The sequence below is a fragment of the Rattus norvegicus genome, chromosome 13 (genome assembly GCF_036323735.1).
Source record: "Rattus norvegicus strain BN/NHsdMcwi chromosome 13, GRCr8, whole genome shotgun sequence".
NCBI classification, from domain to species: domain Eukaryota; kingdom Metazoa; phylum Chordata; class Mammalia; order Rodentia; family Muridae; genus Rattus; species Rattus norvegicus.
The window spans coordinates 45,721,717-45,792,110 of record NC_086031.1 but is presented as its reverse complement, the minus strand read 5'-3'; the positions used below and the strand labels follow the sequence as shown (position 1 = coordinate 45,792,110).

At 46.5% G+C, this 70,394-nt stretch overlaps 2 protein-coding genes and 1 long non-coding RNA gene across 7 annotated transcripts in view; 1 reads left to right on the top strand and 2 right to left on the bottom strand.

Moving 5' to 3' along the window:
- The window catches only part of Pm20d1 (peptidase M20 domain containing 1), a 22,046-nt gene extending 20,096 nt beyond the window's left edge, over positions 1 to 1,950 (bottom strand). The window contains exons 1-2 of one of the 2 annotated variants that reach the window (XR_005492268.2): positions 1,725 to 1,950; positions 473 to 559 (exon numbers count right to left, since the gene is read on the bottom strand). Coding sequence is in view for 1 of the 2 variants with exons in the window: in NM_001109068.1 (NP_001102538.1) it covers positions 473 to 559; positions 1,725 to 1,893 (256 nt within the window). In the remaining variant the exon portion in view is untranslated. The remainder of the gene's footprint in view (positions 1 to 472; positions 560 to 1,724) is intronic. The other variant, NM_001109068.1, reaches the window with a different exon arrangement.
- A 32,498-nt stretch (positions 1,951 to 34,448) lies between these two features.
- Positions 34,449 to 62,089, bottom strand: Slc26a9 (solute carrier family 26 member 9). 4 transcript variants are annotated; one of them, XM_017598789.3, is made up of 21 exons: positions 61,935 to 62,035; positions 54,537 to 54,758; positions 52,228 to 52,367; positions 51,964 to 52,074; positions 51,180 to 51,355; positions 49,626 to 49,790; positions 48,842 to 48,994; positions 48,468 to 48,550; positions 47,670 to 47,817; positions 46,281 to 46,394; positions 46,046 to 46,123; positions 45,372 to 45,467; positions 43,285 to 43,391; positions 42,538 to 42,607; positions 42,356 to 42,448; positions 42,105 to 42,218; positions 41,226 to 41,507; positions 40,322 to 40,376; positions 39,357 to 39,499; positions 38,097 to 38,168; positions 34,449 to 36,711 (listed from the first exon to the last, which is right to left on the bottom strand). In XM_017598789.3, the coding sequence occupies exons 2-21, from the start codon at positions 54,659 to 54,661 to the stop codon at positions 36,664 to 36,666; spliced, it is 2,373 nt and encodes a 790-aa protein (XP_017454278.2). In that variant the 5' UTR covers positions 54,662 to 54,758; positions 61,935 to 62,035; the 3' UTR covers positions 34,449 to 36,663. The 4 variants fall into 4 exon arrangements, with proteins under 4 accessions (XP_017454278.2, XP_038946623.1, NP_001100642.1 ...); NM_001107172.1 differs by having other exon boundaries at positions 35,569 to 36,711; positions 54,537 to 54,679; positions 61,935 to 62,028; XM_039090695.1 differs by lacking the exons at positions 52,228 to 52,367; positions 54,537 to 54,758; positions 61,935 to 62,035 and having other exon boundaries at positions 51,180 to 51,308; positions 51,964 to 52,073.
- On the top strand, positions 43,409 to 63,145 carry LOC103691878 (uncharacterized). The gene is made up of 2 exons (XR_010057001.1): positions 43,409 to 44,700; positions 62,631 to 63,145. It is a non-coding gene; the product is annotated as an uncharacterized LOC103691878 (long non-coding RNA).
- The last annotated feature ends 7,249 nt before the right edge of the window (positions 63,146 to 70,394 follow it).

Below are 70,394 nucleotides of genomic sequence, written 5' to 3'. Positions count from 1 at the left end.
TCACAGTACTGGCAGGCCTTAGGAATGTGTTGATGATTGCTGTAAACGGAGCCCACTAGGTGGGGTGCCTGCATGCTGTGTCAATGTGCATGGTAGTGGGGACGAAGTGCCTGGACAGAGTTCTAGACATCTGCACAAGAGAGTGAATCCCTTGTGTTACCTGTTAATGATAGAGTTCATTAACTGATACATATATTTACGGAAAAGGTTGGCGAGTCAAAACCCCAAACCTGCAGCTCGTTCCCAGTTCTTAGCTCTTCAAAAGCTAATCCGTTGGTTCTCACTTTACCCTCCGCTGTGTAATGTTTGGATTCACCCTTTCACACATCCTGCGTGCAAAGTAAAAGGCAACCTCTGGGAAGGTGACTGTCTGCTTTCTATTAATGACAAAATGTATTTCCTTATTGCCTTTGTCAAGGACAAAGTCTCCAGCGTGGGTCTGCCACCCTTAGCCCTTAGTTTGTAAGCTGACCTTTTCGGATATATTCTCCAAACTCAGCAAGGGCTGTGGTGTTGGATTCCTCGTGGCTGAAAGACACTGTGGGAATCCGGATGGCACCTGTTGGGATTCAGTGGTCAGAGTTAGAGGATTAAAGTTGACAGAGGTTGTGTGTTTCTGATTGAAGTCTCAACCCATAGCTGAATGCGGTGGTGCACAGCTCTAATCCCAGCACCTTGGAGGAGCAGGAAACTGTCCTGAATGGAAGACAAAACCAAATCCAAAAAGGACAAGGAGGAAGGAAGGGAGGAGGGAGGAAAAAAGAAGGAAGAGGAGGGGGAGGAGAAAGGGGGAGGGGAGAGGGGAGGGGGAGGATGAGAGGGAGGGGAGAGGAAGGAGAGGAGGAGGAGAAGAGGAGGAGGAAGAGGGGGAGGAGGAGGAGGAGGAGGAGGAGGAGGAGGAGGAGGAGGAGGAAGAGATAGAAGGAAGAAGAGGGGGAGGGGGAGAGGGAGCTAGATGATGACAACCCACCACTTGCAAGGGGCTATCTGTGTGATGCTCTGGGAAAACTATTCCCAGAAGTGTCACTCCGTTATAGGCACAATCCATCTGCCACTATGGGTTAGCATTTGGTCCCTGTGTATGTTTGCTAAGGCAGGTTTTTATTAATCCACTACTTAATGAACAGAAAAGAGAAGTTGAGCCCAGTGGTCACAAGGCCTCCCACGAGCCTATCCAAATGCTCTTTTCTCCTGAAAGGCTAATGAGTTAGCTGCCTTGCTAAGTCCTCGTTTTTGTTTTTGTTTTTTTTTTTAGGGGAGAACTAGTTACATCTTACACTCCAGGAATAATTCATTCTCTTCAGAACCACCGAGTCCTACTGACCCTAAAATGTTATTCAGAGCTTAGTCCTTGCTGGAACCCTGGGGAGGATCACTTAAAGAAGCGAATCAGTTTTGTTTTAAGGCACCGCAGAGATTTAAAAGGTTAAAAGATTTAGAGTGGAAAGTGCTACAATTACTTGTTGGAGACAGGCAGGAGTAGGGTGGGTGCCAACAGTGCGGAGAGAACCTGGAGCCTCCAGGCTAGGCAAGGGAACACCAACGCGAGTGGCATGCTAGACTAGGGCACAGTGTCCCCAACGCCTAGGGGAACGCTGGCTGGGCCTGCCTGATATGTGGCGGGTGGAACTCCAGTCTGAGCAGTCCCTCTGCAGAGGGAGGCAGTCCCACGCTGACTGAGGACTAAGGGACCCACATCTGAGCCCAAGGGGGCGGAGGTTCACCTTTCAGCGCCTCTTTCATAGCGACGCGCTCCTCCTCGCTGAACTGGGAAGGGATCCGCGACGATCCTCGACTTTCCCTGCTGCCAGGGCCCGTGGATCCTGAGACGGTAGCGAAAAAGAGAAGGAGCACAGCTGCCCGGGTGGGCAAGATAACAAGTAGCTCAGCCATGTCTCTCCGATGGCGCGCCGCCAGTCAGGCTGGAGTTTAGACCTAAAATCCTAAAGCCTGACTCGCTGTTGACCAATCATTGGTTGGCCTGGACAGCAGCCAACCAGCCAACCAATCAACAGAGAGAGACCCGCCCTTGCCCTCTAGGCAAGGGTCAGGATTAGCCAGTTCTTGTTCTGGCATTTACTATGAGAGGAAATGTGCGTGTGTGTGTGTGTGTGTGTGTGTGTGTGTGTGTGTGTGTGTGTGTGTGTGTGTGTGTGTGTGTGTGTGTATAGTGTGTGTGTCTCTGTGTCTCTGTGTGTGTGTGTGTCTGTGTTTCCCTGTGTGTGCGTCCTGTTTTGAACCTTTTCTTAGCATGCTAAGATGTGTCCTTGTGGGAACTAGGGGTATCGAGTAGAAAGTCCCTGACGCCAGGGAAGGGAGAGGTTCCCAGAACCCATCAGGGATGACATTAGCTGAAATACCCAACAAAAGGGAGATAGAACCTGTAGAGGTCTCTACAGTAGATACACATGGCCCCCAGTTGAGGGTTGGGCCACCCAGCTGATGTGTTTATAAAAAGATGAAGAGAGGGGGATATATTCTATGGAGGTGTGGTGGGGTATGGGGGAAGGGGGTGCCTCAGCAGGCTCATGTTGAGGCATCCCTTCCCCCTGAGGGACCAGCCAGTATAGTATAGTATAGTATAGTATAGTATAGTATAGTATAGTATTGTATAGTATAGTATAGAGTTTATTCAGGGCATGAGGAGGGGAGTTAAGAGGGTAGTAGGGACAGAGGAAGACAGAGGGAGAGAGGGAGAGAAGGAAAGGGGGGAGGAGAGAGAGAGAGGGAGGGAGGGAGGGAGAGAGAGAGAGGGAGGGAGGGAGGGAGGGAGGGAGGGAGGGAGAGAGAGAGAGAGAGAGAGAGAGAGAGAGAGAGAGAGAGAAGAGTCCAGCCAAGAGCACATAGAGGGTGGGAAGGGAATGAGGAGAGGATGGGGGCAGGAAGGCAAGAGCAAGAGAGAAGCAAGAGGGTGAGGAGGGGGCAAGCAACCCCTTTTATAGTGTCAAGCACACCTGGCTGTTGCCAGGTTCTATGGGGGTGGAGCTTAGACAAAATGCTAACATCACCCATCTCGAATGTTTTAACCTAGAATTGCTCCTGTCTAAAGAAAACACAGGGACAAAAAATGGAGCAGAGACTGAAGGAAAGGACTGCCCCACCTGGGGATTCATCTCATCTGCAGACACCAAACCCAGACAATATTGCTGATGCCAAGAAGTGCATGCTGACAGGAGCCTGGCATGGCTGTCCTCTGAGAGGCTTTACCGACACCTGACTGAGATTCAGATACTCATAGTCAACCATCAGACTAAGCCTGGGGACTCCAGTGGAAGAGTTAGGGGAAGGACTGCAGGAGCTGAAGGGGATCGAAACCCCACAGGAAGAACAACAGTATCAACTAACCGGACCACCCAGAGCTCCCAGGGACTAAACCACTAACCAAAGAGTATACAGGGAGGGGCCCATGGCTCCAGCTACGTATGTAGCAGAGGTCTGCCTTATCTGGCATCAATGGGAGGAGAGGCCATTGGTCCTCTGGAGGCCTGATGCCCAAGCCTAGGGGGATGGTAGAAAGGTGAGGCTGAGGCTGGAGTGGGTGGGTGGGTGGAGCACCCTCTTAGAAGCAAAGGAGAGGGGTGGGGTGGGGTGGGGGCTTTGCAGAGGGAGACTGGGAAGGGGGACAACATTTGAAATGTAAAGAAATAAAGAACCATAGAAAAAGAACTAATCCAGTGTGACAGGTCCCTTCCCCAAAGTCTTGAGATTTAAAACCCTGGGGTTTTCCTTTTAAACTCCTGTTGTTGTAAAAATATAAAAAATAAAAATATAGTGAGTGACATTAAGATTCCATGCTGTACCTTTACAGGTTGTTAACAGATGTTCTTAAGGGGTGGGTGTGTATTGGGGTTTGTATGTTTAGGTGGGCAATTATATCTTATCAATTGGGCCCAAGGTTATTGTGCTGTGTGGTCTTTCATGTATAGATTTAAGTGTAATGGAGACTGGGCCGCCACAGTGTGCTTCTGGAGATATCTTAGGGCACTGCAGTGCCAGATCTAGTGGGGATAAAAGACAGCCATACTTTTTTTATTTTTTGTATTTTTACAACAACAGATGGCAAATAACATGATGGGCAAGAATCCACTAGTAATCCTAAGAATCGAGAGAAAGTTTTTATTTTCTAAGTAAGAGGAGGCCAGCGCCATGTTAAGTCATGTGATCACTCAAGGGCAGGAATTTAAACAAAGAAACAGGGAAGTGGCCTGGGCTGGCAGGCTGTAGGTCCCCTGCTGTGTGATAAGTAATGGCAGATCAGAGAGTTAGAGATTAAAAGCTGCTTTTTAAAGAAAAAAGTTTAGAAAGTCTTTCAGGATACTCATAATCCTCCTAAGGTGGGCTTCATGGGAATTTTGGCTTGAAATCCTAGTGAGACAAGCTACTTCTTAATGACAGGTATTAAAAGGTGATTAAGTTTGTTCTTAGAAAGACGAGAGTAAAGAGATTACCTGAATCTTGTGGGGATTTTCACCCACAGTTCAGAACTTAGATAGGGAAAAATTAGTCACTGACTCCAAGTAGAGAATTGTGATAAATGTCTGTAACACCAGGCAGAGTGAATGCAGACATATATTAAGTTATTAAGGTTAAATAAAAATCTGTGTTTCCGGGTAGAAAGCTTAACAGGTGGATATATTTTGGGCTAAAGTCCTGAGTTTTAAGTTGCTTATTGGTTTTAGAATTGATAGAAGATGTTTTTTTAAGTTTGTTTTAAGGAGAGTACAGAAATTACCCGAATCACATGGGGATTTTCAGCCATGGTTCAGAACTTAGATAGGGAAAAATTAGTCACTGACTCCAAGTAGAGTATTGTGATATTTACAAGTTATTAAGGTTAAGTAAAAATCTGTGTCTCCGGGTAGAGAGCTTAACAGATGGACATATATTTAGGGTATTAAGGTTAAATAAAAATCTGTGGCTCCGGGTAGAGAGCTTAACAGATGGATATATTTTGAGCTAAAGTCCTGGTTTGATATGTTGCTTATTGATATTGGATTGATAGAAGGTATTTGGTTTGTTTTATGAATTACCCTGCTAAAGGCCATATGGCTTGTTGATGCTGGCTAGCGAGGGTTCGTGGTTATTTTTTATATCTACCACAACAGGAAGCTCAGATTCTCTTAACGTGGGCTCCACGGGAATTTTGGGTTCATTTCCTGATATCATAGAGTACAAAAGCCTATCAGGCTCATTGTTTAGCTTACTTTTTTTTTTTTTTTTTTTTTTTTGTTCTTTTTTTCGGAGCTGGGGACTGAACCCAGGGCCTTGCGCTTCCTAGGCAAGCGCTCTACCACTGAGCTAAATCCCCAACCCCGTTTAGCTTACTTTTTAAAAAATTGTTTAATCTTCATAATGGGTGTCACTGAGTTTTACGGTTATGTTAATACTCTGGGAGAGAGTGCAAGATACAAGCTTTTCTGGTTACAGACTAAGGAACACAATATTGGGAGAAAGATTTTGTCTTTGTGTTTTTAAAAAGTGTGATTAGGCTCTGGAAACCTCACAGAGTCATACTGATCAGATTTGATAGAGGCAGACAGCCTGAAAAAATTGATTCAGGAGAATCAAACAAGATATCTCGATTCTAAACTTTTGTCTTGAGAGTTGTATTTTGCAGAATTGGATTCCTGGTTTCAAGGGCTTTTAGCTGGGTCCACTCAGGACACATCGGCTACAGCATTTGCGTCATTCTTCCTACCCCCCACCCCCAAGGATATCTCAATGCCCATGTACAGCTTGAAGAATTTATGGAGGAGTCATTGTCCCAATTCCTTGGACTTTTGGGGGGCTGAAAGTGATTATTCTAAAGTTGTTTTTATGAGGAATTTAAAACTTGTTGTAATTTAACAGGGAGGAATTAGCTAGATTGAGTTGTACAGTCATAATCTCATTTGGTAACTAAGCTAAAATCATATCTTTGCTTTGGTATAGAATTTATTTATCAAAAAATGTTTAAAAGTACAAGGTTTAGAGCCAGTCCTTCTATTGATGTCATTACAAACTTTTGAGTTGATTTCACATGTGAGTTAAGGGCCAAATAGCAAATTCATGGCTCTGACTTTGTGAGAGTACTTTTAAGATGATATTAAGATATAAAGACAACAGTCCAGACTGTCTTCTATAGATGGTTTTCAAAAACGTCAGAAATCCACAAAATTGGAAATTTAAAGTTATTTATCTTTTGTTGAGACATATCTGCTCCTAACAGTTCCCCTTTGGTGGATTTAATGAAGAATGTGAACATCTCTACCTCCAGATGAGGCAATACTTTGTGGCCAGGCAGCCACTGGACAAAACTACCTGTTTCATCTGCAGACTAATACTGTCCAGAAAACGACAAATTATGCAGGATAGTTAACTGATAAGCTCTGCCAAGACTGGGTGATCAGTCCTTCAAAAATCTGCATTTCAACAGTCTGTCAGTTGATTTTGGGCCAGAAGGCTGAAGACTTGCCCTCATATGTTGCTAACAGAGGACTGTGCTAGTGGAGATTTGTCTGTACAACCTCTCAGTTCTGGAAGCCGTGTTAGACTTCCTATGTGTATAGATATTTGATGATAATTTTGAAAGGGTGGTTTTTCAGAGGGCATATGATCTCAAACCAGGATATAAGTCAGGTATAGAATTATAGTCTTTTAGGATAGATGACAAGGTGCTTTAGTTAATGGACAAAATTGATGGACTGGGTATTGAGTGTATTGTATGTTTTATAAATTGTAGAATGGTAATAATTGTACTCAATTTATATATAAGTGAAAGGCCTTTTAACTGGACAAAAAGGGGGAAATATTGTGGTTTGCCCTGGAGTTATCTGTATTTTGATGCTAATTCCACTGCCCCAAGGACAGCTACCTGGTCACATACTCAGGACTCAGGTGACTTCACCAGAACCTTCTCCCCATTGAATTTGTAAAATACAGGTGAAGGGCAGGTACAGGATAGAAGGAGGCCTGCCATTAGATGAGATGGAAGGATGGGCGGGAGAGAAGTTTGAAGGAAGAGGAGGAGACTAGAACAGAAAGGAGGGAGAGACGGGAGGGAGAGGGAGGAGGGAGAGGGAGGGAAGCCGTGGCAGGACGATAAGGCGGGTGAAGTAAGATTCCTCGCTGTACCTTTACAGGTTGTTACAAATGTTTTTAAGAGATGGGTGTGTACTGGGCTTTGTTTGTTTAGGTGGGCAATTATATCTTATCAATTGGGTCAAAGGTTATTGTGTTGTGTGTTCTTTCATGTAGCGATTTAAGTGTAAGAAAGTATATGGTGGCTGGTCTGGGCTGCCACAGAGTTGAGAGTTGTTTTTCTGGCATGGAAACCTGCCTTGGGAACTAGATAGGTAGAGAGATTGCTGCCAGGCTCAGAGAGAGGCCTTTGGCAGTATGATATGGGATGGGGCAGAGTGGGTGAGACGCTGACTGAGAATTAAGATATCCAGCAGATATCGTGGGGCACTGAGGTGCCGGACCTAGGGGGATAAAAGACCACCTTACGTTTTTATTTTTTATATTTTTACAATAACAAACTCCAACAGTTTCTGTTTGAGTATACTCTTTGTCCTCAAGTTTCCATTTGTGATGTCTCTTAAATTCTTTTATAAATGACACCAGGAACCCCAAGAGGGGACTCTGATTTTCTGGGTGTAATATGATAGACCTAATGGGACTCCGAAAGGTCTTTCTTTTAATTCTTGAATTGACAGAGAAAACAAAACACAGTCCCGTGCCTCTAGATAGCACCAGACAGGTTTCATTACTACACTTTATTCATGGATATAATATATTTTGATCAACTTTACTCCTAACACCCTCTCTTCTCTCTCCGCCACTGAACACCTGTTGTCTCAACTAGTCTCAGTCTAGCGTGTGTTCCAGTGAGTTTAATTAGGGCTACATCCAAACGTGGTGGGCATGCATTCTGCCACAATCCCTGCCCATGTTCCTCCCACCTCCGTGTAACCCAGCACTTCTGGTGCAGATGGGCCAGACAAACCAGTATAGGGGAGTGAAAACATAAACAACAGCCCCCAGCATTCTGGGAAGTATCTCTCCCAGAGCAAGGGTCTTATAGGGTAGAGACATTTTTGTCTCCTGGATCCCTTAGACTCAATAATTAAAACATAACTGGTTCTCACATCCCCTGTCTTGAATTGTATCCTGAGTCAAATCCTTGACTCCGAAACGGGTACCTGTTTATATTGGGATCTAATAGCCATCAGCTTAATGGCAGGATTTGTCTAGTTCAGGCATTAATGATGCAAGCGCCAACAGCATTTAACAGAGCCAGAGGGTCAAAGGCCCTGTGATGGCTGACATCCATTATTACCTAGGAGGAACTTGGAAATGAGACCGAGGACAGGTCATTATTTCATCTCAGCCACCCTCCTCCCTTTTGCAATCCTTAATACAGTCAGATTATTTCTTTTTTTTTTAATTTTTTTTAAGATTTTATTCATTTATTATATATAAGTACACTGTAGCTGACTTCAGACACACCAGAAGAGGGCATCGGGTCTCTTTACAGATGGTTGTGAGCCACCATGTGGTTGCTGGGAATTGAACTCAGGACCTCTGGAAGAGTAGTCGGGTGCTCTTAACCGCTGAGCCATCTCTCCAGCCCGATTATTTCTAATGATTCCTGAGTGGCTCATATAGAAACAACATTTTTTTTCTCTTATAGCCACGTAATACCTCCTTGTTCTGTGTAAAGCAGGTCAAGTGCCTTGTCATATTGAAGAACTATTTCAGCTAATGAGTCTACCTGTTGATAGATCTGTGCCTATTGGGTTTTTCCACAGGCACCTTTTCTGGTATGTCCATGGGTACTATGGGTAGTCATTTTGTCCTCTGTGCTAGGGAGTTCTCTTTTGACCTGATTAATCTAGCCAGTTAAAGCTATGGGGTAATATATGGTTGGCTCTTAACTACTGCTGGTCTTGGGGCACAGTTGTCAGGGCCCAGGAAGACTGGAATGCTAGTCAAACTCTGGAAGGGGATTCAGGCAATGGGACATTCATCAGGAGCAGCTGGTACGATGACCCAGGTGAAGAGACAGGGAACAATCAAATTGGCCAGACTGGTTCACAATCAGCTTTCTGCAAATTCAGAGCTCACAGCTGTTTGTAGTCTGCAGCTGATTTCTCTCCATCAGACTGAAACGAGAAAGGCCATTGTTAGCCATCCAGAACTGTGCGAAGGAGAGAAAGGAAAGTTTGGAATTCCACTGCCTTTCCTAAACCTTGGAGATCTTGAAGCCAGAAAGAGACATGAGCTATACATTAATAACATGAAGTATCTGTGGTCGAGGGATGACTGGTCAGGCCAGGTAAGCCAAGAAATGGACTTGGGAGCAAGTGTTTGAGGAGGAGTAAACATAATCTATTACCTGCTTACAATGGGATGGAATAGTCACAGTTCCTCAAGATTATATTGGTAGGGAAGGAAAATTGAGAGGGAAGGAAGGTTAGCAGTAGGAAGGGGGTCGGCAGAGTGAGGACGTTGCTGTCAAAGCCTGAGTCTCTCTACTTCAGGCCTAACTCGGGGCCCTCAGAGCTCAAGTCCCCACCGAGTCAGCTGCTCAGTCTGCATGAAGCCGGAGTGAGGTATTTTTCCACCTGGGTGGGCACATCTGACTATTTGGAACAATCGTTCAGCATCCTCAAGGATGGGTGGGAGCCAGCTGTCAAGGGGACCTGGGTAATGTTAGACTGTAGGGTCTCAGATATGTCCCATCAGCTGCAGACAACAAGCCCCTTCTTGGCTCAGCTGTCTGAATAGGTGAGAATGGATGGAGACCTGACTGACACAGTGGTCCTTTCATTATTCTACAGCTCCTTCTCCACCCCCTTTCTGCTCTTCCTCCATAGCTGGCCAAGGGCATGCAACGTTCCTCCCACACCTCATTTGCCAGTAGCTTCAATGTCCTCTTCAATGGCCCGTTTCCAAACATGTTTGGCATTGGTGTCTGCTCCACTCTGGAAGAGAAACAAGGGTTCCTGGCTGGTATATAACAAAACTATGGATGCATTTTTGGGGCCTTTTAGATAGGTCCATTGGAAGAGTACCCTGACTGCTGTACCTAACACCCCCGTTCATCTGGGAGAGGCCAGTCTGGTTGTTGCCCCAAGTCCATAATGGCAGTTAGGGTTAGTTACCTTTCGGGAAGGGAGGATGATGAAAACAGAAGGTAAGATTTGGCTAGGCAGATTAGGACAAAATGACCCCAAAGAAAGTAATCAGTTTATCTCTTGGCGAAGTGCCAGAAACATCCCTGGGCCTCTTAGCAGCTTCATCCTTGCAAGAGGCTAGACTTGGTAAGAGCATTTGAGAGGCTCAGAGCTCTGATTCAGCTTCTAAGTGATTCCAAGGAGTCTTTAGAAGAAGTAAAGTGATGTCTGCAGTGAAGGTCAGTAGATGAGGTCCTCCTGCCTGGTAGGAGACCTAACTTTTCAGCTGAGCAAGGTCCATTATCTGCCCAAGGGGTAACACTCTAAGTATGGTGGTTTGAATATGCTTGGTTCAGGGAGTGGCACTATTTGGAGGTGTGGTCTTGCTGGAGTAGGTGTGGCTTTGCTGGAGTAGGTGTGACCTTGAAGCCAATCTTCTGTTTGCCTTTGGGACAATATGTAGAACTCAGCCCCTCTTGCACCATGCCTGCCTGGATGCTGCTATGCCCCCGCCTTGATGATAATGGACTGAACCTATGAACCTGTAAGCCAACCTCAATTAAATGTTGTCCTTATAAGAGTTGTCCTGGTCATGTTGTCTCTTCATAGAAGTAAAACCCTAAGGTAGAAGTTGAGCTCACCTTAATCCAATACTTAAGAAAATGTTAGTGTCTTCACTTTGAAAAAATGCATTTGCATGTGTGTGTTCATGTGTGGGTGCGTATCTGCCTGTGGGGGTACACAGTGTTCTCTCACCCCAATACTCTTCTTGCTTCCCATCCTTTCTGTCCCTTCTATATATGATTTCACTATGTGATTTTATTCACCCTTGGTCAGCTGTGGCTAGACATACATTCTTAGTCAGTCCCTGATAGACCATGGGTGAGGAGAGACGTTCTATAAGCTCTTTGCCAGACTGCTTAGATCATTGTCTTGCTGTGCCATAAAGGTAGAAATAGCCTGTTTTCTGGTGTTTGGTGCTCATAGCTGTAGCCATTTATTTATATATTTTTTAAAGATTACATATTAATAAAAACGTTATATACAAAACATTTTATAATCTTAACATGTCCCATAAATATTTTAAAGCTGCTTAAAAAACACCCCAGTTTTAAAGAATTTAAATGCTTTGTAAAACTTGAAAAGAAAAGAAACATTGAGTGTTGTTTTTTGTTTTTGGCTAACTGCTTCTGGGTTTTCACTTCATAGAAGAAAACTGGTTTTCCCTTTGCTAGCAGGGATCAGTTGCAAAGGTTTTTGGTTAGGAGTGGGACCCTATGTCCACTTCCCCCTTCTCAGTACTGGGACTCTGTCTGTCTTGATAATAAACAAACAAATAAACAACAAGAGGTAGATTACTACATAGCCCAGCAAAACCTCTCCTGAGTTTTTATGTGGAGGACTCAAGTCAACAGATGAGACACTCCGAGAGCAAAGTTATGTTTTACGTTTTAATTACTGTACCTAAGATCCATGAAACAAAAATGCCTCTAACTTATAAGACCCTTGCTCAAGGACAGATACCTCTTGTTGGTGTGATGTTTTTGTGTATGGTATGAAGATGTACCTCTCTCCTTCCTTGCCTGCCCAAGGCACCTTCTGATTGGTTAGAATAAAGTGCCTACAGCCTATACTAAAAGGCAGACTAATAATGTGGGACATCTGGCAGAGAGAACTCTGGATAAGAGTCAGAAGAGGGAGATTCACCAGCTGGACGTGGAGGAAGTTGGCAGAACTTAAATTAGTATAAACAAGATAATTGAATTAAGAGCTGGTTGGGGAGCAAGCCTAAGCTAAACCCAAAAGCTATTAAATAAATATAAGCCTCCATATTATTATTTGGGAACTGGAGTGGGCATAGAAAAGCCTGAATGATTACAGCTTCCTAAAATGCTGGAGGCTTTTAGTTTATGTTTGTATCCCCAAACAAGTTTGTGTGACCCAACTGCACCAGGTGAGCTTGATCATGTGTAGGTGGGAAGGTACAGGGGCAGGAAGTCCGTCAGGATAAATGCTTGTCCCCGATTGGACCTGATGGGAAATACGGAAGCCTTATGGGTTCTATAAGCCCATGCAAAATGTGACTTGTCACTCTTTTCTGGGGACCCTGGGATGATCCTGGCCAGAGTCCATCGATTGTGGATTCCTGCATTATCAAAAAATAAAAGAAGTACCTATTTCAGTTCAAGAGGGAAAAAGCAGCGGGCAGCTGTAATCTGGACAAAGCAAAACTAAACTTCAATGATGCGAACAACTCAGTGCTGAGCTGGGATTCGCTCACAATCCTCCAAGCTTCCCCAAAAGGCTTGGGCACCTCTCTGGCTCTAACCTTGGCCACCCATGTAGCCTGTCGTCCAGGCTCCAGTTGGCTCCATTTCATTGTGGATGTTCTTGGTGGTCATCAGATAACACTGGCTTCCTCAGAACCTCCGAGGTCCCCCATTGCAACTGGGCTGGATTTTCACCAGTAGCCTCTCCTGGCTCTCGTTAGAAACTCCAGTCCTGCCACACAGTGCCAAGCCTCAGCTGCCCTCCATTAGGCCTTCATGTCTTTAAAAATCAATACCAGGGGCTGGGGATTTAGCTCAGTGGTAGAGCGCTTACCTAGGAAGCGCAAGGCCCTGGGTTCGGTCCCCAGCTCCGAAAAAAAAGAACCCCCCCCAAAAAAATAAAAATCAATACTACCCAGGTGGTTCTTACATTACAAAGTTTGGCTGCCAACATGAGGTACATTCTTGTATACGGGCAGATGGAGGCACAGCTTTAATACCCTATTAAAGAAGCATTCTTTTAAAACCACCTTCCTGCCCACCTATTGGCCATCAGACCTTGTTTTATAGACCTCTTAAGTATAGTAATTTACACTTAAACAATAACTTTAGCCCATCACGTATGCACACTGTATATACTACCTTCCCATCTGTGATTTATGAATATTCTCACTTATTAGGTTGCCTCTGGTGGAGTTGCAGTACTTGAACTCACAGAACACTTATTGGGGCCATTAATTAGGGGCTCAAAAGGCAACAATAATGCTGCTGATAATTTACACACACACACACACACACACACACACACTCATACATGCATGTATGCACACACACACATACACACAAGCTGGGCACACAGCTCAATAGTAGAGCAGAAGTCTGGCTTACGGCCTTAGGTCCAGTTCCCAGCATCTAAAAAGTGTAGACATATAATATAATATATAATATAACCCATACAACATATAATATATCCCGTCTTAGCTAGGGTATCTATTGTGATGAAACACCATGACCAAATAGCAAGTTGAGGAGGAAAAGGTTATTTAGCTTACACTTCCACATTGCTGTTTATTGTCAAAAGAAGTCAGGACAGGAACTCAGACAGGATAGGAACCTTGAGGCAGGAGCTGATGAAGAGGCTGTGGAAGATGCTGCTTACTTGTATCTGTGAGCTTTACCACCTGTGCACCAGGTCCCAAAAGAATGACTCCGAGACTTAATTATGAATAAATGCTTTGGCCATAGCCTTTTCTTGTTTCTGTTACTAGCTTATAGCTTATTTAATGCATTTACTCTAAGTCCTGCCACGTGGCTGGTCACCTCTTCTCAGTTTCATGTGCTTATCTTCCTCAGAGCTCAGGGTGAATCCCCTTTCTGTGCCTGACTCTATCCCAGAAATCCCCTCTCTGTATCAGAACTTCCACCTCCCTGTTTCCTGCCTAAGCTAACAGGCCAACAGCGTTGGTTTTGACAGATGATGTTTCCATACATTGCACAAGAGATTCTCTCTATATCTCCCCCTGTCAGTTCAAAAAAGGCTCTTTTTTCTTACAAAATGAGCTATATAATAATAACAATTACGAAGACTGTCAGGTAAGATTACATTCAAAATGTCCAGTTCATATATCTTTGGCAAGTCTGGAGAGAGTACTCTATTATCTATCCTATCTTGGTGAGTTCAAAGTTCTGTACCAAAACCGATTTCTATCACAATTTGCATTACCAATCTAAATGATTTTCTTAGGCTTAAAAACATTTTATTAGGTCATAAACAACTTTAATTATGAGACTATAACTATGTAGTCTTGTAGTCTTCAACTCCATCAGAGACCCAAGAAGGAATAAAAATTACCCGAGCATGCAGGAAGTTCAGGCAAACAGTTTCCAAAACTATAGGAACACAAAGTTTACTGCCTGCCAGGACGATCCTCCCAATCTTTTTGTGTTGTAGGAACATCATCTTTGGAATATTTGACAGACTTTTTTTCCTATGAAGCAGGGATTATGAAGGACTGCTTACCCGTATTGGCAGAGCTCAGCAGTTGACTTCCCTGTATCTTGTTTGTCCAGTTTGGAAAGCATACTGTCGGCAGTTGAAGCAAGGGTAGTTTCTTGCCCAGTGGCATCTTGGCACATACGAAGCAAATTTTATAAGGGGGTTCATCGATGTTCATCCACCTTGCAGTGAAACGGGAATGCTGCCAGGGACAGACCTGTCTCATGGTCAAAAGAAATTCTTTAATAATAAAACATCTTTAAATGCCATATTCTATAGATCTCGAAAGTTTTTGAAGACCATCTATCAATAGGATATCTGAATTGTTTGTTTTTAGCTATTTACTCTCTGTTTAACTTTGGAAACTAATATTTCTATTATAAACTAGACTAGTATAGAATATGACCATGATTTTGATTGTCTGACTATAAAATTATATTATGCTAAATAGTTTGTAATAGCAGATTTCAAAAGGACTAGAATTTAACATTGCATTTTTAACATTGCATTGCATAGGTACACTAATTTAAAAAGAGTTGCTTCATAGTATGTTGTAACCAAATGTAACCTTAACTTTGTATCAGTATACAAAGATCTATACCATTGTAGCCAAATGTAATCTTAATTTTGTATCAGTATACAAAAAGGTATACCAATATACCATTTTTGGCCAGTTGTAGCTCTATAGTTTAAGAATAGATTAAATAACCTACACTTTAGTCCTATTATTTCTGTTTTATTCTTATATCCCCCCTTTTCTTTTATCCCTTTCCCCTCCTTTCCCTGTTACACTAGATAGTAGGGAAAGAGGATAAAGGAGAGAATAGGAAAGAGAAAAAGAAATCACTGAGTCTAGCTTCCCTTATTTTGTTTTCTCCCTGACCAAGACCATAACAACTTGTCACGAACCCCATTAAATGACAACAAAGATCCATCATCCATTGAATGACCAAAACCCATTCATCCCATCTCTTGGGAATGGGGCTGTCACTCTCTTAAAATTGCTTCCTGTCGACTGGAAGCATCATTTTCTATTTTGTGGGGCCCAAGAAAATTGGGATATTTGTTATTAAGAAAGCTAGCTGTAGGGCTGGAGAGATGGCTCAGCGGTTAAGAGCACTGACTGCTCTTCCAGAGGTCCTGAGTTCAAATCCCAGCAACCACATGGTGGTTCACAACCATCTGTAATGGGATCTGATGCCCTCTTCTGGTGTGTCTGAAGACAGCTACAGTGTGCTTATATAAATAAAATAAATAAATCTTTAAAAAATGTACTTTATAAGAAAGCTAGCTGTAGGGTTGGGGATTTAGCTCGGTGGTAGAGCGCTTGCCTAGCAAGCGCAAGACCCTGGGTTTGGTCCCCAGCTCCGAAAAAAAGAAAAAAAAAAAGAAAGCTAGCTGTAGCATTTGTTGTCTAGTCTCTTTATGCTGAGCCTGTTCAGGATTTAACTTAAGTTCTGACTGAAACAGTCTGTGAGGCTAGATGATCTAGCTAGCCATTTTGAAATTGTCCTGGATGGAGATTTTTGAGGAAACAGCGTTGAGGCAGTCTGAGGTAGAATCAAGAAGGAAACTGGAATAAATATGTCTCAGCCACTCAGCATCTCAGCACCTCTGAGGGTGAATCTTGACACTGCCTTCATCGGTACCTGTAAACATATAAGTACTCACAGGTAACATACATGTTCACAGTAACATGCGCGGAGTGGGCAGTGTGCACAATTCAGTTAAAGATAATTCCCTGCTCTCTGTTTGAGCAGGGAAGGCATCTGTCACCCTTCATAAGTTAATTTAGATTGTATAACCAACCTGTAATATACTTTTCTATCTGTGCCATTTGAGAGGATGGCATGCAAAGTCTTGAGGATTCTGTAGCCAACAAGATTTATTGGCTATGCTTAGCTGAAGTTCTGGCTGGAGACATTTTCATGTGTGAGCCGGTCTCAGAGCTGTTCCCATGTAGGGGGATCAACAATTTATGTTACCTGTTTTGTTTTTCTTGGTTTCTTTCAAGTCTGCAGTCAGGATATTCAAGGGTCTCCCCATGTCAAATCTGATTTTTTTTTTTTTTTTTGTCAATTTGAAAGGGATTCACATCGTTTTCTTTTCCAAAAGAAACTAAACCAAAGTCTCTCCCCCAGTGAATCTCTCTCTGGGGTTTTCTTTTATACCATTTAGTTTGTTAAGCATCTCTTCAAGTACAACTGCTTGTCCTGTAGAATTGTACGACATATCCATAATGTGCCTTGTGTTATGCAAAAGATTATTTCATTTTATTGGAGACAGATGCTGGGTCATTGTCAGTCTTCATTTGCACAGGTATCCCCACGATGGCCATAACTTCTAATAAATGTATGATTACAGTCCCAGCCTTCTCAGAACTTAAGAAGGAGTCCATTGAAATCATGAATGGGTGTCTATGGTACGGTGTGCATATATTAATTCTTCAAACTCTGCAAAAGAAAGCATATCCACTTGCCAAATTTTGTTTCTTTGGGTACCCTTGGGTTATATCTTGCTGGTAATGGAGTTTGGTTATACAAAGAATAGGTAGAACATTTTCTTATAATTTCCTTGGTTTTCCAAGTGGTAGAAAAATCTTTCTTTAACCTCTTTGGTGGGTCATGTTAACGTGATTTTTTTAAATGAGATTCTGAAGCTTCTAGCACATTTACTACCAATAGCTGGTCAACTTCATCACTATTTTGTGCTAGAGGGCCTGGTAGACCCATATGGGCTCTGATACGTATTCTATATAATGGATGATGTCTGGTTCTGATCACTTGTTGTAATTGAATAAACAATAAAGTTAATTCTGAACCATCCTGAATAAGTTCAGCAGTTTCTATATAAAAAACTTTTATGAGCCTTTTGACGTTTCTTGCACATCTACATTTCGTAGCAAACTTTCTCCCTGAAGTATTTTTTTTCTTTTCTTTTCTTTTTTTCGGAGCTGGGGATCGAACCCAGGGCCTTGTGCTTGCTAGGCGAGCGCTCTACCACTGAGCTAAGTCCCCAACCCCCTGAAGTATTTTTATAGAAGAATTTATCCTTAGGAAATGTTTGTCTACAGTTCTTTAGGGAATCACCTGATCTTTCACAGCCACAGCAATGGGCATTTTGTGTTTTCACATCTCCTGCAATTGTTTGTCCAACCATAACTGAATTGTGAGCATTAGATTCTATATTCGCAGTAGTTTTAATCTATTTATAAAGAGGTGTGGATCTGGCTCTTAAAGTCTAATAGCCTTTTTTTTTAATCAGCATTAACATTTTCAAAAGCTAAAAATTTAACCAAAATTTCTCTAGCAATTGCATCTAATTGCTTTAATCAGAGCTGTAGTTAATATTTGTAAAAAGTCAGTGAAAGATTCATTTGAACCTTGGGTTATCTTTGTAAATGATTCAACTTGTCCCTGTCATTCAACTTTGTCCCAAGCATTAAGGTTATTGTTTGACATTGTTCTAAGACAGCATCAACAAGTGTAATCTGTATTCTCTATTCAGAATATGGATCTTCAGCTGTCAAACAGATCTTGACAACATCAATGCCTCTAGTCCTATTTTGTTGCTCCATGATGAAGCCTCATCTTTCCACCATGTTATCCATTGTCATTGAGGACTGGGTCCTAAGATGAACGTCATCAAATGTTTTGGAATTATATGATTTTGTGTGACCAAGTTAGTAAGTATCTGTTTGACATAGGGTGAATGTAAGCCACAGGCCATTACAGCCTTGTGTCTCTATAAGCTGCCATCTGAAGTATTGATAACCCCGTGGATTTCTTTCATATCTCCTTCTATTTTCATTAACAAGGCTGGGAAAATCGTTTTAGGATTTTTAACAGATATAGACTGACTTCTTGCAGTCCTGTTACAATGTGGCGCTGTAGGTTCTGGCCTTCTTTCCTCTGCCTCTATCTTTGTATCTAATTTTCCTCTTGTTCCTTGTTTTGTATCTCTACCATCTTACTATCTTCATTCTTATTTATATACTTTTGTTGAGCTTTGGTATTTTAATGCTAAGTACTGATCCCCAAGGCCTGGTTGCTCCCAGAGATGAGAGAATTCACACAGACTCTCAGGACACCATGTAACTTGCCCCAGGCTATCCCTGATTGGGGAATAGAGACGCCTACAGTCTATAACTGGGTAGAACTGAGATAGGCAGAGTTTTTAAATCCTGGGCTTGGGGTCATAAGAGAACCAGAAGGAAGAATAGCGAGAGAAAGAGAGAGGAAGATGCTATAGGGTAAGGAGTTATAAAAACCGGCCATGTAGACTGGCCAATTGGAGTAAGAACAGCCCACATTGAACATGGCAAGTTATCATTCAGGGTTATTGATAGAGAAGGAGATTCTAATAGCTTAGAGGGTAGATATCTGCCCAGCTCTAGTGCTGATTTAGGCTTATTATAAATATAAAACTAGTGTGTGGTTTTTTTTTTTTTTTAAATCTGGGAACTGAATGATCAAAGGCAGGATAGAAACTCAGATTTGAGATTAAATAGAAACTACAACATACTTTTCTATTTTTTCTTCTAAGGTTTGTCTCTATTATTATTTTTTCTCCTTTCTTGTATCTCTGTTATCTTAGTTTCTTCCTCATTTTTATTTATACAATTTCTGTTTTTTTTCTTCTAAGGTTTGTCTTTGTTTTTTCATTCTTCTCTTTTTCTAAGCCTGCTTTATTTTGATCTCTCTTAGAAAGGATATATAAAATTGTAATTTTTTTTACTGAAAGTACAATAATTCATATGCAGACAAGTGAAACAAACCTACACGGGAACCGGATGCCCTCTATCATTGCATTTTACTCTATTTTTAAACTAATTAATTCACATTACATCCCAATATCATTCTCCCAGTCCCCCCTCACACAAATACTCCCTCTATCCCCCTCCTTGTCCTTTGAGAAGAGTGACCCCCTTCTGGGTGTCTCCCCTCCACTCCTTGGTATAACAGGTCATTCTCCAACTGAGGCCAGGCAAGGCAGACCAGTTAGGGGAATGGGATCCACAGGCAGGCAACAGATTCAGGAACGGCCCCAGCTCCAGTTGTTAGTGAAGCCCCATGAAGACCAAGCTGCTCTTCTGCTACATATGTGTGTATGGCCTAGGTCTATCCCGTGCTCCCTCCTTGGTTAGTGGCTCAGTCTCTGGGAAGGTCTGGGATGGTTAACTCTGTTGGTCTTCCTGTGGAGTCCCTATCTTTTTGGCTCCCTCAGTCCTTTCCCCATCTCTTCCACAAGACTCTCTGAGCTCCATCTACTGTTTGGCTGTGGGTCTCTGCATCTGTTTCCATTGACTGCTGGATGGAGCCTCTCAGAGGACTGTTATGCTAGGTTCCTCCTGTCTGCAAGCATAACAGAGTAGCATTAATAATGTCAGATTGGTTCTTGCCCATGGGATGGGCCTCAATTTAGACCAGTCATTGGTTGGTCATTCCCCAGTCTCTGCTCTACCTTTGTCCCTGAACATCTTGTAGGCAGGACACATTTTTGGGTCAAGATTTTGTGGGTGGATTGCTATCCTTATCCATCCATTGAGAGTCCTGTCTGGCTGCAGGAGGCACGTCAACAACCAACTTTGGCATCTGTGGGGTAGGTAAACTGACTGTCAGGCCGACAATGGGGCTGAGTGCTTAGGGCCACTGATGGGGTTGGTCCAGATACTGATGGGGGCTGCTGCTGCTTATAGCAGCCAATGAATAGAGAAACCAGTCAGCAGACTTTTCTTTGAGGGAATAAAGCCTAATTTATTGGAGCTGACGCTCCCCAAGGCCAGCAAAAAATCCTCCGAACTCCTTAGAGCCAATGAGAAAGAAAAAGAAAGAGAAAATTCATACATACATATACACACACACACAGAGTAAATGAATCAAAAGGTAGATTCCAATATCTTCATATATACAAATATATACATACATACAGACAGACATATACATATTCACACATAGAATGGATGAAGCAAAACTGCAGCAATCAGGTTTCAAGCATTTCACACATACACACATACACATATGTACATATACATATATGCACATATACACACATATATGCAACCAAGTTCAAAGACACTTTCACACAAACTTTACATATACACATACATATATACATATATATACATATATACATATGCACATTTACACATATACATATACACACATGCATATATACATATACACATATACATACACATACATACACACATGCATATATACATATACACATATACATACACATACATACACACATGTACATATACATATATGCACATATACACACATACACATATACACACATACACACATACACACACACATCTACACATCTACACATCTACACACACACATATATATAACACACTTGGAGGGTGGAAGGAACTAAGCTCTAACATACTCTCACACAAACTTTACATATATACATACATAAACATAGTTGATGGATGGAAGGAATAATGTTCCAACAACTTTATTCCTCCTCCTATGGCTTATATATACCAGCAAAATCTTTCAAGCAGTATAAAATTACAATGTGATCAATGTGATTACGTTTTAGCTTTCTTCTAGTGAATAGCTATGAAAAAACACTTTGGGGGTTGGGGATTTAGCTCAGTGGTAGAGCGCTTGCCTAGCAAACTCAAGGCCCTGGGTTCGGTCCCCAGCTCCGAAAAAAAGAAAAAGGAAAAAAAAAAAACACTTTGTTCCCCAAAACCTTTACAAGAAATAACATTATGTAGTACAGGTAAAGAAAACCAATTATTCCCAAGAACCCATATACATCCATAACTAAGCAACTTGTTATAGATTAACAAAGTATAAACAAGAAATATAGTTTTCTCAGCCAGTTTCTCTTACTGGCAGGCAGCAATTCGCAGTTACAAAGAAAGGATTATTTTATTATCTGTCTTTAAAAGAAACCTTAAAAGAATCTTACAAGAATCACAAATCTAAATTTTTACATAAAAATCAGTCATTATCTACTTTAAGTCCTCAGAATGCATATCTTCTCATCAGCAATTCTTACCAGGAAGCCGAGGGGGAAAATGGGTGTAAGAAATCACTCATCACCAGTGCAGCCTCAGTGAGAGTCACGTCAGCCAGCGCTGCCATTGTTCTTGTTCCCTGACCATGAAGGTCCCTAGCTCAACTATTGAAAGTGTGTCTGTTTGAACTTCAAATTGTTCCCTAAGAGTTTCTACATCAAAGCCTGTAGTAATAACATCTTTACTAACTTTTATATTCCCAGAAGCTTTCTAAGGGTGATGGTCATAGCTGACGATCCACATCTCTAAGTTCTTTCCTAGAACAGTGACTCATTAATCTGCTCCAGCAGCAATGCTTGAGAAAGATCAAGCATTATTATTGTTAGTGCCAGAGAGAGATACTGTCCAGTGAGGGACTGGAAGTCCCCTTAGAGTTCTCAGACGATTCTTAGATGAAGAGGGATGTGAGGGCAGCAAGCAGAGCAGAACTCCAAAACGGCACGACGTCCTCAGGACACCTCTGGGCAGTGTCTCAACTGAGGTGCAACAGTTGTTGTAATTGTGCTAACAAGTGGGCCGCATTCCATGAGTTCTAAACTTGTTGTTCCTCCTGCATGAACTCCACAGAGGTGGTCACTTCAGGATCCACTGCTATGAGTCTCAGAGTATCCTCCCCCGCAACACACACACCCTAGACACCCTGGGCTTACCCCTGCCCCAGGTCTCTGTCACATTTTAGAGATTCCCCTGCTCTCCCAACACCCTTTCCCTGCCCCAATCCACTCCCCTCCCCCTCCCTTTTCCCACCCAGTTCCCCCCTTCCATCTACTTCCCATATCTATTCTATTTCCCTTCTGAGAAAGATTCAAGCATCCCCCCTTGGACCCTCCTTGTTATTTGGCTTCTTTTGGTTTTGGAGACCAAAATCAAATCTCTTACAGGAGATTTTCAGTTTCATGAGGTTCCATTTATTAACTGTGAACCTTACTTAGTGCCTGAACCATTGGTGTTCTGTTCAGGAAGTTTTCTCCTGTACCACGGAGTTCAAGGCTGTTTCCCACTTTATGTTCTATTAGACTGTAATAGTTATCCTCTACTTTATACCTATTATCCACTTAGAAGTGAGTACATACCATGCATGTACTTGGGGTCTGGGTACCTCACTCAGGATATTTCCTGATTCCATCTGTTTGCCCGCAAAGTTCATGCTGTCCTTTTTAAAAATAGTTGACTAGTATTCCATTGTGTAAATGAACCACATTTATTTTGTATCCATTCTTCAGTTGAGAGACATCTAGATTTTTTTTTTTTTTACCAGTTTCTGGCTATTACAAAGCTGCTATGAACATAGTTGACCAAGTGTCTTGGTGGGATGGTGGAGCGTCTTTTGGCTTTATGCCCAGGAGTGGCATAGCTGGGTCTTGAGGTAGAACTATTCCCACTTTTCTGAGAGACCTCTAAATTGATTTCCAGAGTGGTTGTACAAGTTTGAACTCCTTCCAGCAATGGAGGAGTGTTCCCCTTGCTCCACATCCTCACCAGCATGAGCTGTCCCTTGAGTTTTTGAACTTAACCGTTCAGATGGGTGTAAGGGGGAATCTCAGAGTTGTTTTGATTTCCATTTGCCTGATGACTAAGGATGTTGAACATTTCTTTGTTTCTCGGCCACCAGAGATCCCTCTGTTGAGAGTTCTTTGTTTAGCTCTATACCCCAGCTTTTTTTTTTTTTTTTGGTTCTTTTTTTCGGAGCTGGGGACCGAACCCAGGGCCTTGCGCTTCCTAGGTAAGCGCTCTACCACTGAGCTAAATCCCCAGCCCCTATACCCCAGCTTTTAATTAGGTTAGGTTATTGGTGTCTAACTTTCTTTGTATAGTTTAGATATTAGCCCTCTGTCAGATATAGGGTTAGTGAAGATCTTTTCCCAGTCTATAGGTTATTTTCAATTTCATGAGGTTCCATTTATTAACTGAGAACCTTAGTACCCGAGCCAACGATGTCCTGTTCAGGAAGTTTTCTCCTGTACCACTGAGTTCAAGGCCATTCCCCACCTTCTGTTCTATTAGATTAGTGTATCCAGTTCTACGTTGGTCTTTGATGCATTTGGACTTGAGTTTTGTACAGGGGGATGAATCTGGATCTATTCTTCTACCTTCAGACATGCCGTTAGACCAGCATCATGTGTTGATGTTGCTCTCCCCTATCCATTATATGGTGTTGGCTTCTTTGTCAAAAATCAAGTGTCCGTAGGCGCAGGTTTATTTTCTGGACTTTGCTTCCATCAATCAATATGTTTCTTTTCTCTCCTTTTTTTTTTTGAAAGGATATTCTTTTTTAAAAATTCACTTGTTTATTTTATTTTTAGGAGTACACTGTGGCTGTCTTTAGACACACCAGAAGAGGGCATCAGATCTCATTACAGATGGTTGTGAACTACCATGTGGTTGCTGGGATTTGAACTCAGGACCTCTGGAAGAGCAGTCAGTGCTCTTAACCACTGAGCCATCTCTCCAGCCCCAACCTGTCTGTTTCTATATCAATACCATGCAGTTTTATTATTATTATTTTTTAATTACTGTTGCTCTATAGTACATCTTGAAGTCAGGAATGGAGGTAATACCTCCAGAACTTCTTTTATTGTACACGTTTTAGCTATCCTGGGTTCTTTTGTTTTTCCATACGAAGTTGAGTATTGTTCTTTCCAGGTCCATAAAGGATTGTGTTGGAATTTTGATGGGAATTGCATTGAATTTGTAGATTGCTTTTGGTAAGTTGGCCATTTTAACCGTGTTAATCCTACTGATCCATGAGCATAGGAGATCTTTTCATTTTCTGATATCCTTTTACATTTCTTTCTTCAGAGGCTTGAAGTTTTTGTCATACAGGTCTTTCATTTGCTTGGTTAGAGTTACACTAAGGTATTTTATATTATGCGTGGCCATTGTAAATGGTGTTATCCCCTTAACTTCTTTCTCAGCCTCTTTATCATTTGTATAAAGGAGGGCTACTGATTCCTTTGAGTTAATTTTGTATCCAGCCATGTTGCTGAAGGTGTTTATCATCTGTAGTTCCCTGGTAGAATTTTGGGGGTCACTTATATATACTGTATCATCTGCAAATAGTGATACTTTGTCTTCTTCCTTTCCAATTTGTATCCCTAGATCTCCTTTAGTTGTCTTATTGCTCCAGCTAGAACTTCAAGTACTATATTGAAGAGCTAGGGAGGGGCTGGAGAGATGGCTCAGAGGTTAAGAGCACCCGACTACTCTTCCAGAGGTCCTGAGTTCAATTCCCAGCAACCACATGGTGGCTCACAACCATCTGTAAAGAGATCCGATGCCCTCTTCTGGTGTGTCTGAAGACAGCTACAGTGTACTTACATATAATAAATGAATTTAAAAAAAAAAGAGCTAGGGAGAGAGTTGGCAGCCTCTTGTCTTGTTCCTGATTTTAGTGTAATTTCCTTAAGTTTCTCTCCATTTAATTTGATTTTGGCTATTGGCTTGCTGTGTATTACCTTTATTGTGTTTGGATATGTGCCTTGTATCCCTGATCTCTCCCAGACTTTTAACATGAGGGAGTGTTGGATTTTGTCAAAGGCTTTTTCATCATCTAATGAAATGATCATGTAGTTTTTTTTTCTTTCAGTTTGTTTATATGATGGATTACGTTGATGGATTTTTGTATGTTGAACCACCTCTGCGTCCTTCGGAAGAAGCCTACTTGATCATTATAGATAATGTCTTTGATGTGTTCTTGGATTTGGCTTGCAAGTATTTTTCTATCAATGTTCATAAGGGAAATTGCCCTGAAATTTTCTTTCTTTCTTGAGTTATTGTGTGCTTTAGGTATCAGGGTGACTGTGGCCACATAGAATGAAGTTTGGTGATGTTCCTTCTGTTTCTATTTTGTAGAGTAGTTTGAGGAGTATTGGTATTAACTCTTCTTTGAAAGTCTGGTATAATTCTGTGCTAAAACCATCTGGTCCTGGACTTGTTTTGGTTGAGAGACTTTTAATGACGGCTTCTATTTTCTTAGGCGTTATAGGACTCTTCAGTTTATCTGGTCTTGATTTAACTTTGATAAGTGGAATCCATAAAAAACCCACATTTCATTTAGATTTTTCAATTTTGTGGAGTATAAGCTTTTGAAGTAAAACCTAATGATTCTTTGGATTTCCTCAGTGTCCATTGTTATGTTTCCTTTTTCAGTTTTGATTTTGTTCATTTGGATATTGTTTCTCTGCCATTTTGTTTGGCTAAGGGTTGTCTATCTTGTTGATTTTCTCAATGAACCAGCTCTTGGTTCCATTGATTCTTTGAATTATTCTCTTTGTTTCTAATTTAATGATTTTGGCCCTGAGTTTGAGGATTCCCTGCTGTCTACTCCTCTTGGATGTGTTTGCTTCTTTTTTGTTCTAGAACTTTCAGGTGTGCTGTTAAGTTGCTTGTATGAAATCTTTCCTGTATCTTTATGACGGCGCTTAGTGTTTTGAATTTTTCTCTTAGCAGTGCTCTCATTGTGTCTCATACTTTTGAGTATGTTGTGCCTTCATTTTCATTGACTTCTAGAATAGCTTTAATTTCTTTCTTTGCTTCTTTTTGACGCAGTCATTGAGTAGAGAGTTGCTCAGTTTCCATGAGTTTGTAGGCTCCTGATGTTTTTGTTGTAGCTGAAATCCAGCTTAATTCATGGTGATCTGATAAGATGCAAGGAGTTATTTCAATCTTCTAGTATCTGTTGAGGCCTGCTTTGTGACTGGTTAGTTCTGGAGAAGGTTCTGTGAAGTGCTGAGAAGAAGGTATATTCTTTTGCGTTTGGGCGAAGTGTTTTATAGATAATGTGTTAGGTCCATATGAGTCATAACTTCTCTTAGTTTTATTATTTCTCTGTTTAGTTTTTGTCTGGATGACCTGTCTGTTGGTGTGAATGGAATGTTGAAGTCTCCACTATTAATAGGTGGGGTTCAATATGTGATTTAGGCTTTAGTAATTTTTTTTTTATGAATGTGGGTGCCCTTGCATTTGGGACATAGATATTCAGAATTGAGAAGTCCTCTTGGTCGACTTTTCCTTTTATTCCCTGTCTCTTTTGAATACTTTTGGTTGAAAATCTATATTTTGTTAGATATTAGAATTCATCTTGCTTCTTGGGTTTGTTTGGAAACTCTTTACTCTGCTAACTTCTATCTTTGTTGCTGAGATGTGTTTTTGTATACAGCAAAATGATAAAATCCTGTTTATGAATCCATTTTGTTAGCCTGTGTTATTTTATTGGGGAATTGAATCAACATTGATGTTGAGAGATATTAATGATCAATGATTGTTAATTACTGTCATTTTGATTTTAGTGGTGGTAGTGTGTGTGTGTGTATGTGTGTGTGTGTGTGTGTGTGTGTGTGTGCGCGCGCGCATGTGCATGTTCTTTTGGTTTTAATGGTATGAAATTATTTATTTTTTATGTTTTCTTGAGTGTAGTTAGCCTCATTGTGTTGGAGATTCCCTTCCAGTATCCTCTGTAGGTCTGGGTTAGTGGAAAGATATTGTTTAAATTTAGTTTTGTCGTGGAATATCTTAGTTTCTCCATCTATGGTGATTGAACGTCTTGCTGGTTATAGTGGTCTGGGATGACATCTGTGGTCTCTTAGGCTCTACAAGACATCTGTCCAGGCCCTTCTAGCTTTTAGTGTCTCTGTTGAGAAATTGGCTATAATTCTGGTGGGTCTCCCATTATGTGTTACTTGGCCTTTACTCCTTGGAGCTTTTAATATTTTTTGTTTGTTCTGTATATTTAGTGTTTTGATTACTATGTGGCCAAGGATTTCTTTTTCTGGTTTAATCTATTTGTATTGTTACCTTCTTGTACATTTACAGGTATCACTTTCTTTAGGTTAGGGAAATTTTCTTCTATGATTTTTGTTTAAAATGTTTTCTGGGTCTTTGAGCTGGGAATCTTCTTCTTCTAAAGCCTTTACAAATTCTAACACATTAAAAAAAATTTAGTCTCTTTAAAATGTCTATCAAAATCCAAAGTCTTTTAATTGTGGGCTTCAGTAAAATAAAAAATAAACCAAATACTTTCTTACTTCAAGAGGGAAAAATTAGGGTACAATCAAATCAAATCAAAACCCAAATCCCACAGTATAAATAACTCAATGTTCAATTACCTGAGATTCACTCATGATCCAAGGAGCTTGAGTCACTTTCCCAGCTCTGCCCTCTGCAGTGCACACAGCTTGTCTTCTAGGCTTCATCTGGCTCCAGTCCACTGCTGGTTACTTCATGGTACTGGCTTCTCAAACACTGCTGGGTTACCTTGCTGCAACCGAGCTGCTCTTTCACCAATGGCCTCTCACAGGCTCTTGATGGGGCTAACCCTCAACGTCTCTGCATGATTCCTTCAGTCCTAGGCCATCAACTGCCACTGAGTCTGCACCTTCACCAACGGGCTCTACTGGCCTCTCACATGCCAAACCTCAAGTGCTTCCATGACCCCTTCATGACTTCAAAACCAGTACTACCTGGGTGACTAATGCTACCAAGTTCAGCTGCCAGCATGAGGTACCTCTGGAATACAGCTTTTGGGGACTGACTTTCAGGAAACATTTCCCAGAAGATTTCACCTCAACAATGCTGGCCTTTTTGTAATCACTGCTAAATTCCAAGCTCCAGCTGACCAGCATCTAGTATTCCAGCAAAGCAAAGGTTTTTTGCCTTAGTAGTTCTGGTATCTTGTTACCATCATTGATTCTTCTCATACAACACAACACAAACACATCGAGTGCTTCTTTGAAGTAAAAAGTAAAAACATGAAAGTTTTAAGAAATTATACGCGGAAGTGCTAAGAATGAAATATATCCATTTGTGGGGGTTGATCACATTATCTTTTATAGTTGAGTCAGCTTCAGTGCATTATGGTAAAAAATGTATACCAAAAATTATTGAGACTTGCTTTAGGACAGAGTATACAGTCAATCTAAAAATATTAATTTAGGGGCTGGAGAGATGGCTTTGAGGTGGTTCTTTGAGAGGATCCAGGTTCAACTCCCGGGATCCACGGGGCAGCTGACACTGTCTCTAATTCCAGATTTAGGGGACTCAATACCCTCACACAGAAATATATGCAATACACATAAAATACAAATTAGAAATATTAATATAATGTGTATAAATGAGAAAGGATAAGTGAATTTTATCAGTTGTGCATAGGTTTCCATACATGTACATTAAATCAACATGACTTTCTTGTTGAGCTTTTCTGTACTTGGAAACTTTTTTGGCTCTGTGATTAGTCAACAATGAATGAGGTGGGTTCAAGTCTTTCATTATGCTTTGATTTGTTGATTTTTATTTTCAGTTTATAACATGACAGTTGCCTGGTATATAGGTTTCCATACATATCCATTAAATCAACATTACTTTGTTAAGCATTTCTGTACTTAGTAACTTTTTTTTTTTTTTTTTTGTGACTGAGTAGCCTGGTGCCCACAGAGACCAGAAGATGGCATCAGATCCATTTTGTTGGTCTGCCTTCCTACTCTTCTCCTACATCTCCCTTTGCAATGAAATTCTTATCATGATGTAGTGACCTTTTTATGTTCAGTAATTCTTCTTCCACCCTTTAAAGGTTCTCATTACATTGCCTTGATTGTCATCAAATTCAAGATCCCTCTTTTCAGATATGTCAAGTTAACAACCAAGATTGCTTATCACAGGGACCTTCCCCTAAGATGGTTCAGAAAAAGTTATGTGTGTTGTAGAGTGTGAAAAAGAATGAGATAATAAAATGTTAACAAGCGAACAAGAGCAAAGTTGTGGCATTTCTTGTATTAATTTTGTTTTTTTTGCAGCTGGAGAGGTGCCTCAGTTGTTAAGAGCACTGGCTGCTTTTCCAGAGGGTCCAGTTTTGCTCACATGGTATCTCAAAACTGTCAGTAACTCACACCCTCGAATAGACATACATGCACGTGAAATAAAAAAACAAACAAACAAATTATTTAAGGAAGCCTGAACAGTGGGATAAAATCATGTTATATCATTGTTAGGCAGTAAACATTAGAGTCAGGAGACCTTACTGTTCTCACTTAGGACCTGATTTCTATAGTTGGGTTGCTTTGGCGGCCTGCCTGTAGAGTATGAGTGTGGGAGAAGAGACATAGTCTTCAAAATACTCCAGGTGAGTATGATGTGCTGGCCATGTCCTAATGGCACAGCTGTATCACCTGAGAAATAGGTTTTAAAGATGGAAAGACAAAAATTTACATTCGGTTTAAATGCCCCTGTGTGTGCCCTATGCAGACTGAGAGTTCAGAGTGGTCTTGCCTGCCAGCCCCTTCCTGGTGTTTGTCTTTTCATGGGACACCCTGGAAAGCCATGCTGCCTGTAGCATTGAGGAGTTCATTGCTTCAAGGCACTGCATTGGTTATTTTCTGTTGCTGTGGTGAAGCACACAGTCAAATGTGAGTTGAAGCAGAAAGACTTTTTTTTTTTTTTTTTTTTTTTTTTTTTTGGCTTACGGTTCCAGAAGGATAGAGTTCACCATGGCAGGAAAGGCATGACACAGCAGTAGGAACTAGAAGATTGCCAATCACAGTTTCACCCTTACATAGAAAACAGAGAAACTAAAGGGTGGGGGATGGGGCTATAAAGCCCCCCAAGTCACTCACAGTGATGTCCTTTTTCTAGCAAGGCTCCATCTCCTAAATGCTTTGTAACCTCTCCGAACAATGCTGCTAATGGGACACGTTCAAACACATGAGCCTATGAGGGGCATTGCCTACTGAAAGTACAGCAGCCACTCACACATGACTAATGCAAGATGGGATGACAGGTAAATGCTTCTTCAGGACGGCTTCCAGTGGCAGCTCCAGGAATTCCTGGACAGCAGTGGTCCTCAGTAGACCGTACCATGACTCATTCTTACGTTGTTTTCCCCTCCACTACAGGTCTTGCTCCTGGCTATTTCCTGAGATCATTCTTTTTTTTTTTTTTTTAAAGATTTATTTATTCATTTATTATATATAAGTACACTGTAGCTATCTTCAGACACACCAGAAGAGGGCATCGGGTCTCCTTACAGATGGTTGTGAGCCACCATGTGGTTGCTGGGAATTGAACTCAGGACCTCTGGAAGAGCAGTCGGGTGCTCTTAACCGCTGAGCCATCTCTCCAGCCCTCCTGAGATCATTCTTAAAGAGCCTGTGCACCAGCTCTGGTCTCTGATAGAATGGTGGAAAATTAGGAAAGAAAAATATTCTTGGATTTTCTTCTTCTTAAGAGAATTGGACTAAGATGAAGGGTTCACTAAAAGAAAATCCAAAACTCAAAAGGGGAGGAAGATGGTTGGTAGTTTCCTGAAATTCCCATGGTCCTGAGCAGCAGAGTAAAGCAGGTTAAGTTTATGGTTAAATGTCAATTAAGAACTCACCAGCCTCCAGCCTTTCATTCATTTCTCCTTATTTCTGTTTCCCTGTCTCCTCTTCCCTGCATGCCTCTGCTCTGATCACTATTTGTCTCTTTGCCTTGTCTTCTCTATGGTCCATTTGTCCCTTTGCACTTCATCCTCTTTCTGTCTTCTTACCATACTGGTTTTTCTGATCCTCTTAGAGACAGTCTAGCTTGTTGGAGCCAAGTTCTATTACCTGTGTAATAGCTCACATTTTGGAGGGAAAGGCAAGTTTAGATCAAATTTTCCATGAAGGCTTTGCTGGCTAATGGTAGTATTGATCTCTGTCAGCTAGGGTTTTATTGTTGTAAACAGACACCATGACTCAGGCAACTCTTATAAGGACAACATTTAATTGGAGCTGGCTTACAGGTTCAGAGGTTCTGTCCATTATCATCATGGCAGGAAGCATGGCAGTGTCCAGACAGGCATGGTGCTGGAGGAGTCGAGAGTGCTATATCTTGTTCTGAAGGCAAACAGGAGGAGGTTGTCTCCCAGGTGATTAGGAGGAGCGTCCCAAAGCCTACCCCTACAGTGACACACTTTCTCCTCCAGGGCTACACTTCCTAATAGTGCCACTCCCTTGGGTCAAGCATATTCAAACCACCGCATTCCATTCCCTGGCCCCAGAGGCTTGTTCAAACACATGAGTCTGTGGGGGCCATACCTAAACATAGCATAATACAAAGTACATTTAGTCCAACTTTAAAAGTCTCCATATTCTATAGCAGTCTCAACAATGTTAAAAGTTCAGTCTCTTCTGAGATTCATTCAATCACTTAACTGTAATCCTCTATAAAGTCAAAATCAAAAAGCTGACCGCATACCTCAACATCACAAGATATACATTATCATTCCAAAACAGCATAGTGAGAAACTACTGGACCAAACCTAACCAAAATCCATCTGGGCAAACTTTAAACTCTGCATCTCTTGTCTAATGTCAAAGCTTTCTTCAGATTTCCAATTCCTTTCAACCTGACTGCTGTTGGCAGGTCTGGCATTCAGCAGCAACAAACTTTGTTCTCTTGGGCTGGTTCCACTCCCTGTGGCTTTCCTCAGCAGGTATGCCATAGCTCTAGCGTCTTGAACATCTTGGGGCCTCTAAGGCAACTTTAACTTTACAGCTTTTTGTTCCAATATCTGGGATCCCCACGCAATCCTCTGGGCTCCTCTTAAGGGTTTGTGTCACTTCTCCATTTCTGCCTCCTATAGCACTCTAGGTTCTGGTTGACTCCACTCCACTGCTGCTGCTGTTCTTGGTGACCATCCCATGATATTGGCATTTCCAATATACTGGGGTCTTCCACTGTAAATAGGCTTCCCCAGTACCCTCTCATAGACTCTCTTCATGTTGTTAAGCCTCAACTTCTTTTCATGACTCCTTCAGTCCTAGAACATCGACTCTAAATGAGGCTGTACTTTCACCAATGGCCTTCCCTGGCCTCTCACAGTACCAAGCCTCAGCTGCTTTCCACGTTCACTTCATGGCTTCAAAACCAGTACCACACGGCTTACACATTACCAAGTTAGCTGCAGCACGAGGTACAACCTTGGCTATCTCTGGAACACAGTTTCTTTGTGCTCTCAGAAAACACTTCCCAGAAGATTTCACCTCAGTAATGCTGGTCTTCTCTTACTCATCCCTAATTTCTTTATTCTAGCTGACAAGCGTCAATTGTCCCAGTAGTCCCTCCTACTCTTGACTGGAAATCCAGAGCCACATGTCCGAAGCTGCTAAGTTCTGCTGCTTGCTGGGGCTGGAACATGCCCCCTTGATCTATTACATTATCACCAGCTTCCTATTTTCTAGCTCCTTAATTGCCTAAGCTTGGCTGTCTTGGAACTTGCTCTGTAACCGAGGCTGATCTTGAACTCCGAGATCTGCAGGCTTTGTTTCCTGAATGCTGGGATTTAAGGCATGTATCACTATGCCTGGACCTAACTTGCTCTGTACCAGTGTGGCCTTAAACTCAGAGATCTGCCTCTGTCTCCTTGGATTAAAGGCATGTACTACCATGCCTGGGCCAAAGCTTTTCATGGCCACTATGTCTCAAGAGCCAGATCAACATCAAGATCTGGATCACAAGTGTGTCCCCCTATTTCTAGGTTGTAGTTCATTCCAGATTAAAAGTGCAAATGAAAACAATAACAGGTAAGAATGCCTGACAACATGATATAACTATTCCTTGTTCAACTGCAAACACACAAACAATAAGCTTATCAGGGTGGGATCTTGCCCCAAGGTCACTTTCTTAATCTGTTATCTCCTTGAACATAGGATTCAACTACATTCTACTTCTTGGTGCCTCTTTATTCTTGAACCATACATTTTGTACCTTTCTTCTCTAAGCTTGCTATGCTTGATCAAAATGTTTTTCATGAGACTAAACCAGAGAACAAGGTCTCTGCTGAGTTTTTTGAGACTTCCTTTGTCAATGCAATTAATGTAAATCTCTTTACCTTTGCCTCAGGTAGACTCTTCAGACAAGGGCAAAAAGCAGCCACATTTTGGACCAAGATATCACAAAAACAATCTCTAGACTATGTACTGAAATTTTTCTCCACTGAAACCTCTTGGGCCAGGTCTGCATAGTTCACATCACCACCCGCACCCATGTCTTCCTTATTCCTACCAGGATGACCCATTAAGCCTCACTTAAAGCATTCCACTGCTTTCCAAACCCAAAGTTCCCAAATCCACATTCCTAAACAAAAACATGATCAGGCCTATCACACCAAAACCTCGCTCCCTGGTACCAACTTCTGTCTTAGTTAGGGTTTTATTGCTATGAAGAGACACCATGACCCAGGCAACTCTTATATTGGGACAACACTTAATTGGGGCTGGCTTACACTTGTTCAGAGGTTCAGCCCATTATCATCATGGTGGGAAGCATGGCAGTATCCAGGCAGGCATGGTGCTGGAGGAGCCGAGAGTTCTACATCCTGTTTTGAAGACAAACAGGAAGAGATTGTCTCCCACATGGCTAGGAGAAGGGTCTCGAAGCCCACACTGACAGTGACATACTTCCTAGTGCCACTCCCTGGGCCAAGCGTATTCAAACCACCACATTTTCTAATAAACCTTTCATAGATGTAGAAGAGTTGATGGGAGGGTCTGCAGAAGATATGAGGAGAGTTTGACTCTCCCCCCCACCCCCTCTGTGTTTTGAGATAGTGTCTCCTGTCAGATTCTTTATATAGCCAAGGATGGCCTAGAACTCTTGATCCTCCTGCTTCTATCTCCCAAGTTCTGGGATTATAGGTGTGCACCACTACCCCAAACTGTTAAACTTCCTTCCTAGTTACAGAAGCACAGAATTGGCTCTCCAAAGTGGCATTCAGAATTGACTCTCCAAAGCGGGGCTGACTAAGTGGGCCCTCAGCTCAATCTTCTCTCTCCAATCTGCCCTTAGCCTGGCTCATCAAAATGTATTCATTGCAAGGAAAAAAAATATCTGCAGTCATGCTGGGAGACTCATGAGGAAACCTCACACCTCAGTCTCCTCTCAGGGTGACACAGAGCAAAAGCCCATTGTCTGGAGGGATCTTCTTGGCACTCCTCAAAACCTCTTCATCACACACACACACATTCACATTTCAAGACCACTTTATTACCAAAACAAACAAAGGAGACTGGCATTTAAATAAATTATACAAATATCTCAAGAGGTAAGGTTTGCAGCCTTCCCAGGGAATCTCTGTTATAGGACAGTGTCTGTAAGGACATGCACAGGTGGTGAAAATCTGGATTTCTCTCTTCCCTCACACCCTCCCTTCCTGCTTCAGACATATCCAGGGCAGAGTCTTGTGTGGTGTTTATGTTCTTCCCCAAGAGTTGCAACTGTAGAGGTTTTCTTCAGCACCCTTTTTGGCACCCCTGCACCCTCTATTTCTAACCATACCTTCACCCTGGGTTCTGTGAGTGTGTATAGACTCGACATGTTGCAGATCCACACCCCCAAGCTCCAAACTGTGAGCCCGAAGTTCCTTTCAGTCCCAGGCCTGGTCTGCAGGTTAATGGGATCTAGATACTTGGTTTAAAGGGGATTTATAATGTCCTGAGGCTCTGTGACCTTCTCTCTGCTTCCTGGACTTTGGAAGAGGTGGAGTAGGGGAGGGTAGATTGTCATTGGCTGGGGTTCTCTTCCTCCTGGAATTTGGCACTTTTGAGTGCAGGGCACAGTGAATCCCAGATAACATTGTCTTTCCTCCTTCCAAGTTTTGGGCTCCCTTGGCAGCCAGACGGCATAATGAATTCACTGAGAAGGAGCAGCTGTGGCCAAGAATGTGTTGGCTCCTTGTCAGAGCCCTGTGCTTTAACTCTATGAAGACCAGCTCACCAGCTTACCTAACACACAGACACATAACGAAGATCAGGCTGGAGTTAATAATTGGGTTATTTTCCCCGGGTTGGGCCAGCCCAACCCATTGGCACAGGGGTCATTGCATTGAAGAAACTTGGAGAACAAAGAGGAGAGGCCAGATTTTCTGTGTACTTTCATGGTAGCTTTTTATAAGGTTGTGTGTATGTGTATGTATATGTGTTTGTGTGTGTGTGTGTGTGTGTGTGTGTGTGTGTGTGTGTGTGTGGAGAGAGAGAGAGAGAGAGAGAGAGAGAGAAGACCTATTTACTTTTAAGTCAACAGTAGGATATCTCTAAATATCTCTCCGTTTACCTGAGAATTTAACTCCTACTGTCCCTTTTCCTAGAGTAAAAGGGTCAGGAGATTGTTAAGAATTCCATGTAGAGGGATATCCAGTCGGGAATAGTCTTTCACATCTATACCCAGTAGGGCTTTGAAGTTGGTACCTCAGGAGTTCACAGCTCTGGGGTACAGGCTGATAAGGGAGGGTTCAAATGACCAGCCCTTTCCAAGTGAAAATGGACATGGCAGATTTCCCAAGCGGAGGCAATATGGGCTCTGAGGTCAGGTGGACGGTCAGGGCCTAGGACCCACCAGTTTGCCTGGAGTTTACATTAGCAACCTATTACTCCTTCCATGTGTCCAGTAAAGAGGGTTTCTTAGAAGATTTTGTGCAGAATAGCTGCTGTTGTATCCAAGGATTCTGCCAATCTGTTCCCCAGAATGGGGCAGCCTCCAGGTGGGGAAGATTCAGAAGGTGAAGTCAGCCCCCTGGTGGGCTGTCCTTGGAGAGGTAGTGCTGGTAATCTTGAGGGTTCTACTCACTGCCCAACCCAGAGTCTGAAGTGTGGACAGCAGTGGAGGCCTGGGCAGTCTTAGGGCAATGAGAGAGAAATGGGCACAAAGACAGAGACTCCTGGATTGTCGGCAGTACCGTGTCTTTGAGGCACAAAGCTAACAGCTAGGAGGGACAAAGTTTCAACATTCTAACCCCACTCATCCCTGTGACCCACGATAGCCTGAAACCTTCTGAGGCCAAATCAATCAGGACACAGACCTGCATCCCAGCTCAGCACAGTGGCTCTCATCATTCTGTTCTTAGCTCACTCTTAAGGCTGGAAGTCAAGGTGTCCATCAGCTGCCATGGGTGGGGCTTGTGCAGATGGGTGTGGCTTGTGTAGATGGGTGGAATGAGCTTATTGCCCGCCCAGGTTTGAGTGGCAAGAGTGAGGAGATGAGACGGCTTCACCAGAGTCTCATCCTTGTCAGGCCTCATTCAGCTTCAGAGGCTGAGATGGCTCTCTCCCAGGGAGAGAGGGAAAGGTGGGAGAGAGAACAGAGAGTTGAGAGAGGCTCTAGTTTCTTGACAGACATACTCTTCTCTCTTGGAAATCCCAGATGGCAGGCGCTCAGGAGAATGTATGGGAATCAAATGGGCGTTCACAGGGCAGTCAGGGTCTCTGTGTGAAACATGGTCCCGAACATCTCCTGCAGAGAACACAGGAAGGATAGGTGAGGGGAGAGAGATAGATCTGCTGGAGTTAGAGGGACCACAACCAAGAGGTGAATACGTACCACAGGCCAGAATGAAGGAAGCACCCCGAGACTGTATTTGCAAGTGAGCAGGCTAGCATCAGACGTGAACTAGTTCTAGGTGATGGGAGAAAGTGCTAGAAGCATCTAATTGTGAATTGTTTCCCTCCTGACCATGCTATGTGGTCTTTGATACTTTCTTCTCCAGTGTCAGCTCTACTTTTGAAGAATTAAGTAGTACCAGTGTCAAGACTAGAGAAGCTGTAGTATTTCTATTCCATCTAGGATTTAATTCTTCTTCTTAATGTGCTGGAGATTCTAAGAGAACTCATAAATGAGCCTGTTAGCTCTCAGGTCTCTCTTACTATCAGCACTCAGAGGACCATGGAACTCAAACCAGGAAAGAGAGGGAAGATACTATTTTAATAGACCTGAAGCCATATTTCTCTAAATGTAGTCACCTGCTTTCTTTAATTTGGGGATACTGGAATGGGGATAAATTTCACAAGCCCCACGAGAGCAGTAAGAGCTCATATTGCATGGCTTCTAGCTTTAAATGCTTATCCAGTTGCAATAATAACTCCCATGTGCCCCTAAGCTTCATCCAAGTCTCCCAGCATATAGTTTCTAAAGAACAGGGGCCTTTGCTCACTGCTGTATCCCCACCCACAACAGTGTCAGGCAAGCAGTAGGTGTTCCAAAAACACCTCATGAATTAATGGACGATGAATGCGCCTCCTGCCAGTCCCGTGGGGGACAGGTTTATCAAAATGACCCTTATTTTACAGATAGTAACAACAGGCTCAGTGGTGTCACGCAGGCATCTACAATCACAGGCTTGGTACACCGCAGAGTTAAGAATAGATAGGGATTCTTAGCCGGGCACGGTGGCAGGAGACTTTACTCTCAGCAGAAGCAGGTGGATCTCTGTGAGTTGGAGGCCAGCATGGTCTACAAATTGAGTTCCAGGACAGCTAGGGCTACACAGAGAAACCCTGTCTCAAAGCAAGCAAGCAAGCAAGCAAGCAAACAAACAAACAAACAACCCTCCCGCTCCAAAAGATAGCAATTCCTTAAGACTTGGTCTAGAGGGTCCCTCATTCTACAGGATACCCTCCCCTCCCCACCCCTGTGTGTGTGTGTGTGTGTGTGTGTGTGTGTGTGTGTGTGTGTGTTGATGCTGAGAAGAGTCAAGATCCATTATTAAAATACAGGTGTCACCTTGCCACCTCCAAGGTTACAGCTTTGAACTGGAGGAGACAGCAGCCAGCAAACACCTTTAGATAGAAGCGGGGTTTCTCTCTTCCCTCTCCTCCCTCACCTTTTGCCCCTCTACTCACCTGTTCTAAGTCCCAATAACTGGAGCCATCTTCTTCTGAGTCATACAAGGAGAACTCAGTGTCCCCTGGAGCCTGAAGGGAAGGAAGTGGGTGTGGGATGAGCTCAGGTCTCTGACCATGAGTAGGTGCATAGCGGGGAAGGATGCAGGCTCCAGAGGACCCCATGTTTCCTCCTCCCCCGTTGTCTGGCCCTCCTCTGCCTGCCCCGTGATACAGCACGGCTGTAGGCGGATGCCCACAGGGCCTGTTCCCACTGCGAGCATTCTAGGCAAGGAGGTGCAGGTTGCTTGACTTTGGGATTCCTTTTCTTTGGAGTTCTGGAAAGGCAGGACAATCAAACCCCTTTTGCTGGTTTTCTTCTTCACTGTACTGTTGTAAGGAGTATGTATACATCGTGTGTGTGATTTATAATAGGTAAATAGAGAATGTATGCAATATAAATTATTTAAACAAATATTAAAACAAGGGCGAGAGAGATGGCTGGGTGGGTAAAGACACTTGCCACCAAACTGAAGAATTTAAGTTTGGTCCCTAGGACCCACATGGTAGAAGGACATGGATAAACTGTCCTCTGGCCTCTGCATGGATGACATGATGAGTTTGTCTACACACACACACACACACACACACACACACACACACACACACATTAAATAGATGCAAACACCAAAACCATTCATTGCATCTAAGCTGTAATCATTGGGTGTTATCAGTGTGATGGCAAATAACGAGGGCTCTTAAGAGTCCCTGTGGACAAGGCTCACAGCCAGAAAGCTCCCTAGTCTTCCAGTACCTGCAGGTGAAGGGGGGCTAGGTCCTCAGCTTTTGGAAATTTTAGATAGAATTATTTGTGTCTTCCTCTTATCCCACTCACTGAGCTGGCAAATTAAATGCTGAGAGGCTGAGACAAAACTCAACTTCTCCATTCATGTTAGCTTGAAATTTCCAAGCCAGGGCACCCACCACCACTACAAAAAGAGTGAAGGCAGTAGCTGGCGAGACAGCATACATAAGTAGCAACCAATAAAATTAAATCTTTAGGTAAGATGCGTAATTATCACTTAATCCTGAACAGAAACAAGCCGAGTGCGGTAGGCAGTGGTTGACAGTGGCGTTGCATAGACAGGGACCCGAGATTCAAAAGGATGAGACGGCAGAACTGATGTTAGAACTTAAACCATCTCCAGGTCTTTCTGACGTCTGTGTGTCCCCGTTTGTGAGAGCTGGAACCTAGGAGTCTTTAGGTGTGGAAGACCTTACCCCTTGGAAGTTGTGGGCTGGGGCTTCTCTAGCATTTGCCTGGGCGAAGAGGACTGCATCGTGGATGCTGGGGAACACGTGATTGCGCTGTACACACCCATCTTCAAAGATGCCTCCCTGGCTGATGTCATTGTACACCTGGGCTGTAAGGAGGCAGGTAACAGGAAAAGGTGGATTGGAGTTGGTGGGAGGGGCTGGCGGGGAAGCTGACAATTGGCCCCTCAGTATCAGCTCTGGACGGCAGAGGGCAGTATGAGCACGAACATGCTGAGCTCTCAATCCAGTGCAGAAGAAAGTGGTTGGATGTGAGGTGTTGCTTGTCAAGGAAAGGTTAACACTGTCCATGTGGACATGGCTGCCAATTCCAGCCCTCAAGGCTTAGACTTCCTTTTTCCTCCAACATGTGGCCGAGTCCTTGCTCTTATCACATTCTGGAGATGGTTTTTGGGGAGTGGTCATGGGGGTAACAGTTAGGGCTCATTATGTGGCCCTTGCAGAGCCCTGGTGGGTGGCGTCCGGATAATGTGTGCATCCTCTTCCTATTTCCCTTGTGTGTGCTTTGTGCACTTGGCACATGTGCAAATGCCATGAGTGTCCTTTGCTCTGAGGCCCATCAGTAAGGCTGCTTAAAGCACCCTTTGGAGACAAGCCTCTGCGAAGATAGGCTGTGTGGCTTTTCTGTGTTTATCTAGATCCATGAACCTTCTGATTTGGAAAGGATCCCAAGTTCAACCAGTCAGCCCCCCCGATTTACATGGCTGGACAGGAACCCCCAGATGGATAAAGTGACTTGGCTGGCTCGACTCAGGATACACACAAATTAGGGTGAGCAGACCATACTTCTATCTACTCTCAATTACATGAACATACCCCACCCAGAGGAATCTTGCTCACTCTCCTGTCCCCACTGTATCCCTTTCCAGCCGCTGGTCCCCTAAATGCGCACCCGGCCCCCACTTTCTTACCGTGGATGTTTACCAGGAAGATCTGGACTCCGATCTTCTCATAGGTGGAGCTTAGCTAGAGGAGTTGGGGAAGGGTGGCGAAGGAAATGGGAGAAGAGAAAGGAAAGGAATGTTCTGAGTGGGTCTTAAAAGTGACTCACGAAACACACTTCAGAGGGGAAGCCAAACAGACAAGCAATCCTGAGGGCTCTGGCAGCCACAGGCATGAGTGGCAGAGAGCACCCTGGGTCTCTCTGGAGTGTTGGCCCAGGGCCTCTCTGAAAAGTGGGGCGGAAATGGGGCTTTGTCAGCATGGCAGACACTTAAAGTTACCATGGCCTGATTTAAGGGCCAGCTCTCTGCTTTCAGTGCTCAGAACCAAGGTTCAACGAGGGAAGCTTCCACTGAAGGTCTCCACCTCACTGTCCAGCCTAGAGAAGTCAGCTGAGCTCAGCGCTAGGGAAGGGCCTTCACTGTCCCTGGCTGGCAGTGACGTCAGCTGGTCCATGCTTTGTGTCCCTCTGCTCTCCTGGGTTGCCTCCATCTTGGCCTCTCTGAGGCTTGCTGTAACCTGGCATTGGTTGTATTCTCGGCATCCCCAGGCAGCCTGTTTGGCCTACGTGCTAGCACACTGGTATTACGGTTTCTTCTCTCCTGGCTTCACTGGTGAGCGTGGGCAGCAGAACCAAGGGCCAAACTGGCCTCACTTCAGAGGACCCGAGGTGTGTTCTGGGACTGATAACAAGAACTCAGGATGGTCTTGGTGGGTGGATTGAAGCTCAGAGAGCTCACTCCAATGCATCGGTGCTCTCAACTTGCCCTGAAGAGTGTGTCCACCCTGTTTGCACCGGGACAAGGAGTCCCTAGGGTGTGGAACCTCCCTCAGTTAGTCCACACACCCTCCTCCCACCCTATGGGGGCTCACCTTGGCTAGAGCTTTGATGCCCATCAGGTCCACAAAGCTGACTCCACTCATGTCAAGGATGAGAGTGTGGAAGGTAACGAAGGGTGGCACGCTGGCCAGAGCATCACTAGCCTCCCTGGGGGACTGAGTGGAGGTGGGCAGCTCGGATGCAGCAGTTGCGGAGGAGTCTGGACTGAAGGTGATGTAGGATATGTGAGCGTCGGCCACAGGAGCTTGGTTGTTGTTGGGGTCTGTGGAGGCAGCGCTTTCAAAGTCCTGTTGGAGTTCCTGTAGAGAGACCGTCTGCGGGTGGAAGGGGGGGGGCAGTCAGGACTGTGGCACTGAACCCCAAGCAGAGGGAGGGCAACATCTTAACTTGATGGTGAATACAGGCTTCTCCTAAAGTTCCTTCCTTTGGGAGGCCTGCAGGCTTGTCTCTCCCAACCCAAGTGAGAAGAGCCTTCTAGAGGAGACTGAAGCCTTGGCTAGGAAATTCACCTCTGGAGATGGGGCGCAATGGTTACCTGGGAGCTGGCAGCCTTCCCCTTGGAAAGTGACCATCGGTGCTCCCATAAATGCTCCTAGTAAGTGCTCCCAGTAAGTGCTCCCAGTAGGTGCTCCCAGAAGGTGCTCCCATAAATGCTCCTATTAAGTGCTCCCAGCAAGTGCTCCCAGCAGGTGCTCCCAGTAAGCGCTCCCAGTAGGTGCTCCCATAAGTGCTCCCAGTAAGTGCTCCCATGCTCCCAGTAGGTGCTCCCATAAATGCTCCCAGTAAGTGCTCCCATAAGTGCTCCCAGTAAGTGCTCCCAGAGACTTCCTGCCTCCCTCTCAAGGTGCTGCAGGCTGGGAGCCAGGGTCAGGATAAGAATGGGCGTGAAGCTGGTCCAGGCCTCAGTTCACCTTGGTTTTCATGAAGAGGGACTTTCTCTGCTGTGTGGGCACTGCCATCCTCTTCTCCTGCTTCCGGAGATATTTCTGCTTGGCGAGTAATACTTTCTGGGGGTCCATACCTGTCTGTGGGGAGAGGGCCAACAGCAATCTTGACCTGTACCTTTGTGGGATGGCCTGCCCTTGGCTCCTAGCCCCTTCCTGCTTCCATCTTCCGGTCACTCTCTCTTCAGCCCATCTGGTCATCAAGGATGGAGCCTTACCTTGGCAATGACTTTTTGCCTGAAGATCTCTGAGTTGGCAAAGTAGAGAGGGGAGCAGTAAGTGACAATCTTAACTCCCTCAATTTCCTGGACCTGTGACAGGGAGACTGAGCTCAGGTCACAGATAGGTCTCGGGGAGGGGGACAGAGGAAGGAGGGAGGGTCTAAACTTGGATTACGTACCCTGTTGTAGGTCTTGGGGTTCACATAGATGTCTGTGTCCATGACCTGGGCCAGCGTGGAGCCATTTCGACTACAGGAAGAAGAGGAGGGAGGCGGGTAAGGATCAAAGATGGACGAGGACGGGAAAAGCAGCCGGGATTCCTGATCTTATGTCGGCTTGTTATTCTGTCTGCCTTGGGGACCTGTGCCTAGTGGTCTGTGGCTAGTCTATCACTAGGTGTATCTTGAAGTGGCCCCCAGACTGGGACTCAGGGGGCCCACTGAAAGAAGAGTATGTAGGTGAGAAGCCAGTAAATCCTTGGTTCTGAGTTACAAGAAGAAAGACAAGGTTTCTCCCACACCACCCTAACCTCCTCTGTGGTGGCCTCGCCTGTGCCGATGGCTTCTTTGGAGGAAAAGCACAGAGCCCATCTCTGACCTAGTGTTCCCCAGGGTGGGCTCCCATTTGGGCTGAGGATCTCACAGTGTTTCTGGAGGGGTAGTGGCTCTCACTCGTTCTTCCTTGTCTACTCCTCCTCACCCCCAGTCCTCTGAAACCATGCTGGTTAGCTCTGAGGTTTCAGGGTACAGAAATTAGGTAGCTTAGTCTATGCCTACTGGCCTGGCTGGGCTATGTGCTTCTGAGGTCTGGCAGCATGTCCCTGTGCTGGGCCCAGAGGGCAGAAAGTACAGTGTGCTATGCTGAGTCCTCGCAGTCTGTTCCAGCAACCCCATACTGTGCCTGGGAGGGACGAGGCTGTCACTTACAATTGGGTCTGGAAGATCACAACCAGGATGGAGAAGGCCACACCCACTGCAACGCCATAGGGCAGGCTCAGGAAGAAGGAGGAGAGGAAGCTCACCACCCAGACGCACTGTGAGGAGAGAGAAGTCAAAGGCAGCCTGGGGAGAAACACTGCCTCTTTCAGGAAGTCTTCTGGGATTAGCCAAGGTCCTAGTCAGCCTGCCCAACTCAGATCTCTTCCGTTCTTGCTTCACCTTTGCAATGAGTCACGTCCCGGTGCTTTGGTTTGTTTGCCTGTTTCTCTTACAAGTGCAGCTCATGACCTCCCCCCTCCTCCCCGGAGCCAGGGATTGGATACAGGGCCTCATGCACTAGACAAGTACCCTACCGTTGAGCTCCACCCCTCCCCTACCCCCACTCCTTGGTCTAGTTTTAAAAATAGAAATCTAGCCTTCTATTTCTGTAGAATACAGAAGTGTGGGCATGAGTGGAGTAGGAAGAGTGTGCCCCTGCTTCGGGCACACCCAGGTTCAAAGCTGGGCTCTGAACTGTGTAGCCAGGTCCACACAAGGGAAAATGAACCCCACTCTGCAGGAGAACGGGGGTGTCAGAGAGTCATTGGTCCTAGCCTTGCAGTGTGTTATGGATGCGAGCTCTCTTCCTGTCTAACAGTGAGGTGTCCATGCTTTGGTAAGAACTCAGCTCCTGAACAGAAAGCCGGTCTCCCGGTTGGATGCATTCTCCCCTAAGGGCCTTGGGGGGAGGTCTGAATGGCTCTAAAGCTGAGGTTCTCACCCTTCCAAATCTGCAACTCTTTAATATATGTTGTGGTGACCCCCCAGCCATAAAACTATTGTTTTGCTACTTTAAAGCTGTAATCTGTTTACCGATATCATCTGATGTATAATGCATGGTGATGATACATATGGTAATATCATAATGTAAATATCTGACATGTGGGATATCTAATATGTGACCCCTGTGAAAGGATTATTCAATTCCCAACAGGGGTCAGGACCCACAGGTTGAGAACTGCTGTTAAAGGAGTCAGTCTCTGTTGGGAGTTTCTGTAGAAGCTCAGTGAAGATCAAGTCACATGACATCGTGTGGTTACAAGGGACTATGGCCAAAACCAAGAGATGGGTGCCATGTGGTAAAAGCAGATCGTTGGGCTGGGAATTAGAACATTTAGTTTCTTCCTGTCTCCCCTACTCACTGGGAATCCCCCAAAGGGACCACATATTTCCTGACTTTAAAGACTTCCTTCCCTATATGGTGCAGGCAAGCCTCTGCCTTCTAGAAGCAGGACAGCCCAGAAGTCTGGAGCCCAGCATCAGGTTTCCGGCTAGACTCTGACACCTGTTCCTTCCACCGCCTCTGACCGTGGTGTTCACTGAACCATTCTGAGCCTTCATTTTTGTCATCGTCAACCGGGCTTAGTGAGTCTCGTGTCTGGGCTGTGGTGGGTGGGCTTAAGTGGACATGAGACAGCACTGTCAATACGGGAGCGTTTATCGGTACTGCCTGTGAAGGCACAGCTGCAGTGTGAAGTCACACTTGCAGGATGTTTACGTAGCATGGTGCTTTCCCATTGTGATTCACTTAACCCTCGGAGCCAGTGTGCAACTCAGAGCACAAGTTCATCCCACATACAGATGGGGAAGTAGAACCCTCAAGAAGCCTAGAAACTGCCTCAGGATCCTGGTCTTCTGCTTAATGTTCTAATTAATGTTCTAAGCTTTTCTTTCTCCTTCACAGAAGAAAAATCTTCTGTAATTGGGGGGGGGGCACCATAAATTAGAAAAGTAATAGATACTAAGTTTCGTTGATTATGTGTGTGACCCACACCACACGCAGTTCGCTAGTATGAGCCCTTCTTCTGCATAAGCCATCCCAAAGTTGAGAGGGCACGAGTCTACTTCGGAAGTACAGAGGCTGAGGTTCAGGGAGGTGAAGGAATTTGCTATCGGCTACTGGGCCAGGGAGTGGTTGAACCAAGAGTGTCTCTCTCCTCAGTTTCTCAAGCCCTGGGGACTAGGGAGCAGCAGACAAAAGGGCTCTGTGTCAGGCCAGAGCAGGTTACAGGAAGGCAGGGGCACCACACACTTACGCAGTCCAGCTTACTCTTCCTCCAGAGGTAGTAGGGGTCAGTGAGTTGCTTCAGGGAGTTCTTGAGGTTGACAGCGATCAGGGCACCTAGTACAGCCTGGAGAAGTAGAACATTGCTTGGTGTCATTTGAGGTATCCCCTTCATCCTGGCCTTCCTACACATGTCTGACCCTGGAGTCAGGCAGGACAAGGCCTTTTCCTCCAAACTCCTCCTCAGTCTCAGGAATGAGAATGTAGCCTCTTGAGCCATATACTTCATTCTGGGCCCAGTTTTACATTTCCCCTCTTCCTGTACCCCTGAATGGCTCATACCTTAACATCATTGTGAGAGGCTCTGAGGGGATCCTGAAGTACCAGATAACCTTGCCCTCTATTCTCCAGCCTGGGGATAAAACTCCCAGAAAGCCGGAGGTTGACATTAGTCAGATACAGTAAAATCAATCCTACACAGCAGCTGTCTCACTGACAAGTCAGCCAGCCAGCCTCAGTCTCCCTCACCTGTACAATGGGGGAATAAGGTTTGTATCATTTACCTTGTAGGGTAACAGACACCAAATGTGACAGTGATGGCCAACCAAGTGTTACTCCCACTCATAGAAATTATTTTGCTGCAGGCTGTCACTGCCCCCCCCCCTCCCCCATCCCCTTACCTCCTGCTCTCAGTTGGGCTCTTACCTTGGGGAGAGGGTACAGATAGGATCCCAGGACCAACATGGTGATCATCACCACCAGAGACACACACAAGCTTGCCACCTAGTCAGGGAGAAAGAGCTGAGAGTGAGTGGGTTTGGGGGTCTTGTGACTTGGCTGTTTCCCAGCTGGATTGGAAGCTAACTGGTTAAGGATGGCATACCCGGCACCTGGACCTCTCAGGAAAACTCCTACCCCAGGCCTCTGAGACAAGGCTCACCTGGGACTTCCCTCCAGCCCCATCCACAGCCAGTGTGACAGAGAGAGCGCAGCAAATGACATGGATCTTGAAAAAGGAGCCGAAGAAGTTGCTACAGCCCAGGGCAATCATCTCCTGTGTGAGAAGGGCCTGTGGTTAGGAAGTGACCATGATGCTGTAGAACCACACGCTAGCCCTCAGAAAGGTTAGAGAGCCCCAGGGCTGGGGAGATGGTTCAGCAGGTAAAATGCTTGCTGCATGGGCATGAGGACCTGGGGTTCAAACCCCCAGCTCCCATTTTAAAAATTAAAATGTGTAACCCCAGTGCTGAGGGAGGCAGAGACGGGAGGATTCCCAGAGCTTACGGGCTAGGTAATGTAGCCAGTCAGTGAGCTCTAGTTTCAATGAGAGACTCTGTCTGCCCAGCTCAAAGGTTGGGAAATGATATGGGAAGATTGAGACGGTAACCTCTGGCCTCCATAGGTAGCACACACATATATGTATATGAATGCGTAACATGTGCATATACATGTGCATGCACATGAACATGTCCGCTTTCCCCCAAGGCTCCCCACACACAAAAGAAAAGAAAGTTAAAAATAAGACGTCAATCTCTTAGGTCTAGTCCCCTAACCCTTACTGCTTCACATCACAACAAGGGGTCCCAAGACATCTTCCTCTGCCCTTTGTGAGAGACTGGGTGTAGGATGTACAGGTGAAGGCAGGTACAAGATAGAACGAGGCCTGTCATTGGACGAGAAGGAAGGATGGGCAGGAGAAAAGTTTGAGGGAAGAGGAGGAGACTGGAGTGGAAGGAGACTGGGAGAAGAGGCTGCCGAGAGCACTTGGAGGCGGATGTTAAGATTCCACTCTGTACCTTTACAGGTTATTATGAATGTGCTTAAGGGATGTGTACAGGACTTTGTGTGTCTAGGTGGGCCATTATATCTTATCAGTTGGATCAGAGGTTGTGTGTTGTGTGTTCTTTCTTGTGGCGAATTAAGTTTAAGAGAATATGTGGTGGCTGGGTGGGTGGTAAGCACCCATGGAATTGAGATGTATGTTTCTGGGAACTGGATGGGTAGAGAGATTGTTGCCAGGCTCAGAGAGAAGCCATCGGCAGTGTGATATGGGATGGAGCAAAGTGGGTGAGAGGCTTTGCTGACTGAGATGAAGATGTCTACCAGATACCTTGGGGCACTGTGGTACCAGACCTAGTGTGTGTGTGTGTGGGGGGGTAAAAGACAGTTTAATTTTTTATAATATTACAACAACAGCTGGGGTGTAACCCAGAGCCTCCTATATGCTAGGCAAGGACCACTGAGCCATACCCCCAGCCTCCTTAGCTGTCATTAATAGGATTCTGTGGGGCCCACACCCCTGAGCCCTGCCGGGGGCAGCTGGAGGTACCTGGTTAGAATCGACGTCATAGCCATGCTTGTTGGCCAGGGTTCGGCCCATAGCCAGATTGATGACATAGCCCACTATTGCCAGGGAGAAGGCTGTGCCCACCATGTCCTTCCACTGCGAAACCATTGGTGCCACTGGAATGGGAAACCTGCCAAGGATCCAAAAGAGGCAGGGCCCAGGGGTGTGAGAAGGAGGGGAGCTGAACTCCCTCCATATGCCAGGGTCTTACATGTATGGCTTGTTCCACACAGGCCCTATCGCTGTTGTTTTTTAAAAGAGGAAGCCAGGGCTTAAGAGCCTTAACTTCTCCAGGTTGATAAGCCGGCAGCTGGGAGGGCTTCATTGTGCGCAGATTCTGAACTCCTTGTACGCACTAGTTTTTAGGCCCATAGGCCTCTAGTGCTGTGAGATTTTGCCTCCTCCCTCCCCTCTTCCTGCTCTGCGGGGCGAGCTTTGCCCTGGTCTTCCTGGGTCCAACATAGGTGCTTAAAGAATTAGTTGATCTTAGTGGCTACCTTTTTGCATGGATAAAGACTGTGCATTAGAGCAAAATGGAAAGCCAGCAATGGGTGAACCAGAGAGAGACTTGTTTGACTGTATTCAATACACGAAACTTATGGGGCTGGGGAGGTCACCTCCCTGAAGACCGACTTTCCATAAAATGCTCAGTATGGCCTGGTCGTGTGGCTTTCCTGAGTCGGGGCCACGTAGTTTCTAGTGAACATTAGAGCTGTCCATCTCCTCCCCGACTCTGGTGGAGATCAGGGTGCGGTTGACTGTCGAGTGATCTGGACTCACCCGTGTCGGATCTCCCCCACAATCTGCATGTGATATTTTTTCGGCATCTTGCAGCTCCCAGAGATAGCTGTTGCAACTACCACCTGTAAACCCCAAAGCGGAGAACGGATACTGACTCTTGGTTGGGGTTAGGTCGGGGATCTTTCTTAAATCTTTTCCCAGATCCCACTGTCTTGCCTCCATAGGGGAGCGTGCGTACAAGACCACCCCAGGGGTCACACAGTGGCCATAGAACACATTCACGTGCGACTTCTGGTCCCGCTGGCTGTCAGCGGAGTGGGTGGAGGGATGGACAAGGGCTCCTTTGCTCACAGCCCCCCCCCCCCCACATCCTGAGCCTCAAAACCCCATCCCCAGGCAGGCAGGATGCTCACCACGATCATCTCTGTAGGGATGGGGAAGTGGATCTTGTGCATGTACCGAGCATTGAGCTCCTTCACCAGGACCAGGAAGACACCGCTGACCAGGGCAAAGACGAGCGAGGCGATGTTGGTGTGGGGGAGGTTTTTGCAAATGTCAATGAAGGTCTAGGGGAGAGAGCATCACAAGCTCTCATCCTTTCTTCCCATACTGCCCTGCCCTTGGGTGCCTGGCCCAGGGGAGAGATGCCGCTAGAGACACACAAAGGCAGAACACAACCCTGGTTGTGAATACCATCCCATCTCCAACTACCCTCTCCCACAGGGTGCACCAGGAGCGAAAGCTAAGATAGCATACTTTCTTATATTTATCTGTGTGTGCGCATACGTGTGTGTGTGTGTGTGTGTGTGTGTGTGTGTGTGTGTGTGTGAAGTGTATGGCATACAGGTGTCTGTGGAAGCCAGAAGAGTGCCAGATCACCTAGAGCTACAGTTACAGGGGGTTATGGTCCACTGATGTGGGAGCTGGGGTCTTGAAGATGATGATGTATTTTCTCTTTCTTATCAAGACTTTAAACTAAAAAAGAAGGGCTTCCCAGGTAAAGGGCATCTCAGGCATTGGAATGGGGGTCTCCTTTTCTGCAGGGATTGACCACAGAGAGCCCCAGTGAGTACAGGAGGCCCCCTCTCCCACATGGAGAACCCATTGGGATCCTCTCTACTCAATGGCCCAGCCAACTATCAGGATGTGAACTCTGCTCCCACCCTGCCCCTCTCTGGAGGGTGTTTCTAGACTCACAAAGACAATGGAGCCGGGGCCCGTGTAGGAGGGGATGGTCAGACCAAAGATGTATTTTAGCACAGAGATGAGAATCTGCAGGCCAGCTGCTGTCATGAAGCCCCGGATAAAGGATTCCGAGAGGTAAATGGCAACGAAGCCAAACTGCATGAAGCCCAAGGCCATCTGGAAGGAAGGAAGCAGATAGTCCACGGTGGGGCGTCTGTCCCAATGCTTGCCTGACACACAGCCCAGCCTGGAGTCTCACGCAGCTCAGAGACAGTAGGGACTTAGGGAAAAGAGGCGTCTGTAACCTTTCCCTGCCACTCACTATGACCTGGGTGCCTGCCACCAGACCTAGGTCCCGTCAGTACATAGTCTCTCTGTCGTTTCACCAAGTTGGCTTCAGTTCCCTCATCTTAAAATAAACGTGGTCCTCCTCCGCTGCCACCTGTTGCCCAACCGAAAACTTAGGAGTCACACCGTCTCTCCTCCCACACGCAGCTTACCACAAGTTGGTGCTCTTGGCAAAATGTTTCTTCCTCCCACTCCCATCTCCTTCTCCATAGCCACCACTCTGTCCCTCCCGCCAGGGCCTCTGCAGAATCCCTGTCTTACTTAGGTCTACCTACCCACCACCATGTTTCTGTAGCTGATAGGAGCCAAGTTACTTCCTAAGGGAAGCTGCTGACTTTATTACTGGGCCCCTGCCTGCCTTTCTAAGTTCCTCTGATCCCCTGCCCTTGACCCACACCAAACTCCTTGCTGTCCCCTTCCTGGTCAGGCTGCAGTGTCTTGGGCCTCCGTGCTCTTGGTTGCTGTCCCCTCTGCCCGGTGCAGCCTTTGTGCCTGTTCATTTAGGCACCGGTAAACTCCTGCTCATCCCTGCTCTCTCAGGGAAACTGCTCCTTCCTTTTGGAGGACTTTCCTAGGTCCCCATAGCCACTCGTTCTTGGCTCTGCTGGGCCTCTTATCTTGCCATAGCACACAAATTTATCTATTGACAAGGTCACTTCCTCTGTCCCGCTTGGAGCCACTTGTGAGCTGGGCCTCTTTTCTTTTCTTTTCTTTTTTTTAAAACTTATCTTTGTATCCTTAGGGTTTAGCTCAATTCCTGGTAGAGCAAAGCCGCCAGGAAACATTAGGTGAGTGATGAGCGAATGACAGGTCTCTCAGGAGTGGCTGTGGACTTGCACACTGCCATGCTACATTTTTTTCATCAACACCAGAGGAACCCCTTGTAGTTCTGGTTAGATGGGCAGTTTATGCAGTGCACTTGGGGCTGGGATTGAGACAGAGGTGACTGGAGGGGCAGGAGGGATGCTGGCAGATATCAGAGTTTCTCTAAGGGGCATTTGAAAGGTTCTAGGCAGACTTTATGCTCTAGATAGGTTTGGGGAGTGTGGGGGTGGGGGAGACTTTAAGTTATTTTTAAAGTCCTTTTTGGTCCTAGGATAGGGAGGACAGCTAGGTTCTAAATCAGCTTTAACTGCGCACTGTGTGGTTCGAGGTATCGTTAAGGTGGTCTGCCATCTTCTGAGGTGCAGTCACTGGTAGGGTGGCTATGAGGCTCACCTGGATGACAGCAGTCAAGCAGGCCAGTGTCGCAGACACATGCAGCCTTTCTGCCTCCATGGCCACTGTGTCCACATAGGTCTCATTGGTGGTGGCGTTGAAGATCTGGAATTTCGACTCTGGGGCCAGCTGCAGACAGATGTTACCCACCAGGATGCTGATAACGGCAAAGGTACCTGTGGTGCCCCACCCGGCCAGCAAAAGTCAGAAGTTTGCAACGTGCCCATGGAAACGATCAAGGGGTCCAGCCCAGGAACACGTGCCAGCCCTTTTGAATGTCTCTCCACATTGGTCTCTTGCCAGCACAACTCTCTACCAGCAGTCATCTCTAAGCTGCCACAGACACTTCCCCAGATCATATACATCCTTGTTAACATTATCTCACTGGACGCCAACTCCAAGTGCAAGCTCAGCAGAGCCTGCACCGGAAACCAGACTGCTCCATCTCACTTGCCACCAGACAACTCCAAATACCCCCGTAGCAGCCTGCAGAGAGCAGCCATTTCTCGAATCTGTTTGGGCTGCATAGCCTATGGTATATCTTGTTCAATAGCACTTTGCCCTCCTTCCTGAGAGGGAGACAGATCGGGCTGTGCTGCGAGCTCACAGGGGCGTAGTGATTTCTCCAAGGTCATGGAGGACCTGGAACGGATGCGGCAACCATTCTCTCAGGTTGGATTAACATCAATTCCAAGAGAACGAAAGTGGGGACTGAGCCTCCTTTACCACACCCTGAGTCTTTGGGGTCCAAGTCATTGCGCTTGCCAGAGGGGAGAGACCTTACCTGGCACCATCTGGTGTATACCCCCTAAGAAGAAGTAGGTTAGGAGGGGGAAGAAGGAGGAGTAGAGACCGTTGACGGCAGGAAGGTTAGCCAGCAACGCGAATGCCATGCCTGCGGGAGGCAAAGAGAGAGTGAGGCTTAGCTCAGGAGAGCATCTGGTTCACAGGGGTGGGGGTGTTCACAGAATCGGGCGGGGGGGGGGAGGGGAGATGGGGGTAGAACAGGAAGGAGTGGCCTGCTGGGCCTGGCTGAGGGTACTCTCACCTTGTGGCACCTGGATGCACCCCCCACTGAGTCCACCCAGCAAGTCAGGGATGATGTAGTCTTTGATCTTGTACTTGGGGAGCCAGGAGAGCACAGGCAACAGTCCAAACACAATGGCTTTGAGCTTGGCTGAGGAGCACCTGCAGGAGAAGAGGGCAGGTTGCAGAGAGAGCGTGTCATGCTATGCACACTAACATTCCTGTCATTTGGTTCACCCGGTATCCTGAGCGCACATCCCGAACTGCAGGATGTTGAGGAGGGAGAGCTGTGCTTTAAACTGGAGAGCCCAGCAACACACCGTGGGCATCACTGTTGGCTCTCCAAGCGGGAATCTACACGAGGCTTGGCTGCAAACTGTTGATTTTATGGTAGCTCAGCCTTCTTGAGGTGTCACGTCCTTTTCTCTTTAAACTTCTTTTAAAAAAGGCAAAGTCGGTTGCCCCCCTGAGGTGCACTCGGCCAACCTCTACCTATGGTGAGTCTAGCACGGGCGTCACCCCTGGCAAAGCATCAGAGTGAAAAGATGGGAGAGCCGTTCCTTGGCCAGCAGGGTAAGGAGTATCGATCTCTTCTCTGTTTGTGGAACACCCTGAGATCCTTTCATGGAAATGCACGAGTAGCCGGAACAAGGGCTTACAAACCCAAGGGTGACAGGCAGTGGATTGATGACTTGGGGTGGGGGTTGCTTTCTTCTCCCAGGTGAGGGAAGGCAAATGTTCTGGGTCCGTCCGGTGACTCACAGTCTGATTAGGCTTCCTTCCCTGCCCCGCACCGATCTTTTCTCTTTGCTATTGCTCAACAGTAGTTTCCCTGACACCGGGGCCCTGGATGTCACCCAAGACTGAAACCAACACAGACAATGCTTTGTATCCTGGGAAGTATAGGCAGATTTTTTTTTCCTCCCCATTCCGATTAAATATTCTGTAGAATGGCTTCCGAGGTAGGCCCTGTCAGCTCAGCCTCTTCTGTGGATCGTGGTGCTTCCTGCAGCCGAGACGTGGCGACTAGCTTGATGTATCCAGAAAGCCCTGTGCTGGGAGGTAACAGTCCTGCAGGTACTCCATCCGGTTGGCTTGTGGCAGAGAAAACTGGACTCACCGGTAGACAGTTGGCTGGGAAAGGGATACAACTCACATGCCCAGCCTTATCGTACCTCTGCCATATGTCAGGGAAAGCAACCTGAAGTCTGAAGGAGGTGCTGGAAAGAGATACAGAAGCCTCAGAGGGTCAGGCCAGAGTTGGAGGGAGGGATTAGCTCTCTAGGCATTCATTCATTCATTCATTCATTCAACCAGTATTTATTAGAGCGCTGTCCGTGTGTAAGACGCTGTTCGAGGCTCTTGTGCCAGTGTCATGGGAACTGTTAGTTTCTGCCTCTCTACAGTTTTAATCATCCCCAATCTTCAGGAATACGTCAGGATCCTGCATCCCTCCAGCAGGCAGACAACCTAAATGTTATCTCATAGGACAGAAAGTCGCGCTGAGCCCATCTGTCTGGGGAGCGTAGTTTTGGGGACAGGCTCAGACACTGGGTGCACAGTTCTTGAGTGTCCCTGAGCAGAGGTGGAGCCTCCCAGGAGAGGCAGGGCTAAACTAGGATTTTTAGTAAAGACTTCAGTGGGTGATTCCCCCGGCCTCAACCAGTTCCACCTGTGGCTCCACTTTAGCTACTGCCGGTGAGGTGACCTCAATCCAAGTAACTGAATCAGCTGTTTCCCCAAGGGAGCGAGGGAACGTGAGGTTTGCCAGAAGTCTGGAGGGGGGGAAAGGGAGGGAGAGGACGGAGCCGGTGGCCCAGGCTTCTGAGGAATGAGTGTGGGCCACTGTGTACAGACACTTCCTTTGGCTGGTGGGTTGCACAACCCGCCACCAGAGTCCAGAGACCTGAGAATGGGAAGACCCTGAAGGCTGGTGAGGTCCCTTTCAGTACAGCCTAGGAATTTAGGGCCTCCTCTAGGAATTCTCTGAACCAGATAGAAGGGCCATGCAAGAGGGGATGAGGCATGGGAAGATGGTGGCTCAGGTACCCTTTGATACACAAGGAAAGGGGCGTCACATGCCCATCTCCACTCCACATTGCAGCACACCCATCTACAGGTCCTTTGAGGACCCAAGAGAGGTGTGGGAGGACTTCAGGAACACCCTACAACCCTCTGAAACAGCTAGTAGTTCTTGTTCCCCTCTCCATCCTCCCTAAGGGTCTCAGAGTACGTATATGAGCTTGCAGGCTCTAATCTCCAGGGTTCAGAATCTCCCCTCCCTCAGGGCTTTCCTAACCCTCTGGGGACTGATCCAGGAGGCCATATTACCTGAAGGTGTTGCGAAGTTTCTCTCCCACCGGGTAGGCGCGGTCCTTCTTCTCAAACTCATCATCGAAGAGGGAGAGGGAGTACGCAGCTCTGTCTACCACGTAGCGGGGCCTGGTCTGGCTCATGTCTGGGACATTGACAAGCTTTGGGAGAAGCAGAGTGTGGATAGGTGAGGCACATCCCTTCTCAGTGCCGGCTGGGGCCTTCTCTCTCTGGTCCTCACTGCAACAGAGATTTATTCTAGTCTTCCCGCCCCTATCCGGCAAGGTGCCTCCCTTCCTCTGTCAAGTCTTTCCGCCAGACTCACTTCTTTCGGAGGCCTTCCTTCTCAGGCACTGATGATACACACACTCGCCCTGTCTGTTTTGCTTGGCACCCAGCACGTGGCTGGCACTCCACACTTGTGACATCACTGTCACTCCCGCTGAGCACCAGGCAGAGAGAAGGTGGGAGTACAAGGACAAAAGTCACAGCTGGTTTCCAATACGATAATCTTATTTCCCTCAGCCCAGGATGGCTCTGCAGGCTGCTTCTTGCCCCAGGCTTCCATTTCCCTGCCAGAAGGGTTCATATCATTCAGCCTGTTAGCTTGGAACGCATGGGACAACAGCCTGCCTAGAGGCAGGGGGATGGCCAACGTCACCTCAGGAGGACCTCTGTTGGATAAGACTGTCTGCCTACAACTCCACCAACAGGTTTCCCCGGGAAGGACAATGATGCACTTGGGGAAGTCTGGATGGTCGGCTTTGGCTCGCTCTCCCACAGCTTCCTGTGCCTAGCCTCTTCCCCACCCTTGTGTACGGCTGCTTCTCTCCTCCTCACTCTTTGCGCAACCTCACTGATGTTCCAGGAGTTGAGCAGGGCAGAGCTCGGTGCCAGGTCCCTAGGGGCCCAGAGGAGTTCCCTGTGAGAATTGTTAAAGCTGTGTGGAGGCCCTGAGGGGAGGAGGTAGATGTGATGGCTTGAGGGAGGTCCCCACTGGAGAGGTCCTCAGGGGACCTGGGGTGGCTGTAAGCACAAAAGCTTTGAAGATAAAATTGAAGGTGTACAACCCCAGAGGGACCTACCCTGCCAGACTTACTAGGTGAAGGCCTCAGGGAGTGGGTTAGTGTGTTTGCCTTTTTGGAAGAGAACGCTAGAAAGGGCTGAAAAATCCTGAGACCTGAGACTGGCTCTGGCTGTGTTGGAAAAATGGAAGGAAGGGGTGGTAATTGCATCTCTGAGCCGCCAGGTCCTCCATCAACACAGTGGGGTGGGCTCCTTACCTCACAGGGACATAAGTGTGACAGCCAAGAAGGAAAAAAAAAAAAAAGCAAAAGGAAAAGAAAGTCAACAACCTGAGTGTCTTGGTTAAGGACGTTGTGTTGGGTTGCAGTGGACTGGCATAGCCAACCCTTTGGTCTGCAGACAGAGAAAGCCTTCCTTCGGAACGGCAGGTTGGACTGTTAGTGAAACCCCAGGATGGTACCTACCAGAGGGTGGATGGGTGGATGAACCTACCTGCAGAGCTCCTGCCCAGCTCCTTGCCTGGTATTTAGTACCTAGCAAATGCTTGTTGAGTCAATCAACCAATAGAGTTTTGGAGGAGACCTGGGCAGAAATGAGTAAGGGCCATGGTATGTGAGACTTGTAGTGGGAGAAACTCGAAGTAGCTTCAAGAAAACAGCCTGAGCTTTAGAGGCAGAGTGACCTGGGTTCATAGGTGCAGTTTCTTCATTCCATAAGTGGGGATAATAACAGCCCCGACAGTTGTTGTGAGGATTAAGTGAGCTCATGTGTGACGCTCTGGTTCCCTAGGTTCCCAGCAGGTGGCAATGCCAGTGATTATTATTAAGATGGGAGGATGCTTTCTTCCTTATGGGAGATAATTCTCCAGCATCCAGTCTTCATGCTCCACGGAGCGGCATGGTTTCATCTTCCTCCCAACCTCCCTGGGGTCTGCCGCGGGCTGGCTTCTACCTGGCTTGCTTGGCAGGCTCACTGGGAGCAGTGGGTGAGGAGTCTGATGCCTCAGAGACTAACCCATAGTGCTAGGATGCTTGCAGTATGAGGAGTGGGTCCCAGGCCACTGAACGGACCAAAAGAACTGGCCAGATATTTCAAGATGAGCTGACTGATGACAAGCAGAGCCACTTAGAAGAGTGGGAGGAGATCTTGCTCCTGTGCCAGCCAGTAGGATGGGGTGGGCTGAAGGCTACCTGTTCTACTAGCATACTCTTAGGCTGGGATATCCCATGCTACTATTCCAGATCCCCTATTAACTTTCCCGTTTGCTCTTCCTTTCCTGCCCACTTGTCTCCACCCCCTGGGCTCCACATTTAGTTTGTTCACCAATCCTATTGCTGCTTCCGCCTGTGTCTCCCCCGCCCCCTCCGCCCTGGCTGTGCACTGACTTCGCCCTGCCCCCACCCTCCAGGTCTCACTTCACTCAAGCAACATTCTGAACTGATTTCTTGGCCACCAGCTCTCCTCTCCCATAGGGCACTCAAGTCCTGCTCAGAAACCCTGGTTGTCACTTCCAGGAGGACCAAGCCCAGGCTCCTCTCCTCTCTTTGGCCTTGTGTTAGATGATCCAGTTGGCTGGTCCGTCTGCCCCATACAGGCAGGTCGTTCACCCCAAACAGGCTTGGGTCTCTCTCTAAAATTCCTCCTCACCCCAGGTGCTCTGACTCATTGCTGCTTGTCCTTGAGACCTGCTTGAATTCCTCCCCCACCCCCATTCAGAAACCTTTCCCACTAGCCCTGCCTCGGGTGACTCCTCTTCCCCTCAGTTCTCCTGCATGGCTACTCTGGCCTAGGTACGGTGGTTGGCTTCAGTCATTCCTGGCTGCTTGTCCAGGAAAGGGAGGGAGGAGAGGGGCAGGGGTGTGAGCCCTTTAGAAGGTTCTAGATGGGTGACTCAGCATGGTCTCTCTGGGCAAGGCTTCCTTGCAGCCTGAACTCTGGGAGTCCCCAGTGACACAGGCTAAAAGGAGGGAAAAGTCCCTCTGCTTTTGGTAACCCCAACCTGCCGCTTTCCGGTACAGCTCCTCTCCTATTCCAGGACCGGGGCGGTGCAGGAACCAGGGCTTTTTCACAAACCTGTTTATAATAAGGAGAAGCCAACAACTGGTTGAAGTCAGGAAGTTCTGGCTAGAAGGGGACTTGTTGGCTGTGCTGGCCCAATCCTCTTATTTTGTGAATGAAGAAACTGAGTCACGAAGACTATGTGAACTAGGCCTCTGACAACTACTCTAATGCTTATGAAGGAAGGGTCTACTGGACTCCCAAGGACAATACTGACCACTGCGGTGGAGTTCCCTTCATGGCGGGAATTGGGTCTTTAACACTGACTCTCTGATAAGCTCTGATTAGACAAGACCTCTGGGTGTTGTTTCTTCTCTTGAGGACTCTGCCTGTGTTCTCCCTCCAACCCTGGCCTCAGCTTGTCTAGCACAGTGGCACACCAAGTTGCGAGTGAAGGCTTACGGGCATCTCTGGCTACTGAAAAAGGGGTACCTTCCCCATACTTTCTGTTTTCAGGAAGAGGTGGGCATAGCAGGGATGGTCCTTTAATCTCAGCCAACCCTTCAGGCATTGGAGCAGTGGCATAAGGGGAAAGGGTGTGCTATCATGGTGGGGAAACCTCAACCTTGAGGGGTTCTCAGAGCACTAAGAGAGTCTTCCAATATGGGGAGGTGAGAGAGGAACCAGAAGGCTGGAGGGATGGCTTCAGGGTTAAGAGCAGTTGCAGAGGACTGGGGCTCAATTCTCAGCATCCAAATGATGGCTTACACCCATCCCTAACTCTAGTTTCAGGGAATCTGACAGCCTCTTCTCCCTCTGTAAGCAACACACACACACACACACACACACACACACACACACACACACACACACACACACACACGGTGTACATACATACATACATTCATGCAAACCCCTCATACACATAAAATAAAATTTAAAACTCTAAAATAACAACAACAAAAAGGGAGCAAGACAGGCAGAGAGGTACAGGGATGAGATGAGTTGATCTCTAGTTAAACACATAGCCCTGGTGGGTCAAGTGTTCTGTAGCCATCATTGTGTATTGAGCCCCACCCTATGACAGTGCTAGCCCCTCCACTTGGATGGACTTCAGGTGTCGTGTGACAATACTGAGGAACAGAAAGGTGACTCTCATTGTGGAGAAAAGAGGAAGGGCTTCCTGAAGAGCTAGAGGTGGGCTCTTTAGGACTTAAGGGGGTTTGAGAGAGGGTGAGGGAGAGAAGGAGATAGAGATAGAGATAGAGAGAGAGAGACACAGAGAGAGAGGGAGAGAGAGATAGAGACAGATAGAGACATAAAGAGAGACAGAGAGAGACAGAGAGACAGACAGAGAGACAGAGAGGGAGAGAGAGAGAAAGACAGAGACACAGAGAGACAGAGAGACAGACAGAGAGACAGAGGGAGAGGGAGAGAGAGACAGAAAGAGAGACAGAAAGAGACAGAGACACAGAGACAGAGACACACACAGAGGGAGACAGAGAGACAGACAGAGAGAGGGAGAGGGAGAGAGATAAAAACAGACACAGAGACAAGAGACACAGAGAGACAGAGACAGAGGGAGAGGGAGAGAGATAAAAACAGACACAGAGACAAGAGACACAGAGAGACAGAGACAGAGGGAGAGGGAGAGAGAGACAGAGAGAGGGAGAGGGAGAGGGAGAGAGAGAAAGACAGAGACTCAGAGACACACAGAGAGAGACAGAGAGGGAGAGAGACAGAGAGGGAGAGAGAGACAGAGAGGGAGAGGGAGAGAAAGAGAGAGAGGGAGAGAGAGATAGAGAGAGGGAGAAAGAGAGACAGAGAGACAGAGAGAGACAGAGGGAGAGGGAGAGATGGAGAGGGAGAGACAGAGAGAGATGTGGTTGCACAGACAATTCCTAACCTAGTCCAGGAAGGAATGAGGTCAGCCTGGCGCTATAGGAATCTAGGGATCTTGTACAGCTGAGGAGTCAGAGAAAGGGAGAAAGTGACAGATGATCGCCCCCTTAAATGAGCCCCTCGAAGGAAAGCTCACTGGGTCTCCTCCCTGTGCCTAACTAGATCCGTGGATCCCTTTAGAACGCTTGTTTAGGTGCGCTTATCGTGATGCCCAAGGGAATGAAGAGTGGGGTGCCAGGCCCAGGGAAGCAATCAATCCATGCCATTATTATTTTATTACCGTCTGTCTGGAAGATTCCCTTTCTAGCACTGCTGGCTTAGGCAGCTCTCCTTCTCGTGGCCTCCCCTTTCCTATTTACTCCTATGCTCCAGTCACAGGCCCTCACACTCCAGATGTGCGAGTCCTTTTTGTAGGAGGAGAGACGTTGGGGAACAGAAAGGTGAGCACCTACCCCTGGATTTCTGTCACATCTGGAGGTGACCCTGTCATTGTAGCTCAGAGTAACTTCCTCCTAAGCCCTGGCTGGGGGAAGGGTGCCACAAAGTTATTCCTTGACACACCTTGCCAGACACTGGAGGAGACCTAGCCTGGCAGATTCCTGATCACAGGACTCTCCTGTCTGATGGCTATGTTCTAGGGAGAGGAAAGGTCACCTTGAGGTCCCCTTGCCTCCAGGGGCTTGCCCCTTGCCTTCCTCAAGTATCCCAAGAAAGGCAGTCTCTGTCTGGCAAGAGTGGGGATATAAGCTGGTGACAGGAGAGAAGGTTGGGGTCCTGGCTGGAGATCAAGTGCCTTGAAATGCTCTGGCTTTGAATTGTCATGTGTTTCTGCTGCAAATCTGTAGTCCCCTTCTAGCCCCAGGCTGATGTCCTCCTCTCTGCTGTAAAGGAGAATGTACCCAAGGCAAATGTTGACTCTCTGGCTGTTCTGAGACTACATCCTTTGAAGGGGACTCCTGGTTAGGTGGGACACTCGAATCTCCATACCTTATCTCCAGGCCCACTCACCCAGCTACTTTCCCTGTTGAGAACAGAGGAACTGGAACTAAGTTCCAGCAGAGGGTGTAAGGTGAGATGCTGAACAGTGCCTAACAGTGAGACCTGCACAATGTCACAAGGTCCCTGGAAGGACACAGAATAAGATTCTTAGAAGTTCCCGAAGAGACCAGTGAATTCAAGAATATAGTCAAAACCCCAGGTAGCACCGAGTGAAGTCTGAGCTCCCCTAGAGGATTATATCTTTCAGGTCACGACCACATCACACTCCATGATTTGCCTCATTTCTAGCTGGTCTCCATTCCTTTAGCACGCCTCTAAGGTAATTTCGTATAGTTTGAGACATTCTCACTAAATACAGATTATATGTCACTCTGCCAGAAGCCCCTGAGTACTAAGGGATAAAGGCTCAGGCTTTGCTTCAGGATTTCCCAGAGTGAGACTCAGGGCAGGACAGACCCCCAGGGAGGGACCAGTATGTACTGGTCTTCACGTTGCCCAAGCAGGCTCTGGCTAGGTCCTGAGAGCCTGCTAGGGGCTGCAGGGGCTCTGGGAGAGGATTATCTTTGAGTAAAAACACTTAGGGAGAAATTCCTCTCCCAGTTTGCCCCATTTCAGAGTGGGGACGGCTTTGCTACTTTAAGGGGCACATCCTTAAAGTTGGTCTCTTTCAGCCTCTCTCTCCGAACATGCTTAAGCCCGACTGAGTATGGGTGTTGGGATGATAAAAGATTTGCCTGGCCAAGCCTGGAGAGCCTCTGGGCTAATTTCCAGAAGTAAAGATACTGTCCAAGGATGCCCTGGGACCTCTTAGAACTGTGGGCTTGGAGGTTCAGGATCTGGACGCCTGCGAGCCTGCCTCCTCACCACCGTACTGGCCCAGACCCTTCTGATGCTCTAGGCGCCCACCGGATGGAGCCTGTTCTTCCCTTGCCTTCTGCTCCTTATCTTCCTCTCCAGCTACCTTTTTCAGCCTCATGGAAGCAACAGGGACCAAATAGGAGTCCACAGAGCTCATGCAGAGTACCCTGAACTGGGGAAAATGAATGAGGGAAGAAAAGGGTCTAGAGACAGAAGGACAGGGACACAGCCACTTGGAGATGCATCGAGAGCTCTCTGTTTCCAGGACTTGAAAAGAAGTGGAGAGTGCAGGTAGCTGCTTCAGAGACCCAGGTGGCACGGGAAGGTCCAGGTTTCTTCTCCTGGAAGGCCTTGTTTTGCCCGATCCTGACTGGACGTCCCTGAGCTCCTCCAACACAGAGTCCATTCTGTGTATTCTTCCAGTGAAACTCACCCTAGCAGCAGAGGTCTTTACAGTGGGCTCCACATAGGGCAGGGACTGGAGGGCTGCACATGGTTCATGTCCTTCCCATTTGTACTCAGGTTCTTAACCCCCCCACCCTGTCGTCATCTCTCTTCTGGAGGTACCCCTGGGGCCTACCCTTCTCTGGATAACCCCCAACCCTTGGGTGGGTTGGGCTGGGTGGGGCTTACCTCTGGGTGAGCAGAGCCGGCTGGGCAGGGCTGCAGGTGTGTCTGGGCAGCGGGCAGCAGAGAGGTGTTCCTGAGGTGTGTGAAAGGGCTCTGCTCAAATAATCCAGGGAGGCGTTTATAAATAACTTCACCTCAGGGCCGAGGGTGAGCCCCGGCTTCTGATTGGCTCGGAGGGGAAGTGGTTTTGAACACTACACCAGAGCTAAGCCTAAGGAGATAGGAAAAGGAGATAAGGGGGAAAGGTCCCAAATGAACAGCCCTTTTTTTGTTTTACCTGGGGAGCAGGGCTGTTTGATGGGAGCTTGGCACTTCCTAAATCCACCAGAAGACAATAGGTCACATTCAGCGGGGCCACTACCCCACAGACTCCCCCAAGGTAGTCAGCAGAGGAGGGGCAGCAGGCAGATTCTTCTCCGAGCCTGCTGTCCTGCTACTTATGGGGCTGGGGGTCAAGCCACACAGCCTCCTGGACAATGGACACCATTGAAGCTACCTGAGGGGTTGGGCTCTGTGGCTTCTTGCTTTGAAGGTTGGGGATCTAAAGATGGGGGACAGTGGACCTCTGAGCACCCTGTGAAAGGGCATGGATGGTGCCTAGAAGCCCCAAAGGCCTTGAAATACTTGTAGCTGAAGTGGAGACGGGGTTTCCAGCTCTGTCCCCCACCTTAAATCATTGTGAAATCTGTCTCTGTGCAGGGCATGCTGTGTTCAGAACCATCAGAAACGCCATGGGGCTCAGAAACACCATCGTAAAGAAGCTTAAGAAACTGGACCTACAGCGGATTTAGGAAAGGTGTTCTGGAAGCCAGCAACTCTCTGTACCATTCCTTCTGGGAACCAATGTAGCAGAGCCAATGGCCGTGCTTAGGCCTCCCAGATGCCTTTGGGGGCAGAGCCTTGGGTCCCATGGGCACAGGTGCAGTGGGAAACCTCTGAAAGCAGTGTGGGAATCCACCAAGTGAGAGCCCCTCCCTGATTCCAGGTGGCTTTTTCCCCCAAGGCATTATGTGTTAGACCGTCTTAGCCCTGAGTCATCCTTCCATCTCTTTAAGATAAAAACAGAAGCTCTGAAGTTTGATGGAGTCAATATAGGGGTGTTTCAGCAAAGCAGTGTTGGAGGTACCCCTGGGGAGGTGAAATGAAGTTGCTTGGTACACGTTAGGGGCTCAGCAATTACCTGTTGAATAAATGAAAGAATGAATTGTCTGTAAGCCCAGCCCAATGGATACTTTGTAGATGTATTGCTTGTGGGGACTAAGGAAATGCCCAAGGTCACTCAAGGTGTCAAGGTATAGCCTGGATGCAAGAGGCCCAAGTATGCCTGCCATTCTGGTGAGGGGAGGACACGTGGGTGAACACTGAGTCTAGGAGCCCTTCCCATTGGAATGGCTTCCCATGCTCCTGCACAGATAGCGTGTTTCCTTCCTGCAGTATTTCCTGCCTTGGAGTTATAATGTGGAGCACAGCCAGTGGTCATGATGTGCTGGGTAAATCAGTCTTCTAAACTTGCTTACCATGTGCACGGATGTCAGTGGGCAGATACGGGCTTGTTTACTTTTGCATTCTGACCACCTACCTACATTCTGGTACTCATGGAGACTGTGAGTCTTTGAAATGGGTGAGTGGTAACGGGAGGGAGTCTTTGAACAAATCAAAGCCTAAGAACAGGAATCTGTCCGTCCATGTCCAGCGCTATCTAGTGCAGTGGGCAGTGAGTCCTGATCTGCATTTTGGCCAGGAAATTCCTAGAAAGCAGGTGAGTCATCAGGGCTCCTACTATAACGGAGTGACAGTGGCCATTCAGATCAAACAGTGGTCTCTTTGTTGAGCCATTGTGCCTATCAGGGAGTTTTTGGCTGTCCTTCTTTTGGGGAGAGATGTGCTGCCCAGTTGACTGGGGCAACCAGGGTTATCTCTGGAAGTGTCTCTTCTCTTTTAAGTGACCTATGGATATTCTGGGCCACCAACCGGCCTAGTGTGAGCTTTATTATCTGAGTGAGTTCCCTCTGTGCCTGGCCTGGCTTACTATAGTACCATTCAACTTTCACACAGGCTAACTGATTTAATTCTAGAACCAACCATGTGGTACCCACTTGCTACTCTCATGTCTGAACAAGTAAATGGGAGTTGGTTAAACTGAAATAAATTATCCCAGCTCACAAAGATCTTTGTGAAAGGGATGGGAAGTAGATTTGGCATCGTCTGTGCGAAGTCATACCCACCTTTTTTAATGCAACCAGCCAGGTTTTTGATCAAGCCCTAAGATGATCCGGATGCAGGTAGCTTGGGGCCTCCAGAATGACTTGGGAGCCCCTTGGCTCTTTAACTTTTCCAGTTTCAGAAAAACTCTGGTTAGGGAGGCTTTACCTAATCGGACAATTGAACTCAGAGGCTCTTTTGATGTTGAGTCTGAGATAGAAGGAAGCTGGACCAAAAGTGGGGGGTCAGAGGTGGTACCAGAGGACAAGCTGCCCTGAGGGCTGAAAGGGCGTCTTTGGAACATATTAGATAGAATAAGCTATGGGAGCAGCGGGAGAGATGGCTCAGTGGTTAAGAGCACCAACTACTCTTCCAGGAGTCCTGAGATCAATTCCTACCAACCACATGGCGGCTCACAACCATCTGTAATGGGATCTGATGCCCTCTTCTGGTGTGTCTGAAGACAGCTACAGTGTACTTATATATAATAAATAAATAAATCTTTTTAAAGAAGAATATGGTATGGGACACTTAGGGCTGAGCAGAGATAAAACTATAGAGAAACAGACATGGGACTGAACTAGAAGTACCAAGAACAAGAAATAGTCTTTGGAAGAGAAAGCAGTGAAACGCCTCACCAAGAACACCTCAACCTTGAGTTTCCTTAGCTCAGCATCTGTTTTCATGACGAAAGTTCCTGTTTTATTCCTATCTTAGGGCTAGAATCTGTACTGGTTTCTTCATTCCTTCCTTTGTTCCTTCCTTCCTTCTCTGGTACTAGAGACTTGTCTTTTGAATACAAGATAATTAAGACAGAATTCCTGTCATAAAAATACCCAGCCTGCTAGACCTCTTGGGACAGACGGAGAGGAAAGCTGAGATATAAGCCCCAGTGGGTCACTTCTAGGAAGTTGGATGGGCAATGCTCCTAGGAGCACTATTTCTAGAGAGCCTTTCAGATGGTTTCCAGTCCTCTGTGATTTCTGAATCAATCCGAGGGGGTTATACTTTGGGTCTGTCTCTTTAGGTTTGACCCCAAGCTTCCTCAATGTCCGCAATTCTTTCTTAAGCATATCACATTGCACCCCCCCCACACACACGCACGCACGCTACGCTCACATCAAACGGGCCTGGGGATTTTCTGAGTTCTGCAGATAAAGCATAGTGCTCATTAAGTACCCTCTCGACACACCTCATCCTTGAGCTGTTCCTGCTAAGGAACAGTGATTTTTCAGATGAGTAAGCGGAAGCTAGACCCGTGAGACAGACACGAGATCTCCTTACACGGACGGTCTATCCTTGGGCCTCTAGCATTGTGGCTTCTTGCATGGGTGCCTGTGTGGAGCTTGTGCCAAGGGTGTGGGCAGGATCATGTTTTGAGCAGAGTGGCCCAGTGACTTAAACAAATACCTCAAGGCCAAAGACAGAAAAGTCTTCACCCTTGCCCTGAAATCGGGGATCTGATACCTAAGGCTGCCAGCTCCAGGAGCACATAGGAAGTCAACTCTTCACATCTCTCCCTAGGGGCTTAGCATCCCAGCTGGGGCATCAAGGTCTGGTCAGGATGTGGGGGAGGGGAGTAAGGTGAGCATTCGCTAACTGGGGTTTAGTCTTCCCACATAAGGAACCTGAGCTGATACAGGTATTGTGATAGACATGTGGGATCCGAGACCAGCAAGAACCAGTCCTAAGAGGTCAAGACTCTGACAGGAGCAGACAGAAGAAGCTTGAAGAGCCTACATGACAGTTCTGGGGACTAGGAAGCCAGGACCTGACTAGAGTAAGGTCAGAATAGGCTACAGACCCTAGAGTCTGTCACCCAAAGAGGAGCGCAAAGCTGTCATAGAGCCATTCAGAGGGAGATGAGGAGAGGCCTTAGGTTTGTCTGATGCAGCTCCCTCATTTTATAGGTGAGAAAAGCAAGTCCATAGAGAAGGCCAGCAGCCTTCCTGAGGTCATCAGGAGGGAGAGAAGGCAGCTTGGTTGGTGGCCCACAGAGTCTCACCTATCTTGGAGCACAGGCTAAGCTCTTCTACAAAACCTTCCTCCCACTTCTCATGTTCCCACCACTCAGTCCAGTTTACTTTCCCAGGGTGATACCCTGGGTCTTCCCACTGACTCTTGGGAAGGGAGCACATCCGTTGGGCTTGGAAACTTGGGGGAAGAAGCTCTAACGGGGACAGTCATGCAACTTCTAGAAGGAGGAGGCCTGGCGAGAGAGCACAGAGCTGGTAAAGGCACTTGCTGCCAAGCCTGATGACCTGAGTTTGATCCCTGGGACCCACATGGCGGAATGAAAGAACAGCCTTCCACTGACACGTGTGTGTGTGTGTGTGTGTGTGTGTGTGTGTGTGTGTGTGCACATACATGCTAAGTAGATAAATAAAATGAAGGGAAAGAGGGAGTAACCCTGCTCAGAACCAGAAATTGGTGGTATAGATGGGAGTGGTCAAGGCAGCTTAAGCCAGACTGGAAATGCTGAAACCAGGCCTGCGGACAGGTCTAGTGGGGACAAGTTCTAGGCTGTTGATGACAATAAACAGGCTTCCTCAATGCAATTCTGACTCTGGGGCCCTATACCTTAGTAACTAGGTATGGGGGATGCTTTAATGGGCAGTATATAGGAAGCCCAAACCTCCAGTTCAGGGAAAATTGAAATAGTTGAAGAAACACAAAATTAGTTATTTTGGGGTTCTGGGGCTTCGTCCTGTCCTACATCTGGCTTGGGTAGCATGGGTATTAGATGGGAAAATAGTGTTTGTGGTTTGGGGTCAGTTGGGAGAAGACTGTGTATGTCTGTCTTTCCTTTCCCAGTCTGCACCCTCTAGGAAAGAAGGTAAACCCAGTGATACTTACTATTGAGTGTCCTCCCGGGGGCCCAGTGATGGTAACCACAGATCTCTATCAAGGGGAAATGGTGGCTTTTCCAAATGGTGTGGCCTCCCATAACTTCTTGAGGACAGACCCCAGGAGGCAGCAGGCTGACTTCAGGATGCTGTCCTGATTCTAGGGCTTACTAGTCATGTGACCTCAGGAGCAGCATTAGCCCCCTTGAAGTTCCATTTGCCGTCTGTGAAAGGGGACTCATGGCTGAAGGAGGTGCTGTGGAAAAGCAAATTCCTTTTCTTTGAGTACAGATCCCTGCTCTGAGGTGACCACATACTGTCTGGCTACCAGCGTGTCTTTTTCACCTCTTGACATCCCTCAGCAGTCTGCCCCAGAGCCATCCCCCAGTCCCACAAAGCCAGGAGCATGAAACTCCTGCTTGCCTTGCCTCATAACCTTTCAGATGTGTAGCCATGTGTCAAGCGGCTTCCCAGGGGCTTCCCTTCCCCTGAGCTGCTGCAGCTGGACAAAACCACATGAGCATCACAAGAGCCCCCACTCTGGTACCCTGGCCCTGGTCCTTTTCCCTTCTCTTGTTTTGGGAGGTGCCAAGTGGACAGGGTGTGTGTGTGTCCGTGCATGAGTGTGTGGTGCATGGAAACTGAATGAGAACACCTTTACAAAGAATGGGGACAGGCCACACAGGCTCCCTCTCTTCTTTGCTCCCTTCCTTCCCTTCACACGGTTCTTAGTGACCTGTGGTCTTCCCAGATCTTGGTGAGACTGGCTACGTTCTTGGTTGGCATGGGCTCCTAGACCTCTCGATGAATAGTGCTTTCTCCATAGCCCGGAGGAAACCAGACTCTTCAGGGTGGTACTCACCCACTATGAGGGTGCCTTTGTGAGAAATCTTTCAGCTGTGCCTCCCCCACAACCAACTCACTCACCTACTCTGAGTTTCCTCTGGGGACTGTGCTTAGAGAACACAGATTTGCCAGCCTTGCCACCAAGGTGAACATCACATTGCTCTTGTTCTGGTTTGCTTACCTCTGAGGTCAGGGCACTGGGGACTCAGATTCCGGCTCCTTCTCTGTTCAGAACTTTTCCTAAAACCATTTACAAAAGCTAGGGTGGAGGCAGCAATGTCCTCAGCCCTTGAGGAGGACAAGTCCATTCTGAGGAGGCTGGGATGAACTCAGGGTTCCTCAGGCTATCTGGCTCTCCCTGACCAGCCTCAACTTCACTTGCTTTCTAGGAGCCAGGGGTTATGTATGGAGTTCCCTAGTGAGGTGGTTTTGGGAAAGGTGCCTGCCTCTCTGGGTCCTCTTGACCCTGGGTCGGTGAGACAAAGGTTGGTTGTGTCTTGTTAGGGTCCAAAGCTTCAGGTATGTATCCACCTCCAGTGAATAGAGACAGGACAGAGGGATCAGCTGTAGGAGTCCTCTAGGAGGGTCCTCTCCCGTGAGCTGGAGCCAGTTCACACCGAATGGCCAGGCTCCGGCCAGCGCTGCTCACAGCATCTAGCTTGTCTCATCCTGGCTGGGATTCCAGTCGTAGACATCTTCGGAGTGCAGGCAGGGAGCCAAGTTTGTGGGCGGGATCTGGACTGCTCCACTGAGCAAAGAGCTGAGAAGCAGCCAGAGCTTATGTCAGACTGGGATGTGACAAGTTTGGGGCCTTTGCCAAGGGCAAGAGCGCATCTCCTAGGCATACGTGAGGCCACCTCTGTCTTTGGCAGGGAGCTGAGCTTGTCCTACCCTGACATCAGAGCACTAAAAAAAGGTTGGCCCTGCATTTCCCCAAGGAACACACCATGGGCTTTTGTTGCGAATGCTTTTGAGGCAGTCTCTCAATGTAGTCCAGCCTAGCCTGAAACTCATAGCTCTCCTGCTTTGGCCTCTTGAGCGCTGGATTAGATTCCAAGTATGTACCACCTCACTCAGTTTAAGCAAGTTACTGAGAATTTCTGAGCCATTTCCTCATCTGCACAATGTGGTTAACAAGAACACCTACCTCAGAGGAATGTAGGGAAGATTAAACACGGTCATTCCCGAAAAGCACACGGCTGTAATCACTTCCTCCACCCAAGATGGCCCCATTCACGGACACTGCCCTTTGTGTGAAGTACTCTCTCCAGTCATCAGGGAATAGTATCCCTTCCCTGTTTTCTAAGAGGGCTCAGCCATATCTCCACAATGCCCGTGCGTTTGCTCTGGCTGGCCTACCCTCTCTCCCTAGGTGGTGACCTCAGCCGATACCTGGCCAGGTGCTATCAGGGACTTGGTGCTAATGGTCAGACAGCTCCTGGGCTCATCCCTTCACTCCTTGCACGTAGGAGTTGGCCACAAGCTTCTTTAGTTTCCTTCCTGGACCAAATGTACTAAGCATGTTGGCGTGGTGCTTTGTCATGTTAGTCAGCCTTCTGTGGCCCTGATAAGATAGCAGATACTGAAAGGAAGCACCATTTATTTTTAGCTCACGGTTCCAAAGGTTTCAGTGTACAGCAGTTGGCTCTGTTGTCTTTGGGGCTGTCGGACGCAGAGAATCCTGGTCGGCACTGCCTGGAGCAACAAAGTTACCAGGAAGCAAAGGGAGGAAAAAAAGGGGCTCCCCCAATGAACCATCTTCTTCCAAGCAGGCTACACCCCAGCAATTATTACCATTTTCTAATGTAGTGGTTCTCAACCTTCCTAACGCTGTGACCTTTAATACAGTTCCTTGTGTTGTGGTGATGCTCAACCTTGAAATTATTTTGCTGCTACTTCACAATCGTAATTCTGCTATTTTTTATGGATCACAACGTAAATATAAGTCATACAATCCCCCAGGGGTTATGACCCACAGGTTGAGAATCACTGTTCTCATAGCATTTACTCCCAACAATGGGCCAAGTCTTTGACATGTGAGCTCTCCAGGCATTCTGGATGCAAGTTTTAACACCTACTAATTTCATTAACTGAGGCCAACTAGGGTCTTACCCCAGAGCAATTAGAATTACAATTAATTCAGATACTCGATTTGGAGGGCCAAGGGTTCCAAAGAGGACCACGGGCTGTGGCACACCCTGAGTGGGAGGGACCTCCTCTTCTTGCCAGTCTGTGTCTTAGGGCTGGGGTTCTGGGTTTTGGTTTGAGATTCTCTGCAGTCTTTTTCCTTCATTCTTGTTTTGCTCTGAATTTGGAGTTGAACCCAAGATGTGTCTACCACTAAGCTACACTCCAACCCTCCCCAAATCCAAAATGTGTTTTAATAGTATTTTTGGTTATGAGCCACAGAGCAAGGCCATTTGGAAAATTCTACCTTTCTGCCATGCTGTGAAGCCCTTGAGGAACAGACGTCTCAGGGCAAGTGATGGCCAGAAGCCACATTGTGTGCAACAGAAGCATGGATGGTGGGTTCTATGGTGGAGACTGCCCGCTATTATCATCAGAAGTA

Excerpts from the sequence above, each read along its gene's own strand:
- Slc26a9 (XM_017598789.3), bottom strand. The coding sequence starts at position 54,661 with ATGAGCCAGACCAGGCCCCGCTACGTGGTAGACAGAGCTGCGTACTCC. Across the intron at positions 49,791-51,179 it reads GCTTGACTGCTGTCATCCAG|ATGGCCTTGGGCTTCATGCA; the intron begins GTGAGCCTCATA and ends CCTTCCTTCCAG. Across the intron at positions 46,124-46,280 it reads GGGCTGGAGGGAAGTCCCAG|GTGGCAAGCTTGTGTGTGTC; the intron begins GTGAGCCTTGTC and ends CTCCCTGACTAG.